This window comes from Lemur catta, chromosome 1, assembly GCF_020740605.2.
Source record: "Lemur catta isolate mLemCat1 chromosome 1, mLemCat1.pri, whole genome shotgun sequence".
Lineage (NCBI taxonomy): Eukaryota > Metazoa > Chordata > Mammalia > Primates > Lemuridae > Lemur > Lemur catta.
The window spans coordinates 123610641-123682729 of NC_059128.1; the positions used below are offsets into that span (position 1 = coordinate 123610641).

General features: G+C 39.6%; 2 protein-coding genes, 1 long non-coding RNA gene, 1 other non-coding gene and 1 pseudogene across 10 annotated transcripts in view; 2 read left to right on the plus strand and 3 right to left on the minus strand.

Moving 5' to 3' along the window:
* Nucleotides 1-7340: 7340 nt before the first annotated feature.
* LOC123624792 lies at nucleotides 7341-8642 on the minus strand (annotated as a pseudogene).
* Nucleotides 8643-16955: 8313 nt separating this feature from the next.
* On the minus strand, nucleotides 16956-44816 carry LOC123624801 (mitochondrial poly(A) polymerase). Its single transcript, XM_045532950.1, has 9 exons — nucleotides 44618-44816; nucleotides 38159-38331; nucleotides 36900-37133; nucleotides 34172-34396; nucleotides 32748-32959; nucleotides 29276-29502; nucleotides 19589-19681; nucleotides 19438-19511; nucleotides 16956-17799 (listed from the first exon to the last, which is right to left on the minus strand). Exons 1-9 carry the CDS (start codon nucleotides 44772-44774, stop codon nucleotides 17437-17439), a joined length of 1758 nt encoding a protein of 585 aa, XP_045388906.1. The 5' UTR covers nucleotides 44775-44816; the 3' UTR covers nucleotides 16956-17436.
* LOC123624809 lies at nucleotides 44476-53452 on the plus strand. 2 transcript variants are annotated; one of them, XR_006730225.1, is made up of 3 exons: nucleotides 44476-44835; nucleotides 45721-45798; nucleotides 52403-53452. It is a non-coding gene; the product is annotated as an uncharacterized LOC123624809 (long non-coding RNA). The 2 variants fall into 2 exon arrangements; XR_006730224.1 differs by having other exon boundaries at nucleotides 44476-44805.
* Nucleotides 53453-56287: 2835 nt separating this feature from the next.
* Nucleotides 56288-56391, minus strand: LOC123631206. The gene has a single exon (XR_006733070.1). It is a non-coding gene; the product is annotated as a U6 spliceosomal RNA (small nuclear RNA).
* Nucleotides 56392-64166: 7775 nt separating this feature from the next.
* Nucleotides 64167-72089, plus strand: part of MAP3K8 (mitogen-activated protein kinase kinase kinase 8) — a 22796-nt gene continuing 14873 nt past the window's right edge. Inside the window, exons 1-3 of one of the 6 annotated variants that reach the window (XM_045532979.1) lie at nucleotides 64825-64973; nucleotides 66004-66116; nucleotides 68575-68933. In XM_045532979.1, coding sequence (XP_045388935.1) covers nucleotides 68598-68933 — 336 coding nt within the window. In that variant the 5' untranslated portion in view covers nucleotides 64825-64973; nucleotides 66004-66116; nucleotides 68575-68597. The other 5 variants (XM_045532970.1, XM_045532998.1, XM_045532987.1 and 2 more) reach the window with 5 other exon arrangements.

Sequence of the window (72089 nt, forward strand, 5' to 3'; positions counted from 1 at the left end):
TAAAGGAATAATTTAACACGTTAAATAAAGACATAGAAGACATAAAAAGACCCAAATTGAACTTATAAACTATAATTTTTGAGGTGAAAAAATATACTGAATAGAAACAGTGGTAAATTAGACAATGTAGAAGAAAAGACTAGTGAATTTGAGATGGCACAATAGAAATATTATACAAACTATTTCATCCAAAATGAAATATACAGTGAAAAAACCCCAGTTTTTACATGAACAGAATATCAGTGGCTGTGAGAGAACTTCAAAAGCCTTAATTACATATAATTAAACGCGTAGAGGGAGAAGATACAAAAGAGGGGAAAGAAAAATATATTGGAAGAAATAATGGCTAAATATTTTCCAAATCTGATGAACACTATAAATGAACAGACCCAAGATTTTCCAAATTTGATGAACACTATACATGAACAGACCCAAGAATTTCAGTGAACCACAAGCACAAGAAACAACAAGGAAATGACACTAACTCAGATCAGATTTCCAAAACCAATGATAAAGAGAAAATCTTCAAAACACCAAGAGGGAAAACAGGACACACATGTGCAGGAGGGACAAACAAAGGATGGCAGCTTATTTCTTGTAAGAAACAATGCAAACAAGAAGACAGTTGTTCCAGTTTAGATGTCTGTCCCCTCCAAATCTCATGTTGAAATTTTATCCCCAGTATTGGATGTGGAACCTAGTGGGAGGTGTTTGGGTCATGGGGCCAGGTCCCTCATGAGTAGATGACTGCCGTTTGGGGGGTGAGTTCTCACTCTGGTTCCCATGAGAGCCAGTCGTTAAAAGAGCCTGACGTTTCCCCCCCCATGCTTCCCCTCTCTCCGTGTGATCTCTGCACATGCCAGCTCTGCTGCACCTCCCACCGTGAGTGGAGACAGCCTGAATCCCTCATCGGAAGCAGATGCTGGCACCACGCTTCTTATACGAGCTTCAGAACATAAGCCAAATAAATCTCCTTTCTTTATAAATTACTCAGCCTCTGGTACGCCTTTCTAGCAACACTAAATAAACTAAGACAGAAAATAGAGCAACACCTTGTAGTGGAGCAACAAGAACTGAAAGGAAAAAACTGTCAACATATAATCTTATACCCAGCAAAAATATCTGTCAAACAATAAAGGCAAAAAATACTTTTTCAGACATACAAAAGGCTGAAACAATTTATTACCAGAAATGTAAAAGGAAGTCCTTCAGAAAAAAGGAATATGATACCAAATGGAAATATGAACTTACACAAAGTAATTAACACCAGATATAGTAATTATAAAGGCAAATGTATAAGATATTTTTCTTATTTAAATATTTTTAAAGGATAATTAATTATTTAAATAAAACTAATAATGAAAAATGTATTATGAAATTTGTACTATATAAGTAAAATCCATGGTCATAGTAGTATAAAGGCTGGGAGGGAAGAAATAGAGTATACTATTGTATGGTTTATCTACTATAGAAGTAATATAATATTATTTGAAATTAGACTAAATTTAAAATGTTATTTTAGTTTTCTAGAGCTGTCATAACAAATTACCACAAACTTGGTGTGAAAACAACAGAAATTTATTCTTTCACAGTTCTGGAGGCCAAAAGTCTGAAAACAGTGTCACTGGGTAAATCAAGGTGTTGATGGGCTATGCTTGCTCTGGAGGCTTTAGAGGAAAATGCATTCCTTGCCTCTTCCACCTTCCATTGCTGCTGGCATTTCTTGCCTTGTGACTGCATCACTTGAATCTTTGAGGCCACCATTTTCAAACTTCTCTTTGCTCTATTTTCACATCATCTGTTTATTTCTGTGTGTCAAATATCTCTCTGCTCCTCTTATAAGGATACATGTAATTGCACTTAGGGCCCACTCAGATAATTGAGGATAATCTCCTCATCTCAAGATCTTGAACTTAATCACATCTGCAAAAATCTCTTTCCCAAATAAGGTAACACAGTTTCCAGTTTGAATGTTTGTCCCTTCAAAATCTCATGTTGACATTTGATCCCAAATGTTGGAGGTGGGACCTAATGGGAAGTTTACTTGATGTCTTTGGGGGCTTTTATTCAACCTACTACAAATGTATACTATAAACTCTAAAGCAACCTTTAAAATAAAAAAGAACAAAGTAAATAAAATGAAGCCATAAAAATATTCAATTACTCCAAAGAAATACAAAAAAAAAGAGAAAAAAGAATAAAAATGGCATGTGATACAGAGAAAAAAAAAGAGAAAAAAATGATAGACTTAAACCAAACATATCAGTTATCACATTAAATGTAAATGGTCTAAATACTTCAATTAAAAGGCATAGATTGTCTAATTGGATAAAATAGTAAGACCCAACTCTATGCCATCTGCAAGAAAGGCACGTAAGCTATAAGGACACAAATGAGTCAAAACAAAAATTATAGTTAAAGACATGCCCTGTTAACACTAATGAAAACAAAGTTGGAGTAGCTATGTTAATATTACACAAAGAAGATTTTAGAGTAAAGAATATTACCAGGGATAAAGAAGATTATTACCTAATGATAAAAAAAAAAGCAATTAATCTAGAGGACATATAATCCTAAACACTTCTGCACTTAATAACAGAGCTTCAAAACACAGGAAGCAAAAAAAAAATAAAATTGAAAGAAGGAATATATAGATCCACAATTATGGTTGGAGAAGCCAATACACTACTTGCAATAATTAACAGAAAAAGAATATAGAAAATAAATGACAATATAGAAAATTAGAACAACACTATGAACCAGTTTGACCTAGTTGATATTTATACAATGCTCCACCCATGAGTAGCAGAATATGCATATTTTCAAGAGCATATGGAATATTCATTGATCAAGATAGAATATATCCAAGATTGACATCAGCAAAATTGTGGAATAGGAGTTCTCTGGCTTCACTGAACTCCACAAAAATCCACCTAGCAACTATTCAGACAAAAATACCATATCGAATATTCCAGAACTCAGGGGTAAAATTAAAACACCCTCTTGGACCACAGAACCAAGGATAGCCACAATCAAATGGTAAGAGCAATGGTTCTCTTTGACCACAGCACTGCTCCCCAAAGCTAGCACAGTTCCACACACAGACAATTCCCCTGGGCCCATGGTGAGAAAAGTGAGTTAAAGTTGGACATTCAGTTTCCCCACCATTCTGAAATCCTTTACAGGAGGCTCGCTCCCATCTCTATCCCAGGGAAAATGTTGAAGTAAAGGCAGGTCTAGATCACATGGGTCAGTTAGAACAGTGTTCCCCAAACTTTCTGGCACTGGTTTCATGGAAGACAATTTTTCCATGGACCGGGTTGGGGGGGATGGTTTTTGGATGATTCAAGCACATTACATTTATTACATTTGCAGCTGCTCATCACTGCCTCAGCTTCACCTCAGATCTTCAGGCATTAGATTCTCATAAGAAGCCACAACCTAGATCCCTCACATGTGCAGTTAACAGTAGGGTCATGCTCCTATGAGAATCTAATGCTGCCACTGATCTGACAGGAGGCAGAGCTTAGGCAGTGATGTGAGTGATGGGGAGCACCTATAAGTACAGATGAAGCTTCCCTCGGTCACCACTTCTCACCTCCTGCTGTGTGGCCAGGTTCCTAACAGGCCAAGGACCAGTACTGGTCCACAGCCTGGAGCTTGGAGATCCCAGCTATAAGGAATTCTAGTGGTGATGCACACACCCTTAGCTTCTGATGTCTGGGAAAGTTTTTATTTCTCCTTCATTTCTGACATATAGCTTTGCTGGATAAAGCATTTTTCATTGAGTCCACTCTCTCCTGGCCTGCAGGGTTTCTTCTGAGAAATATGCTGATAGTCATATTGATATACCTTTGTATGTGATGTGTTTATCTCATTGCTCTCTGAATATTTTTGTCTTTGATATTTGATAGTTTGAGTATTATGTGCCTTGGTGTACTCCTCTTTGGTTGGAATTTGATAGGAGATCTCTGTGCTTAGGCCTTTATCTCCAGGTGAGAAAAGTTTTCAGTCATAATTTTAATGTTTTCTGGCCCTTTTTCTATTTCTTCTCCTTCTGCAACTCCTATTAGGCAAGAGTTTTGTCTCTTGATAATGTCCCATAATTGCTGTTTCTTTATTCTTTTTCATTCTTTTGTCTTTTTGTTTCTCTGATTGGATAATTTCTCATGTTATGTCTTCCAGCTCACCAATTCTTTTTTTTTACTTGATTGAGTCAGCTGTTGAAGCTTCCTATTGAATTTTTGAATTCAGTCATTGTATTCTTCATTTCAAGGATTTCTCTTTTTTATTGTTTCTATTTCTTAGCTTCTTGGCTTTTGTTTTACAAATTTTATTCAATATTTTAGTCCACATACTTTTATAGTCCATTGAACTTCTTTATGAGTATTAATCTGTATTCTTTGTCATTTTATAGATCTTGCTTTCCTTGGGGTTCAGCCTGGGATTCTGGAAGGGCCTGCTGGTGACAACCTCAGGAAGGCAGAGCTTGTGTTGAGTCCTCTTGTTGGTTGGGCTGTTGCCTTTGCTCAGATGTTGGATAGGGCCACAGGCTGGGCTTCACTGCCCAGTGAGACCACTGGATGGGCTCTGCTAGCAGTTAGAGTTACTGGCTGGATCCTGTGATGGCTCCCAGTCAGGCCAGTTGCACAATGCATTCCCTGGCCAGGTAATTTCACTATTTGGGATCTGTAATTGAATGTGGTTATAGGCTGAGCTTTGAGGGTGGGCAGAGCCAGTGCTATAAACAGGAGGAACCAGACCCTATGCTCCTTAGAAATGTAAGATGGAGGATCCGAAACCCACCAAGGCGGGATTCTCCCTCTCTGGGAGTGGTCATTGGGTAAGATTTTTGGCTGAGTGGATCTGCTGCTTGTCTTCCTGGGTCAAGCCTGTCTAGCCTCTTCACTTCTTTAAAATAGGGCCTAGAGAAGACCTGATGAGAGCACCCAGGTTATGTAGGGAATCTGGCTACAGATTCAGGCCTGAAAGATCTGTGAGTTGTGTTTCCGGCAGCACAGTGTTGTTGGCTAATTTCTCTGGTGTGATGCCTCTCTTGGCTGAAATGCAGAGCAAGTCATCCTGGTGGCTGAGCTGGTTGCTATGAGCCTCTTTCCCATTCTTTGTTTCTAACCCTGCAGTCCCCAGTCCAAAGACCACAGGCCACAGACCAATACCAGTCTGTGGCCTCTTAGGGACCAGGCCACAGAGCTCCACAACTCCGCCCCCCCACCCCCTGTGTGTGGAAAAATTGTTTTCCATGAAACTTAGGAACCTGGGGGCCACACAGCAGGAGGTGAGCAGAAGGCAGGTGAGCCTGCAGATTTACAGCTGCTCCCCATCACTCATATCACTGCCTGAGCTCTGCCTCCTGCTGCCCCCTGCCCCCGTGGAAAAATTGTCTTCCATGAAACCTGTCCCTGGTGCCAAAAAGGTTGGGGACTGCTGCCAGGGAAACCACAAAACCATTAAATGGCTAAAACTAAAAAGCCTGGCTATATTAAGTATTGGTGAGGATGAGAAGGAAATGGCACTATTAGTGCACATATAATGAAAATGTAAAATTATATAACCACTTTGGAAAAGAATTTGACAATTTCTTAAAAAACCAAATAGATAACTACCATGTGATGCAGCAATTCTGCTTTTAGCTATCTGCCCAAAGGGAAAAGAAAGCCTATTTTTGTAAAAAGACCTGTATATGAAAGGTCATAGCAACTTCACTTACAACAGTCAAAAACCAGAAACAACTCAAAGTATTCATAAAATGGAATACTATTCAGCAATAAAAAGGATTGAACTAGCAATATATGTAAAAATATGAATGAAACTCAAAATAATTGTGCAGATTAAAAGAAATGAGAGTACATACTATGTCTTCCCCTTTATGTCATTTTAGAATATGCAAATATCTATAGTTACAGATAGCAGATAAGTGGTTGTCTGGCTTGGGAATGAAGCAGAGGCAGGGAGGAAGAGGAGGGAGAGACAACAAAGATGCTGGATGAAGCTTTCAGAGGTGATGCACGTATTTAGTTAGTATCTTGATTTTGGTGACTGGCAATATGCCAAAATTTATATTAATAAAATTGTACAATTTATGTACATGCAGTATTTTTATATGCCAATTATACTCAGTTTTGGAAAAAACATTGGATACTTTCACCTTGAGTAGTTGCTGATGGAAAAGAGCTCCAAGAACTATGTCTTGGGCATTTCTGAGATCTTTCCCTAATCATTACGATATTCTCTGTAATTTTCTTTCCTTTTCTTTTTTGGTCTTTTTTTTTTTTTTTTTCTTGAATCTCCTATCTTTCTCTTTCTTGATTTGCTCCCTGACTTTAACGGAAGACTCCCTTCAGTATGGCATTGTAAGGGTAAGTCTGTAAAAATATTTATTCTATCATCATGTTTACAATAGTTTGGCTAGGTATAGAATTCTAGGTTAGAATTCTTTTTCCACCAGAACTTTGAAGACATTGACCATTATCTTATTTTCCATGTTGTTATTAAAAAGATCAAACCTATTCTGATTCCTGATAACATTCCTTTTCATGTGGCCTTTGGTTTCTTTGTACATGATCTTTCCTTTTCCTCCCTCCACTCTCTCTCTGGAGGTCCTGTAGGATCTTACAATTGCTCCCATCAAAGTTCATGGTAATGTGCTTTAGTGTGAGTCTATTTTCATCCATTGCTCTGGTTACTCAGAGAATGCTGTCAACCTGACAACTCATATCCTTCAATTCTGGCAAATTTTCTTACCGATGACTTCTTGTATTATTCAGATTTTGGATCTTTGCTCCTTTTCCTTACCTTTTCTTTCTTGTTTTCTCTCATCTATTATCTTTCTTTGATCTTCTTTCTGGGAAATTTCCTTAACTTTATCCACCAACCCTTATATTTAGTTTTAAATTTCTATTATCACTAGTTTAAAAATTCTAAAATATTTAAGAATTAATTTTTGTTCTGAGTGTTTAACGTGTGTGTATCATTCTATGCTTTCATGGATGTATATATTCACCTATCTCTCCAAGTATATGAGGAAAAGTTTCTATCTTTGAAGTACTCTTCCTCCTGTATAGCTTTTGTCCACCAAGTTACTTTGTTTTGGTTTCTTCCGTGTAAGAGGCTCTTCTCAGATATCTAGTGCATTTTTTCTCTATTGCACAAATTCCTACAAGGTCAGTGACTTAAAATACCATGAATTCATTGTCTTAACAGTTCTGGAGGTCAGAAGTCCAAACCACAGGTGTGAACAGACTGTAGGGAATGTTTCCCTGCCTTTTCCAGCATCTAGAGGCCACGTGCTCTGACCAGCCTGCTATCCTCTTATAAGGATCCTGGTGATTACACTGGGCCTATTCTGGAGATAATCCAGAATAATCTCACTATCTCAAGGCCTTTAACTTAATCACATCTGTAATGTCCATATAGGACTGTGTTATATCATGAACAACAAAACAACCCAGAGGATAGTCAGAGCAGCTCTCAACACACGTGGGCTTGCCAGGTACCATATCAATGACAAGCAGCATCACCAGACTTCAAGAATTTGGGTCCATCTTCCACCTTCTTACCAGAATGGTGATCCATCTTCTCCTTCAGCAAACTTGCAAGCAATGTGAGCTGTGTGCACAGCCAGCAGTGACTTGGCCTGGATGGTTCAGGATAATTATCTGAGCAGTGAAGCAAGGTCATTTTTGCTGTCACCAGCCATGCTGCCATGACAGACATCTTTGACAGACACATTTTTGACATGGAAGCCCATGTTGTCCCCAAAAAGGGCTTCATTCAAAGTTCCATGGTTTATTTCCATAGACTTTACTACCATTTTAACGTTGACTGGAGCAAAGGTGAGTACCATGCCAGGTTTCGTAACACCTTTCTCAACTTGGCCAATAGGGACAGTACCGATACAATCAATTTTGTAGGGATTCTGGAGGGGCAGATGCAAAGGCTTACTGGTAGGATGAGTTGGTGGCAGGTTGCAATCCAGAGCTCCAAGTAAAGTGGTTCCACTGGCATTGCCATGTTTATAGGTGATCCTATCCCTTGAACCAAGGCATGCTAGCACTTGGCTCCACCATGTTGTCACCATTCCAACCAGAAATTGGCACAAATGCTACTATGTCAGGGTTGTAGCCAATTTTCTTAATGTAGGTGCTGACTTCCTCAATGATTTCCTTGCATCTCTTCTATAGAGTGGTTAAGTGGAAACCATTTTGCTAACATCAACACTTGGTTGTTTCACACCTTGTGTACATACCAGAAGGACATGCACATGAGATACTAGCCTCGGATTCACCAACAGAAGTAACAATCAGGACAGCACAATCAGTCTGAGGTCTGCCTGTAATCATGTTTTTAATAAGGTCTGTCTTGGGGTATCAACAATGGTCACATAATACTTGCTGGTCTCCAGTGTCCACAGGGCGTTAACAAAAGTGAAACCCTGCTGACACTCAGCTTTCAGTTTATGCAAACCCGGGCACACTCGAAGGAGCCCTTTCCTATCTCAGCAGCCTCCTCAAATTTTCTGATGGTTCTGTTGTCGATTCTACCACATTTGTAGATCAGATGGATCTACCCAAATCTACATGTCCAGTGATGACAAAGTTGATACATGTCTTTGCTTTTCCCATTTTGGCTTTGATTTAGTGGTGGTTTTTACAATACCTATAATTCTAGTGGCAAACCTGTTATTAATAAAGCTCTCAGCCTCCTTTTGGCTGGGACTGATATCCCTGATTTCTTGTTGGCTATTGGCAGGGATGGCTCTCAGATTTTAAAGGCCACACTCAGATCCTATCCTATGTCCCTCTTACAACATGGCAGCTTACTTCAAAGCCAGTGGGAATTTCTCTCTCCAGCCTGCTAGGGAGTCATATATAAAATTATCTCAGGAATGATTATACCAGCACCTTTGCCATTTAATGCAACCCAATCAAGGGAGTGACTGTTCCATCGTATTCACAGATTGCAATCACACTCAAGGACAGATTTTGCAGGTGTGTGCTCCTGGGGACCCAGAATCTTGGAGGCCATCACAGAACTCTGCCTATAACACCATGCGTTAATTTGAATCTTTCTTTTAGAAAAAGAAGCTTAAGGATTCAGAATGGAAATTCAGCTCTTTAATTTTACTTGGTACTGTTTCCCTAATACCTTTAAAATCCGTGGCTAAGCATGAGAGGATTACAGAAAGAAAGTAATCTTTATTGATTCCAAATATATGCCAGGCATTGTGCTAGGTCCTTTACTTTCAGTTTATTCCATATTAGAGAAAAAAATTACATTTGAACCAAAGAGGTACTACAAAAAACATGTAACCAAATCAGAGTGTTCTTAAGTACTTTTAAGTACAGATAAGAAAATTAGACAACGCTAACAGCTGTGAAGTTGAAAGGCTAAATCTAATATTTCAAAAGTTCCCTAAATGTGTGATGGGGTATGCTTTTGATGGTCTTGGGGAAAAAAACACTCTACATTTTCCAGTGAAATTTGAACATTTTTTCTTTTTAAAGCAAAACAGATTTTAGTTGCACAGAATTTAAAACAGACTGTAGCTTATGTAACTAAATTTAATGGCCTAAAATATTTTCTCCTAAATCATGCTGCACATATTTTATTAATCTATGAATAAAATTTATTCCAAGATGGTACTGCACATATTTAATCACAGTCAAATCTTTCTTCATCTAGAAGATCAAATATAACTAATATTCCTCAGAAAATAGGAACTACGAAAGGCTTTAGCATCAAGAAACATTTTAAACCACATTTAGATTCAAATATCATTTAAACCAACTTTCATCCTGAAGCATCATGAAGTTTGAAGCACTGTTTGGTTCACAGTAATCAAGACAAATACATTAAATTTCAGTTTTTACATGATTTTATTAAATATCTAAAGACTTGAATTAAGGCTTCTGACAATACAGTAATGCTAGAATCTATGCAGCAAATTATAAATGAAAGTTGAAAATTAGCTCAAAATTAATAACGGCAATTTGTTACTTCTGGTACCTACACAAACGTAGGCTGATAACACAGCTGAAAACTACAATTATGAAACAGTCATACATTACAGAAATGTATGAAACACCTAAAGTACTTCACCTATGTAAAAAATGCACTGAAATTTTTTATTCATGTATAGGATATCCTAATAATAACATGTTTAAAGTCCAAAAGAGATTTTTCTAAACTTTAAAATTTTCAAGAAGCATTTTGGCCTAACATGTTTCATTCTTTGTCTCAGCCCAAACAAATATTCTGGAAAACTGGAAGAAAAATTGTATTTCACAGTTGTCTGAGGTGTTTCAATATGGTTGGGAAAAGAAGATATTCTCATTTGGGCATTTTGCACACACATTCACACATGGCACAAATTTAAACTTTGAATTGGCATGTACAAAATCCTCTATGAGAGAATCACAGTCAAGATATAAAAGCTGGCGAGTTTTGATTTCTGAAGCACAGCACAGACATCGCAGTCTCCGGCCTTGCACAGTGATGAACGAGGCGTTCATTCCAGCCAGGCTGTGCTATTGGCCAAGCCCAGCTGAATAGGCTCTGGCCAGCCAGACATCATTTGGAAGCTCCTTACAAGGAAGCAAACTAAATAGATAGTGCACATTCCTATCAGATTAAATATACTCAAGGATCAGAAGCTGGAGTCAAAAATGCAGCAATTTCTAGCCATGGCAGACTAGGTAATATACGTGACCTCTTGCACTGAAAACAACTAGAAAAGCTGGGCAAAACAAAAAACAACAGCTGCTTGAAAGCATCTGAGTGCCAACAAGGCAGTGAAAAATGACACAACTGGAGAGAGAAGCTCGCCCAGGTGAGCCGTGCACTGGGCTTGCTTTCCCCCGAGGAACATCCAATGAGGTAGTTCAGAGCTGAGCGGAGGTTTCAAAAGACACACAGGGTTAGGAGACAAAAATGAGTTTAGGATCTGACACAAAAAAGGGGCCCTGATAAACACTGCAGAATTGGGATCTTCCTACCACAGCGCTGCACTATGGGCGTAAAGAGAAACCAGAATCTAGAACTGAATCCAACTTCAAAATTTCAAGCCCTTTCTGGATTAAGGTGATCCAGGATCGTAACTTTCCCTAGCCACCTTCCAGAGGCAAAAATAAATCTTTTCTAAAGGAAGATAACATCATCCTCCCTCAAAGTAATTCCTACTGTTTTTTACATACAATGTCAACATACAAAATCGCCACCACCACCACTATCAGGTATTCTAGGAGAGAAATCAGCATCATGAAACACAGAAACAGACCCACAGGGGAACCACGTAATTCAATTCTTACACAAGCTTTAAAATAACTGTGTAATATTAGAAAATCAAAGACCTATGGAAGAATTTTCACAGAAAATTGGAAAATTTTTGAAAAAGTATCAAATGGAAATTCTAGAATTAAAAAAAAAAAAACTACTAAAATTGAGAATTCAATAAATGGGTTTTAAAAATTAGACACAAATGAAGAGAAAAATGTTAAGTTGTAAAAAAGGGCAGAAGTAAATTCCCAGAATGAAGAGAGACAAAGAACAGAAGATGTAGGAAGCATGGAAGAGACAGAGGGAGTTATGAAAAAGGTCTGACAAATGTTAACTGAAATCCTAGAGGAATAAAGGTGAATGCAGCCAAAGCAATATTTGAAAAGAAAATTATTGTTTTCTAAAACCAATAAAAAACATTTGAAGCCACTAAGTAATGTTGAACAACTCTACAGCACATACTCATATGTGCTGACATAATCTGCATAATCCATGTTGTAGGAAACTCCATAAAATAAGCCACCCCATGTCTTCAAGAAATTACAAAGAAAAAAAAGAGATGAAGCAGAAACCCAAAGAGCCAAAGAGTTAAGAAACATCAGTCACAGTATGTGGACTGTAATTGGATACCCATCAAACAAAGCTCCAGGGAAAAAACAACTGTGACATCCATAAGACAACTGGAAATTTGAACAGTAATCAAATATGTTATTAAAGAACTATTATTTTTGTTTGTTCCATTTAGGTATGACAATTTTTTTGTGATTGTCTTAGAACAAAGTTCTTATCTTTTAGAGATAACTGACATATTTACAGATGAAGTATGTAGAATGAGTGGAATTTGCTTAAAATAATACAGAAGTGGTAAGTTAATGGGGTTAAAAAGACAATTTGCCATGAACTGTTGAAACAGATGGTAGATTTGTGAAAATTCATTATATTTTTTCAGTTTACTTTTGCCCATGTTCAAAATTCTCTATAATGAAGTTTTATGTAATCATTGGTAAACTTGCTTCCTTCGCCAGATTCATAATCCACCTTTTGCCATCAGTTTTTAAGACAGAGTAAACTAGCGAAAAATAATCTCTCACTCCACTATCCAAGCCCATGTATAATAAACTCATCAGGGGTTAATCAAAACCTAATCATTAAGCTGCATTACTCAAAGCCAAGTACCAGTAACTTTGTAATAGGAAAAGCTTCAGAATTGTAAGAGTTTCATTGTACCTAACAAGTTTAACATGTTGAAGAATTTTGGTAACATGGAACATAATGCAGACTTAATCTGTAATTTTTTCATTAAGTTGCTCAATTTTATTTGACAGCATCCCATTATAGTAAGTTTTTGATGTGCCATACTTCAAAACAAACCCAGACAAAAATAACAACCTACAATTATATTTTTCATTAATTTAGACTTGGCCTATTCCAATTAGGTATTTTACCATAGCATGTATTCATCACAGTATGATACTTACAGCTTCAAGTTGTATCTTTCTAACACTCTCTTTAAACTATGTCTCAGTACCACATTCTAAAAGCTTAGAAACTTCAATGTGGAAAAATTTTTTAATGTATTTATCTAAGAGTAGACAGAAAAAATGAATAATGCCTTTAATCTAGCTTTGACTCCACTGAGTACTTAGAAGTGGGTGGATATACACACATACATAGATAACATATGACCAATTACATTTAAAATATGAAGTGCATTTTTTAACAATTTATGATTTTACAGATCCTGTATCATAGATGCTACAGATTAAAGATTCTATCTACAACAGACATTTTCTGGGAGTTGCTCCATGGGAATTCCAGAGGAACGTTGTAATGTTTATATTCTTTGGAATCTGTATCCACAAGTAATTGAATTCAGTGTGGAAACCAAAATAAGCCTTTCAAGTATTTAAAATAAATTTTCCAACCTCATATCATGGCGAAAAGTGATTTCTTGTCATGTTTTCATTCCTTTCCAAGTATATACTGCAAAAAATTTATCAAGAAGGCTTTACATAAAATTATATGTAAGTCATGACCTGCTATTTCTTATTGATAGCTTTAAACTATTTACGTTTTAGTTTCTTATAAATACTAAGGAGAAAGACCCTTCTGAGATAAGAGTCAATCAGGTTCTGGATGTAAAAGATTTAGATTAGGGAAAACTTAACAGCCAAATTTAATGATGGGAGCTGTAGTACTCAAAACTTGCTATTAAAAAAAGGAACTACTAGGTATCAACAGACTAGTCATCTAAAAACACTGCTTTAATTTTTATTATTCCTTTGCACAAAAAACATCAATTGCTGACCAGTGAAAACACACTCAACTGTTGAGCCTAAGAATACTGAGCCATAGAAATGCCCCCTGTATTTCTGGGGACAAGATTTGATTTCAGAAGTCACATAAGGCTTTGCCTTAAAGAAAAAAGAAATGTGTTGGTTCAAAAGCTGCCTCGTCTCAGGAGGGCCTCTCCTTGGTCAGTAATAGCTGCACTTCAAAGAGACAGCTGTAACAGGGCCTATGGTTCTCACCTGTTTTGAAAGACAAGACAGGCCTCTTCCTAGAGCCATGGGTTGCCAGAGCTGGCAAGGACCCCCGGAGATGAGAGCTGATCAGAGAGATATGCTAATGCCCAAGCCAGGCCCAGAGGGAGCCATGTGGTTAAAGTAATTAACACAAACCACAGCTCATGTTGACTTCTGAAATCATCTCTGTCTCCAAGAACACAATCACCAGAGCCAAGATGTCTCTGTTTTTTGCTAAAGTAATAGCCTTATCAGAAAACTTAGAAGTTTGCCCCAAGATTTTACAACTCATTGTTCCCCTAGTTAGAATTAGTTAAAGGATCTGTAGTAGCCTTTTAGAAGACTTTGACCCTAAAGCAAACTGCCTGTTAGTATGCTTGTGTCTACCCTATAATACCTGTGTGGAGTTTCAGTCTTGGATATATTTTTGGCGGGAAGAAATATATCCATCTGGATACCCTCCTTTTATCTATTTTCATAAACCTTTACTTTATAAACTATATCTTTGGCTCTGTGTATTATTATTATTATTATTTCTGTTTCCTACTATTTTTTCATCCTTTGCGATGACCCCTACCTGAGAGACCCGATCGGAAGAAAAAACCTCTTTGCGGGGAGCGTAGCTAACTCCCTGCAAACTGGCGTGGTCAACTTAGAGACCCGATCCGAAGAAAGAGAAAAAACTTCTTTGCGGGGAGCGTAGCTAACTCCCCGCATTCAACCTCCTTAACCTCCAATTGGCAGTTTCATGATCTCAGTGAACCTTAACTTCTGAGCTAATCCCAACTATTAACCCAACCCACCTGGGCCTCCAGTTCTCCATATGTGCTTTCCTTTCCCAGAATGATAATCCCCAGCCTCCTCCCTCTGTCTCCTTACTACCCCTTCAGGACCTACCTTATCTGATGAAGCCTTTTCTGATCATCCCAGCCAGAAATGGTTTCTTCCTCTCTGCAGCATCTTAAATGTTCTACTCCTACAATGTCTACTGAAGGGGCTGAGCCAGGACACAGTGACAGCTACTCACCTACTGGATGCCAAACCCTGGGGAGTGGAGAGCTGCTACCTGAACAAGCTGCATCTGCTTGTTCTTCCGGCTTGGCTGTTGGGATTCAGTGTTTGCTTATTTAAACATGCACATGTAGCTTTTCCTTACCGTGGCACCAGCAGCCTGTGAGGAGGTGAATACGGCTACACTTTGAAGGCCACAGAATTCTAAGATCATGAAGCGAAGTGGAACAATCTAATTCTGCTCTCACCTGACTATACTGTAGAGCAAAAGAAAGAAGAAGTAGTAAATAATAGCAGGAAGAAAGCCTTATTTCAACGGTCCTTATTTTCTCTTTTCCTTTATGATCACTTAAGGTTTGTGAATGAGATAATTAGACATTGTTTTGCTAGAATGTCTCAGGCTAATTCTCATTTCCTAGAATGTCTCTGGCCAATTCTCCGATGTCCTAAAGATGGGTAAAAACTCCAGGAATTATACTACTGGGTTACAAACTCTGGAATGATGCTGAGCTGAAATCAATTATGTCTAGATAGTCTCTCATGAAAACTACTTTCACATACTGAATAAAACTTATTGTAGGTGAAAATTACTGAAGAAAGCCTCATAACTAGAAAAGAAAAAACTTGAAAACATTTTTCCTTATCATTGCAATTGCTTTAGTCTCTATTCAGTTAACTAGAATTTAAAACTACATATTAAAAGAGCTTTGTAAATTAAAATTCATCACATAATTAAATCTCATTATGAAAAGTAAAACAGACCCTACAGCCATCAAGGTTGTCCTATAAATTAAAAAAAAAAAAGAAAATGCTAACACACACACACACACTTTATGTGCTTAAATAACTATTCAAGACTTAACACCAACCTAAAATAGAAATGTCTGATCAAATACCTATGAACAGAAAAAAAAATCATTTCATTTAGAAACCCTTAAATAGTTATGCTTTTTATTTTTAAACTTTAAATCAATACAGATTTCTCACCCAACTAACTTAAAGAACAAATGAAAAATGGCTTTTAGTTTAATGACACTGCCTATACAAAAGAACAGATACTGCCCGGGAGTATCAGTATTAAAAGGATTTGTTCTGTAAAATTTGGATGTAGTCAAAGGCCACATGTGGCCCCACCGATGCAGGTTCCCCACCCCACAGTCACAAGGACACAGAACGTCTTTGCTTCGTAACAATACTATTACTGAGTTCCTTAAGATACCCCAAGCAGAGCCCATTATAATTTCTAACCAAAACTTTAAATGAAAAAATTTTTAAAACCACTACAAACTCTAAATCTGAATTTTGAGTAGCAAAAAAAAAAAAAAATTATATGCCACAAATACTGAACAGTAATAGCTAAAGAGAAATAATATTTGCCATTTGCCAGGCTTTTCACTGAGCACTTTCCTGACGACCCAGGCACTGTTACCTTCCTCACTTTACAGATGAAACACCCGGACCATGGAGACTGAGCAACTTGCCACGGAGCCAGTCTGGCTCTGGTCTGTGTTTTTAAACACTATACTGCTTGCTTCTCAAACCAAAAGTTACTCCACAGAGAATGGAATGGAAATTACTTTTCAATATACAGTTGACCCTTAAACAACATGACTTTGAACTGCACAGGTCCACTTACAGGTGAGTTTTTTCCAGCCAAACTTGGACTGAAAATACAGCATTCACTGGACACAAACCCGCTCACATGGAGGGCAGAGTGTGCACACAGGCAGGTACCATAGGCTGACTGTGGGGTTGAGTGTGCAGAGTTGCGGCATTCAGGCGTCCTGGAACCAGTCCCCCACATACATCAAGGGACAACTCTATGTCTGCTTCCTACAGGAAGAGGGTAGTTCTCAAAAGAAGTGAACAAATATTGGGAATATCATTTTAGTTAGAAACAGGGTTTTATTTTTGAAAACAGAAAAACTAAATAATACTTAAAATACAACATATCAGTATTTTTATATATGGGCTTAGATTACCTGGAATGTAGTGACTAAAGTATCTGTACACACATTTTAAAAACATAAACACTTCTGGATATCGGTACCAGCCTGTTTTAATTTATATATATGTGAATAAGAGTACGTTGCTTGAAAAATAAAAAATACATATTAAAGAGTATTACCAAGTTTGGAAGCTTTATTGTATTCATTGCCTATATACTGTACATAATTAGAAGTCCCTTTAAACTGTTTTCCAAAAACGGACTGATGTGGATATCAACAATGGTTTGAATCTAAAACTGATTTTTACCATTTGCTTTATACAATTTATTTCGTTAAACTCATTGCAATCTTCTTTCACCAGTTCCCTGTGGCTTATTTTATTTTTTTCATTTACTTTTTATTTTTTTAGAGATAGGGTCTCACTATGTTGCCAGGGCAAGATTCGAACTCTGGGCTCAAGGGACCCTCCCACCTCAGCCTCCTGAGTAGCTGGGACTACAGGCACAGTCCCACACCCCCATGCCCAGGGGCTGATGTTTCATGAAAAGTAACATCAGATGAAAGCTGAGATCTGTGAAAGTTTCAAACCAGTTCTTCTAGGTAGTCCACGACCATGTCATAGGATCAAACCAGTTCTTAAAGCAAAGTAGCAGCCATTATGTCTGAGAACTAATTGTTCTTTTCCCACTGGTGTCTGTGGGATTTTCTGTTCTGTTACTTTTTATGGATTCTAACAAGTTTTTAATTCTTTCGCTTGAAAGCTTTTCCTTTTTGTTCTTGCTAGGAGACTTACTCTTTGCTATGGATGGTAGCAGTAGGGCTGCCAGCCCCCAGGGCTGATTACTGGATGAGGAAGGCCGATCTTGATCTTCCTGCTGTAAAATCCAGGCACTTTCTCTGGCCAAGTCTACAAATTTTTGCAGCTGGCTTTGACTTACATTTTTGCTTATGTTGAGAGAAGTTTCAAAAGGATTCTGAATGTGCAGAGGAGAAGAATCAGGTTTGTTTTGTTCTCTTCCCTATAGATTATTACACAGAAGAAAAAATGAGTAAGTATATGAAGGGCTTAACTCGAAGAACAGTGTGGTTAACATAATAAATTGTCAAAACATAAAATACCAACACTAACTTTACAGAGTAAAGGATTTCTTTCCTAAGGGGGTTGGGTATGTATGTATGTATGTATGTATGTTGTATTTGTATGTGTGAACTTCTATTTTTTTAAACCTCTGTAGTTTTATAAGTGTTCTTTGAAAAAAACAACTTAGGCTTATGATCTATGAATGAGGATGTCACTGTTCAAATAAGAGGTACCTGGACTAAATTGACCAATAAAAGCACTTTTAAAATAATCTTTTACCTAACAAGCTAGAGCTTGAAAGGAAAAAAAAAAACGGCAAAAGAAAAATGGAAGGAAATAAGAGGAAGATAAATTTATTTTTGAGACTTGCTAAAAACATATCTATTATGGTAGGAATAGAAACACCCAAAATTAAAATTCTTAAATTAAATATAATAATTAATGTTTCCCAAGTATAAAATAAGAAAGGAAGAGAAGAAACAAAGGATTATTCATTATTCATTTAAAACCCTAAAAAGTTTCTATTACATTTCTAAAGATCCAACAATAAGGCTCTTCCATGGAAGACAATACCTCGCAGCAAAAAGAAAAGCTAAAGCTAAGAATCAAATGAACAGCACTAAGTCATTAGACTCTATACTTTCTCCTCTTCAAATAATACCACAAATATTACTTAAATATCACAACGCCAATGATCCAGAGTCTCCAGTGTGAGCAGCACTGTTCATTCCCTAACTTCTTTCATGCCACTGCTCAGCAAGGGTCTTGCCTATCTGTGCTCTCTGAGCCCTGGAGTACAAACGGATGAAAGAACTTTGTATGTCTGATGACCTTTTTCTTCTCGATTGCACTGCAGAACTTTGGTATTCTCTCTCCCCTCCCCACACTTTCAACAAAGTCTCCATGAACAGGATAAAAAGGAAGAGTGAAAAAAGAAGAGCTGAAGAAAAAATATCTGTGTCAGTGTTTTATGAAGTCAGTCCTGTGAAGTTTGTAACTAAGTAGCCAAATGCTAAACAGAATAAACCCAAACAGAGCCATCACAAGTACCTCCCACTTGTAAACAAATTTTGGCTAAGTTTTTACCCTGACTGATTATATTTTCTTTAAAAAAGTCTATCATTCTAGCTACTCATAAGGGGAAAAAAAATCACGAATTCATTTGCTTTAAATAAATTAAATCCTAAGGGCTCAAATTGAGGGAATCACTAAAATACCTTTGGGACTATGTATTACATGTCTTCTATAGAAATACAAATCCAGTTTAAAAACGACTGTATGTAAAATTATGTTTTCCAGAAAACTTTTCAGAGCATGTATCACACTGTAAGGGACACGGTGTCAGCACCAAGTGATGACAGAAGTCCCATGGCACAGTGAGACACACAGATGCTAAAGAGCTGGCTTTTGCCCTTCCAAATGACTAGATGACTGATAAGTCACTCCTCTGGCACTGACCTCCTTATTACTACCTACGACTGTAGACTTGAAATAACATTTGTTAGAGTGCTCTGAAAACTAACTGCTAGCACAGAAGACCAGATACTTAATAATTAATTATTAAACCATTACTTACCTGTCGAATATTTATGGAATTTTTATTGAACGTGAAGTTGCCAAAATATTCAAAAAATTCCTTCAGTAGTAATTCTGCAAGAAAACAAAACAAGGAAAATCAGAGGAAAAGTCTATTTCAATCCAAAAAGGAATAAAGAAAAAACACTTACCTAGTGTTTCTGTGTTTCCCGAAGGTTTAATTCTATTCAAGTCGCGAATGAATGTGCAGTTGTTGCCTTCTATTATACATTTATCTTCTGCATCTTAAACAAAGGGAAGCGAAAACTATTTCATATTATATTTCAAAGATATTTCCTACCTTGGAAAAGAAATCTATGATTTAAATAAATCAAAGTTACAGTGTGTCCTATTATTAGTCAGTTATACATACACTTACATTTAAGAGGACTTAAAATTCCATTTAAAAGAAAGAGTTGAGACTAACCATACTACAATGAAATTAACATTACATTAAATTTAGCATACTAGAGTTATTGTCTATGGACAACTCAATGTTTTCTAATCAACCTTTTGAGGTAATCAGTTTTTTAGTAATAAATGAAAATGTAGGCAGTTCCTATCTTTGACCAACTCAAATTTTGGCACTATCTTTAATCAGTACTTAATTTAGATCTCCAATTCCATTCTTACCACCTTTTTATGCATTTATTCAATGATTCATACATGACACAAACTAAATGCTGTAAGAGTTTTAAAAACTTCTGGTAATTTCTAAAATGCAGTACTCCAGAGTGACTGGAATTCAGTAATTCAGTAAAAGAAGTTCAGTAACAGCACATCAGACTTAGGCATTGACATTTTCTACTACTGTTTTTATCTTTAGAGGTAATCATCTTCCCAGTTATTGATAAATATACAACCATCATGAAATTCCTGGCCCACTCGAATCTACCTTCCACTATGCACTATATAATATACTCTTTTGAAGAGCAAACTCCCACTCTTCGGAAATCTCATCAAAGGATGCCTTCTGTCTCAAAGCATTTCATAATTGCAAACTGGTTCTATATCCTCCGTCTGTACTCGGCTGACTGCAGTCTGACTGCACACATGCTGTCCACTCCTCTGCCCCAGTCTGGGACTACAAAGGCCACTGTCCTATTCATGATTCCCCCTGCCCCCAGTCTGCCCACAACAACAGTACCTAGCACACAGCAGGCACATAATCAATAATCTGAATGATTGCTGATATTTGATTTTAAATGTCTATAATCACCAGAGAGAAATGTGAAAGAGATAAATAAGGCTCCTTCAACCTTCTGTCTCCTCTTTTTTATGGCTTTTGTTTTTTTTTTTGTTAAGACCTGGGTTACTAGCATAATTTCTCAGAAATCATTCTAGGTTCTAACATATTAATTTCAATAGCAAATTTTATGTGCTCTACGACACAACTTACAGTACACTGAAGAGCTTATATAGTTCTACTTAGATCTATTTTTATGGAACCTGGGCACATATTTTACTATTTCAAGAGATCAACAGTTTATAATATTTGTGACACAGTGCCAGTCACATATATTGATGCTCTTTTAGTTGTTGTATCTTTTTTCAGGAATGTATCTCCAACTAAAATATTACTAACTTAGAAAACCGAGATCCACATTAAAATATTTCTCGCAATACACAGCAATAAAAAACTGAGACCGTCTCTGAGTGTTACTTTTCACTAAAAGAGTTTTTTAACATAAAGTATTGAAACAAAGGAGAAAAACTATCCTCTGATTTAAGATAGGGCCATCTTTGTTTTTGCAAAACCCCTATGGCATTCCAGTCTAACAAACAGCTTGGTTATCAAGTCTTTCCCCTTCTTTTCTCTTTCTCCTGTTTTTTTTTTTTTTTTTTGCTGTAACTGTCACCCACACAGTCCAATACAATAGCCACCAGCCACCTGTGACTATTAAAAGTTCAAATTAAAATTTCAGTTCCTCAGTCACACTGACCATATTTTCAGTGCCCAACAGGCACAGGTGGCCAGTGGCTACAGTACTGCACAGCATGGACACAGACCATTCTATCACCGCAGAAAGTTCTCTTGGATAGTGCTGCCTTAGCAAAGTGACTCTCAGCCTAGTCAGACATATGAGACTCTATCACTGTAATTCCATGGCACTGACTTTCCTCTTAAAAGTTCTGTATGAAACACTGGCAAAAATTCATAAGTAAATACAAACTCTCTTAGTTGTAAGGAAAACAAACACATAAGCACCTTAATTAACTCATAATATTAATATAAACTTGATGACACCTTCCTTCACCCTAAGTGAACTTAAAAACTATGTATGAAAAATTAAGGTTATATATTTACTAAACCTAATTTCCTTGCTTCCTTTGGAAATCTTAGGCCCTCATGGATTGGCAAGCAATTACCGTTTTTCAGCACAATACACATGACAAATATAATTTACTGAGTAACGCTCTCACAGATCTATCCAGATTGATAACCTTACCCACATTTTCAGGGAACAAATACTACAGTACTACAATAATCCATAATTTGTCCCAGAGATCCCTGCTGTGGTGTCTGGTATTAATAGATTACTAGGGGCTGCAATATAATCATATCTATGGGATGTATAATCATTCTTGTTTTTTTTCTGGTCAAAAGAACGGAAATCAACATTGTACCAGCCACAAGCATTTCTAATAAATAACTGAAAGTTAATAGACACATGAATAACAAACACAATAGGCATCAAGTTCATATGAGGCTCATTTTTTTCTCTTGAAAAAATCCTCTATAATGTTCTATTTTTATAAGAAGAGTTTACTAGAACTAAACTTGAATAGCTAAAAATGACATAAATATGTTCAGCTTCTATTAAAATAATTAACAGGTCCGAACCTTCCAAGATGCCAGTTGTAAATAAGAGGGAGGGGCCGACAGGCAATTGTGCTCTCTGCAGGCTCAATGTTGAATATATGCAGGGGTGTGGGGGTGGCTATGACCTTAGGCTTATCAGACATCTGAGGAAAGCCTTTACTATGAAACTATGAAAAATAAAAGTTTAAAACTATTTAGTTTTAGGCCAGGTAAAGAAAAAGACAACATTAATTGAATATTTGATGCTTCTGACTATTTTGAGAAAAGATTTAGACAACTAGTAGCAAGTCTGGGATTTGATTAATGTTAAGTACGTAAGAAACTAAGCAAACAAAAAAAATAAGAAAATAAGTAGTATTAAAAACCATTAACTCTAAAGAATATAAAAAGTTGGGCAGGAAAGGAAATTAACTTTAATTTACTCCATGGGTCAGAAGTAAATAGCATTTACATAGTCATAAGAATGTAAAGTGTGCACACCGAAATTATGATATAGCATATTCAGAACATGAGGGATGGAACGGATGTATGTGTGCTAGGACGACAGGAGAAGAGATAATTCCTCCTCTTCCATAAAGGGAAGTCGCAGATGGTATCTAAACCCAAAAATCAAGAAACAGCAATTCAAGCATTTTATTTAGAAATAAGGTTAAAAATTTGCATCAGCTGAAAGAGTTAGAAAAGTTGCTGCCCATGGGGAGAGGCAAAACGAGCAGAAAGCACAGGCTGAGAAGGCACGTTATCGTTACAAAGTTTATAGAATTATTTTACTGTTTAACCATGTGTGCCTGTAACTTTGATAGAAATGAAACCTTAAAAAAAAATCACAGTTCTTTTCAACATCATTAAGATTGTTGGGGAGGTTGGTACTTTGAGAAGGGAGTCTGCCAACCTCATTTGCTAGCAAATTAATAAACTTCTCTTTCCTTCCCCACCCCTCCCCCAAAAAGATTGTTAACACCATTAAGACACTATTAAGAGAGTAAAAGGCAATCACAATGTACATACAAGAAACATACAGAGACAAATACATACTTATACGTTTAACAAAGGACTCAAATCCCAGAATACGTAAAGAATTTCTAAAAATGAATAAGAAAAAGACAGAAAACCCAATAGAAAAATAGGCATAAGACTTTTTGCAGATGCTTCATAAGAGACAACCAAATGGCTAATAAATACATGAAAAAGTGCTCAACTTCACTAGTCATTGGCGAAAAGAAAATTACAAGCATACCATGATGCCACTACATATGCATTCAGAATAGCCAACATGAAGAGGACAAAATCAGGTGTTGACAAAGACATAGAACGATTATAACTTGTATATAATGCCCGTGGGAATTTATACTTTGGAAAACTGGCAGTATCTACTAAAGCTGAATATACTCAAATCTTAAGACTCAGAAATTCCACTCCTACTATAAACCTGACAGAAATGACTAACCACGTTCACCAAAAGACATGTGCAAGAATGTTCATGTAAGTAACCACTTACAATAGTCCCAAACTATAAATTCCTCAAATGTTCATCAAAAATAGAATTAAAAAAAAATTTTGGTATATCCATATAATACTACATAGCAATCGGAATGAACAGTCCACAAATACACTAAAAATATGAATGAATCTCCCAAACATAACGTTGAAGGGAAAAAGTCAGATACACCAAAAAATGGTATCTTTTATGTAAGAGACATAAACAGGTAAAATTAATCTTTACTGTTATGAAGCGGGTATAACTGGAGGGAACACAGTAGGAACTTCTAGAGAGTACGTATATGTGCAGTTTGTGAAAATTAATAAACATATACTATGTATATTATATTTCAGTTAAAAAAAAGTATAAGCTCTGAAAAGTGGTTGGGTTTGCATCCTAGCTGTAGCATCTAATTAAACCTTGGGAAGTTTAGAAAACCTCTCAAAGCCTTAGTTTCCTCATTTATAAAATGAAAATAGTAATACTGTCTCTTAAGATTTGCTAAGAGGATTGAATGAGATGATGCATTAGTTTTTTTCATCTCAGTGCCTGGCACAGACCTAACATTCAATAAATTGTTACTGGGTCACACAGAACTACAAATTAAAATGCTCTTCTATGTTAGGGTCTCTGCACTAATATGTTAAAGATGTTACCGGGCCAGGCACGGTGGCTCACGCCTGTAATCCTAGCACTCTGGGAGGCCAAGGTAGGTGGATCATTTGAGCTCAGGAGTTCGAGACCAGCCTGAGCAAGAGTGAGACCCCCATATCTGCTAAAAAATAGAAAGAAATTAGCTGGACAACTAAAAATATATAGAAAAAATTAGCCAGGCATGGTGGCACATGCCTGTAGTCCCAGCTACTCCGGAGGCTGAGGTGGGAGGACTGGCTTGGGCCCAGGAGTTTGAGGTTGCTGTGAGCTAGGCTGACAGCACCGCACTCTAGCCCAGGCAACAGAGTGAGACTCTGTCTCAAAAAAAAAAAAAATGTTACCCGGTTGTTTCTTCCTCAAACTCCTAATTCATCAAACTGAAGAAATACAGGGATCCTAAATAAAGACTCTAATCAAACAATATTTATAAAATGGAAATACTATATAAAAGCACTAAGCTCAGAAGTGAATATAACAAAGGTAGCAAGGCCAAAAAGCATGGAAAACACAAGAAAATAAGGGACATATGGCAGAAAGTGTAACAGTAAAGATTATAAGAAAACAAAGAAATGGAGCAATTTGAAAGTAACCAAAATATGAAAGCTGCCATCATGGTCCATCTCACTTATGATAAGCAGCCCTCAACTCTAAAGTGTTCGTCCAATCATCTGAAATCTATGTACTGAACTCCTGCTGTGAACCCAACACCATGCCAGGAACAGAAGCAGCAGAAATGAACAAAGACAGCCCGCCCTAGAAAAGCTTGCCCACGTTGAGGCTGGCAGATAAAAGAACGGTAACAATCTAACAGTGGTTACAGTTCAGGTGTGCGCCAAGCATTACCTTCACTGGCTTCCAAGCACCGGAGGGGCAGCCAGGAAAGACCTAACAAATGAGATCTTGTACCAGGTCTTTCTTCCCTGACTTAATCTACTTTGTTTTTTTAAGAGACAGGGTCTCACTGTCCCACCCAGGCTGGGGTGCAGTGGCACAATCACAGTTCACTGCAGCCTCGAATTCCTGGGCTCAAGCAATCTTCCTGCCTCAGCCTCCCAATGTGCTGGGACTACAGGGGTGCCCGGCTAATTTCTTTATTTTATAGAGATGGGGTCTCATCACATTATCCAGTCTGGTCTGGAACTCCTGGGCTCAAATGAGCCTTCCACCTCAGGTTCCCAAAGTGCTGGGATTAAGGCATGAGCCACAGCACCCAGCCTCCTGGCTTAATCCGGCGGAGGTTCTGCATGTAAAACGAGGTAGGGAGAAGGCCATTTCAGGCAAAGGCACAGAGACGTGGAAAAGCATGAAACATCTGAGAATCAGTAAGGAACTGAGAGTGCTCAAGCCCCAGATATGCACACAGGAATCAACATAAAATGAGAAGGTGAAACAGAAGATCACAAAGGGCCCTACACACAACGCTAAACAGTGGTTTACAAAGTCCTAGAAGTTCAGGAAGGTGTTCCAGGAATTCATGCTGCCCTCTATTAATAAACAAGAAAGCAAACAATATTTTTTGTTTTTTTAAAAAGAACAAATTGATAGACGATAGACTCTACTTGTATATCAAATGAGAGGTACAGCTCAGAAGAAATAAAATGACAGCACAAAGATTCAAGTCACTCACCTGATTAATCAGAGTACCCAAGATGGTTCTGACGGTTTCACAACTTGAAACTGTTTTTTTTCCCTTAGCCATATATGGTTTAATGTCCACCAATACTGGACTATTGGGCCAGGGGTGGTGGCTCATGCCTGTAATCCCAGCACTCTGAGAGGCTCAGGCGGGAAGATCGCTTGAGGTCATGAGTTCGAGACCAGCCTCAGCAAAAGCGAGACCCTGTCTCTACTAAAAATAGAAAGAAATTAACTAGACAACTAAAAATAGAAAAAATCAGCCGGGCATGGTGGCGCATGCCTGTAGTCCCAGCTATTCGGGAATCTGAGGAAGGAGGATTGCTTGAGTCGAGGTGTTTGAAGTTGCTGTGAGCTAGGCTGACGCCACAGCACTCTAGCCCAGGCAATAGAGCAAGACTCTGTCTCTAAAAAAAAAAAACAAACAAACAAAAAAACTGGACTACTGGGTAAAATCAGGAAATATAAATACCATAAATTTTAAAAAAACAAAAATGAGGAAGAAAAAATATTTTGATAAATTTTCTTCAAAATGATCTTCACATCTTTAACATACATTTATCTAAGAAAAATTCTTTTATAGAAACTTCAGAAATGAAAGGTAAAAATCTAAGCACAAAGTATATCAAATTTTGCTTTGCATTTATTGACAACTGACACCTACCATGTGCTATGTACAGAGAAGCAACTGTGAAACACAGTCTAAAAATTTCTTTTACCATTTTTAAAAACTAGCACACAAATTTTAAAACAATCAACTTGATATTTTTAAGTGGAATATCAAAGAATTCCAAAACTGGTTTTGTCTGTTTTGATACCGTAAGATATGAATGAAGTTAAATTTATTTTAAAATAGATTTGGGGCCAGGTACAATGGCTCACACCTCTAATCCCAGCACTTTGGGAGACCAAGGAGGGAGGATCACTTGATGCCAGGAGCTTGAGACCAGCCTGGACAACATACCGAGACCCCACCTCCACAAAAAATTTTAAAAATTAGCTCAGTGTTTTTGATAAAGTGACTTCTTTTCCTTTGGGTAGATACTCAATAGTAGGATTGCTGGGTCAAATGGTAGGTCTATATTTATTTCTTTGAGGAATTTCCATACTGTTTTCCACAGAGGTTGAACTAATTTGCAGTCCTACCAACAGTCTCTCTGCAACCATGCCAGCATCTACTGTTTTTTGACTTTTTAATAAGTCAGGGGTAAGATGGTATTTCACTGTGGTTTTAATTTACACTTCCCTGATGATTAGTGATGTTGAGCATTTCATCATGTTTGTTGGTCATTTGTCTATCTTTTGAAAAACTTATTACAAAGATGTGGAATCCACCTAAATGTACATCAATTCATGAGTGGATTAACAAAATACACATACACATATACACACACACACACACACCATGAAGTACTACTCAGCCATTAAAAGGGATGAAATAATGTCTTTTGCAGCAACTTGGATGGAACTGGAGACCATTATCCTAAGTGAAGTATCTCAGGAATGGAAAAACAACCACCACACGTACTCTCTAATAAGTGGGAGCTAATCAACAGGCACAAAGAGATGTAAAGGTCATTGGAAATCAAGACGGAAGGAGGAAGAAAGAGGAGAGGGGTTAAAACTTATCGGATAAAATGAATGCTATTCAGGTGATGGGCACACTGAAAGCCCTGACTCGGGCATTACAGAAGGTGTCCATGTAACAAAAGCATTTGTACTCGTAAGAAGGAAGAGCGTAGTTGAGACGCTTAGAAGCGGTCTGCCCCTAACATCAACTTGCCTCAATTCTGCCTCCTTTCTACAGTTTCTACTCTTTCTTAGCGTCTGAACTCTAAAAGTTCCATAACTGCTGCCTACAACGGTTCCTGTGAGATCAGCAGTAGGCATCAGTGCACACGGCAGGAGTGGAACAGAAGTGCTATTCACAGGTTGCTTCTCAGTGAGGATCTGCCTGTATTTTATGCCTTCCCTCCCTGCTAGACTACAAGTTATCTGAGAACACTATGCATATCCTCAGTGCTCCAAAACCAACACCTGACACATAATAAGTAATCAATAAATATTTACTGAATGAATGACACCAGGGGATGAAATGAGCACAGGCATGGACGTTGCCCTTTATTTTAGCCTCAATAGTGAGATACATGAGGTTTTCTCACTCCAGCCTGCTGAAAACGTCCCATTTGCTCTTAACCTATCACATTTAGGTTTTTTAAAGCTCAATTTCAAACTATAACAACAATGTTCACAGGAAAAGATTGGTTCTAATTTGGATAGTAAGTAAGGTGGCATAGAAAAAATAATTTAGTCTGAAAGAAGAGAAAGTGCATTCCCAGGAGAAAAGCAAACTGTGAACAAAGGAGCTAAATGAAATGTTAGGAGAGCAATGACAGTATTGGCTGGAATGTGGCTACACATGCAGAGGAATAGTGGGGAAGAAGCAAGAAAATTGGGTTGTAGACAGTGAAAGGTTTTAAACACCCAGCTAAGTATAGTTTGAGGATTATTCTACAGGGAATAAAATCTCTTTTAAGCTTACTTTAAACCAGGAAGATTCAGGAGTGCACTGAAAAGAATTATCTGGCACCAATATACAGGATGAGTGAAGATAGAGTACATCGCATTTCCAATGTTTGTATCCCTTAATTAGTTTCCATTGAAAATTTAGAACTGCAGGAGTTTAGTATCTTCTCCAGCAGGCTATCAAAATTTCAATTCATTTATAATATAAATTAAATAGTATGCTAAATATAAAATAATGTGCCTAAAATTACTTATAAAATTTTAACTAAAAACACATTTAGAATCTTGAAAACATAACGAACAGTATCTCTAATGTAAGTCTTAAGATAGGTTCAGATTTGAAAAGCCATCTCTGAGACCGTGGTCTAATCAAAAGCTGTGTCTGGGAAATGTTTCCTTCACGGTCATTCTAGACGTGGTCAACCAGGGGCGAGGCTTCAGGGGTCTCATGATTGCTGCGAACAACCTTGCCAACCGACATGATAAGACAGAACTCTCAAAAAATTCTAAAGGCCTTAGTTTCACAAATCATCTGCTCTCATAATCCCTCGTGGGCATTTAAAAGAACAAAAAGCACTTAAATTTTAGATTAACAAGGCTTTAAAAACCAAGACAAATTATATGACTAATAAACAAATACACATGGCTTTGATAACACAGTAATTATATTCATTCATAACACCAGAGAGAGAAAATAGTGAATACTGCTTCTAGTCTTACCTGCTAGGGTTTTTAACAAATCTAGTGTTGGAAGAATAGGAGGTGATCTTCTCTGGAGAAAAAAGATGACCATCATTGTAAGGGAGAAATTTGTAATCCAGGCACCAGGAATACTACTCGTTAATGAATGTGCTCGAGCCCAACATCGTATACTAAACACTAAGGCTCTTACTCTTGAGTCCAGGGCACCATATATATAAAGGAGTTCAGAACTTTTCAAGGCAATCCTTCAAAAAGGAAGAAGAAAAAGAATTTTCAAACCCCCAAATTATGATTTGGGTAAAATAAAACATACACCAGAAAATATATCTAAACATCTTACTATATCTGAATGTATTCAGAACACCATGATCAGATAATCAAAGTAGTGTGTATTTGCAATATAAAATTTTACATGACTGGTTGAATATCAAATACATTCATTCCCAGTAAAACATCCTTTATTTTTCTTCTACTCTGTCACCCTGCAGTGGTGTCATCGTAGCTCACTGCAAGCTCCAATTCTTGGGCTCAAGCGATTCTCCTGCCTCAGCCTCCCAAGTAGCTGGGACTACAGGTGTGTGCCACCACACTTGGCTAATTTTTCTACTTTTTTCTGTAGACACAGGTCTCGCTCTTGCTCAGGCTGGTCTCAAACTTATGGGCTCAAGCAATCCTCCTGCCTCAGCCTCCCAAAGTTCTAGGATTACAGGTGTGAGCCACCGTACCCAGCCTCAAAAACACAGAATTTTTAAATCAAAATTCCTAAACATGGTTTAAATAATAAGTGAACTACACAGGGCTCTTGATAACTATCAATGAAGACACAAACACATTTGTAAATGAGTCTTTGCCCCTGGGTTTCACACCCTGGTTATCCAGTTCTTTGGCAGACAAGTCAGCCTAAACATAGAAGAAAACATTGTAATCATATTATCAAGAAAGTATTTAGTTTGAAAATTCTTATAGTATGTAAAGTAGGCAAAATTACTTAACCCTAATATTTATAGAAACCACCCAAGTCATGGCACCACCAAAAATAAAAGAAAAACAAACAAACAAAAAAAAACCAAAACAAAACCCATGAAGATAAAGTGCCTGTTAAGAAACCTACTTTCAGTAAATTTCCTAATCAAAATGTTAAAGTGCAAAGTGAAAAAAAAAAAAAACCCCAAAACCAAAACCCATGAAGCTAAAGTGCCTGTTAAGAAACTTCAAAACCTACTTTCAGTAAGTTTCCTAATCAAAATGTTAAAATGCAAATTCAAAGTTCCTACTGATCAAAATGTGTCTTGTAATTTCCTAAAGAACCAACAGAGGGCACAAAATCATTTAATAGTATCAACTTAAAATTGTCTCTAAAACCACCATGGCATTTACATCCTGAGTTTAAAGACATTAGAAGAAACGGCAGGCCGGCACGGTGGCTCACACCTGTAATCCTAGCACTCTGGGAGGCCGAGGCGGGTGGATTGCTCAAGGTCAGGAGTTCGAGACCAGCCTGAGCAAGAGCGAGACCCCCGTCTCTACTAAAAAAAATAGAAACAAATTATCTGGCCAATTAAAATATATATAGAAAAAATTAGCCGGGTATGGTGGCACATGCCTGTAGTCCCAGCTACTCGGGAGGCTGAGGCAGTAGGATCGCTTAAGCCCAGGAGTTTGAGGTTGCTGTGAGCTAGGATGACGCCACGGCACTCACTCTAGCCAGGGCAACAAAGCGAGACTCTGTCTCAAAAAAAAAAAAAGAAAAAAAGAAGAAGAAACAGCAAATTACAAATTCACAGTGATTAAATGTTTTATATATGTAAATGAAGCTAAATTACGCTAAAAGTAAATATCAAATACTGCAAGGTATCTGATATAAAGAAATATTGCAAGAGTAGGAAAACCTGAAGCTGAAGAGAGCATGTTAAAACAACTTCTTAAAAACCTGTCCCCACCTGTAATCCTAGCACTCTGGGAGGCCGAGGCGGGTGGATCGCTCGAGGTCAGGAGTTCCAGATCAGCCTGTGCAAGAGCGAGACCCCGTCTCTACTAAAAATAGAAAGAAATTATCTGGCCAACTAAAATATATATAGAAAAAAAAAAATTAGCCGGGCATGGTGGTGCATGCCTGTAGTCCCAGCTACTCAGGAGGCTGAGGCAGCAGGATCGCTTAAGCCCAGGAGTTTGAGGTTGCTGTGAGCTAGGCTGATGCCACGGCACTCACTCTAGCCCGGGCAACAAAGCGACACTCTGTCTCAAAAAAAAAAAAAAAAAAAAAAAAACCTGTCCCAACAAGACACAGAAAGTAACACTATTAAAAGGTAAATCTCACTTTATCCTATTTTATATACCATAAAGAAAATATAACAATGATGGAAAGTACAGTATATATTTTTATTTTCATATTAAAATTTGGCAAGAAATCACAAAGACTTTACTCCGTGAAAGGAATCCAGAAGTAGTTAGGATTGTGTCAGCAGACACTCAAGTTTAACCAAAATTGCCCTATACTGGATTTTCTGAATCTATTAATATTTTGAGTTATGATTATTTATCTAACAGATAATATAGTGAAATGAAACTGATACAATGAGAATACTACAGTTAAGAAATAAACTCAATTGAAAAAAATTTTCCCTATTGTGAACCCAGCAAAAGTAATCAGAGTATAAAGGAACTTGTTATTATTCTCATCCCCATTTTTTTTAAGCAAACAGGTTGCTAAGATAATACAATGCAAATACGGCTGAACCAAAACCATCCAGTCCCAGCCTGAGCAAGAGCGAGACTCCGTCTCTACTAAAAATAGAAAGAAATTATATGGACAGCTAAAAATATATATACAGAAAAAATTAGCCGGGCATGGTGGCACATGCCTGTAGTTCCAGCTATTCGGGAGGCTGAGGCAGGAGGATTGCTCGAGCCCAGGAGTTTGAGGTTGCTGTGAGCTAGGCTGACACCATGGCACTCTAGCCTGGGCAGAAGAGTAAGACTCTGTCTCAAAACAAACAAACAAACAAAAAACCATCCAGTCTTAAGCTCATCAGACCACTTTCTGACCTAAGCAAAAATCACATTTGTTTAGTACACAAAGCTGACTACAACTGGAGGTAATTCAGAGGTCAAATTCAAGTTGCTATTTTATTTTCTAAGTATACTTAGACTACTTACACTACAAATAGTTACTTTTCACACTATCAGGCTACACAAGTCAGAACAATGAAATGTATTTCTTCTCAGAAGATGTCAGGTATGTCAGCATTTTAACATAATATCCTAACACTTTGTTTAGGAATACCAAATTATCAATACGTATACTATAAGAAAGAATTTCCTAATTTTCAATCCAAATGTTTGAATTTTTAAAAAATTATTATTAAAGCATGTCTCAAAGAGTTCAAAGCCACTGTTTCTATACAATAAAAACGAAGCTAATATCTTATTGCATTTGAAGCTAATACCTTATAACATTCACATTTAAGGTGACAAACTTAAGAGATCATACCTATTGTTAGTAGTCAAGTCACACTGAAATCCAGAGGGCTGGTGTGAGAATCTCACAAGCGGACACCGAGCATTTAATATTTTTTGTACACCCACACAACCAGGACCAAAGTGGTCAAGGCATTCTCCTATCACAGACAGGATCTTCTGAGTTGCAACTCTTTCTGAAGGAACATTTTTCACTTGAAATTCCATCAGAAAATTTCCTGAGGACTGAATAATAAAAACATTTATAAATACAAGCTTTTTGTAAAAAGCAAATTCTTAATAAGCTTTTCTAAAAGGATGCTCTAAATCACTTTTGTCCAAAAATCCCCATAAAATAAAAGCTCTTTATGGAAGCACAGCCAAAAGCAGACTTACAATTCTCAGTTGCCTTTTATTTTTCCAGTATATAAAGTACTAACTTGAAAAAGCATTGGCTTTTTATAATTAATGTACCACAATACATATTATAAAGTAACATTATACGTAGAACTACTTAATCTATAAACTCAGTGAACATACACATGCCCTTTACTAGTCATTACATTTTAATAGACACTATAAGCCCACATTAGTAGGGAAGGACAGGCATAAGAATAGCAGATCAACAGAAGAAAATAGACAGTATAAATGAACTTATATATAGGAATTTAATATTTAATACTGCAAATTACTGGGGGAATATTTCTATTCAACAAATGAATTAAGTGGCCATTACAAAAAATAAACTAGACCCCTAGTTTAGTCCTAAAACCACAGTAATTTCAACACAGATCAAAGACTTAAATGTAAACAGTACATCAGTCAAGTAATAGAAGACAATCTTAGAGCGGTGAAGGATTCTCTAAGCATGACACAAAAGTACAGAAGACACAAAAGTAATATGATTGCACAAAAATTAAAACCATATTAAGACAAAGCATACATTCACTACTAGATAAGACAAAATAGAACACGTCACACAAAGGGCTAATTTATGAAGGGTTTATACAAATGAAGAGAGGTAACCCACCCAATTCTAAAAACGGGCAAAAAAGACAAAAAATTAACAGAAGAAATAAAATGGCTAGGAAACATAGTAAAAGATGCTCATGTTTTCTAGAAGCTAAAATAGAAATTAAAACAGCAATGAGATTTTTCATTTTTCAATCTGGCAAAGTTGACAATCAGCATTAGTAGGCATGGGGAAACATGTATATACTGTCCGTGGGAATGTAAATGAGGACAGTCTCAAAACTCCTGAGTTCAAGCGATCTTCCTACCTTAGCCTCCCAGAGTGCTATGATTACAGGTGTGCGCCACGGCGCCTGGCCTAGACCTTATTCTTTAACCACAACATTTATGAAGTTTACAAATCAGTAATTATAATTGTATTAAGTCCAAAGATTTCCCTCTTCTAATTTCTTAAGTTTAAATTACAGTAGTCTAAAGAAATACTACCTTGTGAGTGCCAAGTTTTCCAATTTCATCTAGATCCAAAAACATGTCCAAATCACATCCTAATTTCCCAAAAGTGTTCACTGAAGAGCCAAAGGGTCTGACTATACAATCTGGAAAATATGCAGCTGCTATATCTTCAATAAGAGAACAGGTGAGATATCGGAGCCTAGTGTTCTCCTCCGTTAGTTCGAATTCCTTCAGGAGAGTGTTCAGCTGATCATCTACCTAGCTGGCCAAGACAAAAACAAAAAAATATAGAAAATGTACAGGTCATATAAAATAATTGCCACTTTATTTGTAAAGATTTGATGGCTTTAGAGACCCACCTTAAAAACATGCAATTTTTTCTTCAGCCTTAAAAGTGGATTCTTAAAGAATACTCTTTACAAAGCACCAAGGAGTGACACTAGCAAAATAAAAGTTAGCTAGAATTAAAACTATCACTTTATGTAAGCAATGAGCATAATGTATTGTTTCAGGAAAATGAAAGTAGTTAAGTGCTCCAGAAGAGGTCAAAACCACCACTAGCTGGACATTTTAAACTCAGGAGCTAGGGAGACCAATGTTAAAGGAGAAGAAACACTACAAATAAGCAACAATTCAAGTAATGAAGGCCCAAGATCTCTTAGTTTCTTAGAATGACAATCCTGTACATTCATTACAAGATTGGTGCTAAAAATGATCACATTTTAACCAGGCATGGTGGCTCATACTTGTAATCCCAGCACTTTGGGAGGCCCAGGCAGGAGGATCACTTGAAGCCAGGAGTTCGAGATCAGCCTGGGCAACACAGTGAGACCCCAGCTCTACAAAAATCAAAAAATTAGGTAGGCATGGTGGTGCGTGTCTGTAGTCCCAGCTACACAGGAGGCTGAGGCAAGGGGATCACTTGAGCCTAGGAGTTTGAGGCTGCAGTGAGCTAATGACGGCACCACCACACTCTGGCCTGGGCAACAGGGAAAGACCCTGTTTCTTAAAAAAAAATTTAAAAAGATCACATTTTGAAACTGTGCACTGAAGTTGAATATTTCCAGTAAAAATGCACAGCTTCAAATTCCCTATTCAAAAACAATATCGGAAATAACTGAATTAAGCATTGAACTCAAAAATAAATGAACAAATGAATGAATGAATGTAAAGAAAATGTGTAAGGTTAGAAGCAAAAATTTTAAAAAGTAGAAAACCAAACCAAACCAAAAAAAAAAAAATACCATTTTGATAAATAAAACCATGAATTAATTGTCTGAATGGATTACCTAAACATTTAACAAATCTGAGGAAGAAACACCAAGACAAATATAAATAATATAGGACATTCTGTGAGCTAGGCTGATGCCACGGCACTCACTCTAGCCCAGGCAACAAAGCGAGAGACTCTGTCTCAAAAAAAAAAAAAAAAAAATATAGGACAAAGAAAAGAGAAAGTCAGAAATAAGATATTTAAAAATTTATGGAATACCATGGACAATTTTATGTCATAATTGTTGGGAAAAAAAAAGAAAACCTAAATTGTCCAAAAAGGCCAAAAACTTTGAAAGAATATGGTCCCCTCTGAGGAGTACAAGTGGGATGGGATGGGGGGGTTCGGGGAGTGGAGAAGGATTACTTTCACTTCATATAGTCTGTAGTTTGAATTTTTTAAAGCAATCCATTTATTAACAGATGCTAGAACTGTAATCAAAATAGCAAAACAAATGTACTAATGTATTTTTTAAAATATACCTTGACTAAGTAAGGTTTATGCTGTGAATGCAAGAATGGCTTTACATGAGGAAATCAACCCAAGGAAAAGAAGTCATTTTATCAAAAAGACACCTGCACTGAAATGTTTACTGCAACACAATTCACAATCACAAAGATGTGCAATCAACCCAAGTGCCCATCAATTCATCAGTGGGTTAACAAAATGTGGTATGTACACACCATGGGGTACTACTCAGCCATAAAAAAGAATACATTCATGTCTTTTCCATATTTGGATGAAACTGGAGACCATTATCCTAAGTGAAGTATCTCAGGAATGGAAAAACAAACACCACATGTACTCTCTAATAACTGGTAACTAATCAATGGGTACAGAGAGATGTTAAAGTCATTGAGAATCAAGAAGTGGGGAGGGGGAGAAGGGGAGCGGTAAAAACCTATCAGGTACAATGAACACTATTTGGGGTGATGTGCACACTAACAGCCCTGACTCAAGCATTATAAAAGCTATCCATGTATAAAAACATTTGTACCCCCTTAATATTTTGAAATTCAAAAAAAAAGACAAAAGGAGAAAAACCATATGATAATCTCATATGCCAGTTATGACTTTACCAGTAATCCATGTCTCCCTGAAATGTATAAAACCAAACTGTAACCCAACCACAGTGAGTCCACTTGCTCAAGGCTACTTGGGCATGGCTCTGGGTCATGGTCCTCAAATTTGGCTCAGAATAAATCTATTTAAAATTAAAAAAAAAAAAAAAAGATAATCTCAAATGGCAAAACTCAACATCTACTCGATGTGTTGAACCAGATGAAATTCTAAGAAAGCTAGAATAAAACTTTCCTTCATAATGCATCCATCACCACTATCCATCCCCATAACTCTTTTCACCTTGTAAAACTGAAGATCTATGCGCATTAAACAATAATGTAGTTTGAATATTTTATAGGAATATTTAAAATATCTAAAATAACATCATACGTATTTTTAAAAGTTGAAGTATACTTAAAAACTTACACTTTCTGCATAATGAAGTAATTCAAAAAGCTTCTTGCTTGAAGGAGGTAACTGATCACTAGACTGTACACATGATTTTTCAGAAGTCTGGTTTGATGGATTCTTTAATTTTAAATTGAAGAAACGTGACCTGAATGGAATTGCAGCTTCCATGCCCATGCTTGGAGTACGAGTTCCATTCTGCAGTGAACTTATACTTTCCTTCTGGCAAAATTCTACCACAGCATAGAGACCCTACACCAAAAACATTAAGAAAAAACAATACATTTTATGATACATTTAATATACTATTTTAGTTCATATTTTAAAACAATTATAATGCTACAAAATATCACTTTTTAAAATTTACAAATAATATGATTCTAACATGAACATTGGTTTTACTCATTATAAGAAGATTAAGAAAAGGAACACTATAAAGTGATAAGTAAAAAAAAGCTGAAAAGAATGCTGAAATAGGAAATTAAAAGGCAAAACAAAGATTCCCCTCCCATTGGCCTTTATCCCCAAAATAATGGGACTAAAGTATTCACACAATGAAATCAGTCATAAATTACTTATGATTCTAAAATACTGCTATAAGGATTTCTATACTCATATCCAAAAAAAAAAACAAAAAACCAAACTCATTAAAGGAATTTAGATAAGCATTCAAATGTTTATAGCAGCACAATTGACAACTGTGAAGACATGGAAACAACCCAAGTGCCCATCAATACATGAGTGGATTAATAAAATGTAGTATATGTACACCAAGGAGTACCATTCAGCCATAAAAAAAAAAAAAAACGGTGAACTAATAATACCTCTTGTATTAACCTGGATGGAACTGAAGACCATTCTTCCAAGTGAAGTATCACAAAGAACAGAAACACAAACCACATATACTCACCATTAAATTGGAATTAATCAATCAACATTTATGTGCACATGCGGAACACTCATCAGAAATGAAGCAGGTGGAAGGGGGTAGGAGGGGACAGGTAAATTCATATCTAACTGGTACAATGTACACTATCTGGGCGATGTACACAGTTATAAGTTTGACTCAAATGGCACAGAAGCAATTTATGTAACCAAAACATTTGTACCCCCATATCATTCTGAGATTAAAATAACAAGAAATTTAGATAAGGAAAGATGGAGGGTATCAAGAAAATCTAATTCACCATATTACAAAAGACAATAGCAAAAAATAATGGAGACCTCTATCCTTCAAAAGCATGAACATTAAGTTAGATTGTTTTTCAAATACTTACAAAGCTTTCATAGAAGAAATGATTGTTAATAGGTCCATGATGGGATAAATATTTAAGAAACTTTTTTTCACTGACTTTATTTGGGCAATGTATTAAAACAGTCCGCTGTGCCTGTTCTCGTCTTTCTTTTTGCACCTCAAAAAATCTCTTTTTGGAAGTCTTGTCTTCAGAGCCTATGAATAAGACAAAAATATTTCTACCCCACACACAAGTAAAATTTAAAACATATTCTGATAAGGTATACAAAGATTTTATGTACGACTAAAAACAACTTCACCCTAATCTTGTTATTTTTTCTTGTCTTCCTTTATGAGGGTTAAGCTATACTACAGTAGTCCCCCTTTATCCACAGGGGATACGTGCCAAGACACTCAGTGGATGTCTAAAACTGCAGACATTACCAAATCCTATACAGACTAAGTGTTTTCCTATACATACATACCTATGATAAAGTTTAATTTATAAATTAGGCACAGTAAGAGATTAACGACAATAATAATGAAACAGAACAATTATAACAATATATTGTAATAATAGTTACATGCATGTGGTCTTTATCTCTCAAGATATCTTATACTATACTCCCCTACTTTCAGACCACAGTTAACTGTGGGTACTGGAACTGCGGAAAAGGGGGACTACTGTACTTTGAAAGTTCATTTGACGACTCTCCTGGAACTATCATTAAAATTGTCCACATTCTCTGTTTTGATTTACTGTACTTGATGCATAGTGCTGAAAACAGAGAGCTCTACAAAATTTTAAAAGCAAAACCAGGAAAGTAAAATCACTAATTTAACACTTTGACAAATAAGAACACATAAAACCTGTGCAAACTATAACATTCCAAACCCTAAAAGAAATTATTACAAGCCTGAATGTAGTGAGATAATAAGTTTAGAAATTCAATATATGTAAGTTACTAAGGTTTTTGTCAAAGGTCTTGATCTGGCTTAAACACCAAATTACCAACTTTCATGTGCTCCATATCACAGGAAATTCAAAGAATTTAAAACCTAACTTCTGCCCATGAAGAGCGCATGGTAATTTTACTAAGGAAAGAGAGGGGCTAGGAGTTTGAAGAGAGAATGAAGACAAGAGTTGTGATAGTCAAGAATTAAATATTAACAACCCCCTGCCACAATGGGAAGATCAACAAATGAACTAAATATAAAGAAAAAAATAATCACTCAAGTTCTAAGAGCATATTAAAGCCAAACAATAAATGTTAACAACTCATTTTTTTCCCAAGATATTTAACTTCCAGTTGGGTAGCTTAAAGTACTTCTTTTGAAAGTCTGGAATGGTAGATTCTGGAGCTTATAAACCACCAAGTCTGATATCAATTGCCTCAACAAAATACCACAGATTAAATAGCACAGAAAATGTAAATGATGTACAGAATCAGCAGAAACTTTTAGCCTCATTTTATTACAAAAGGCTATAAAACTGATGGATCAAGGAAATACTCCAAACACACATCTTAATTTCAGCAAACTCCAAGACAACCTCAGGGACAAGACAGAGAAATATGGGTTAATGACAGTAGGAGGGTTAGGGTTTTCACCTAAACTGTGTTCCTTTGTATCAGCCTTGGGGCAAGTCTCTAATGGCATACCACAGAACTCTTGGCCCTGACAAGCTCAATATTTTCAACAAGTGATCAAACACATATTGAACATCTTTCCTATGCTTGCTGTACTAGATGCTGAAAATATATCTCCTAAATATGTGCCCTCACCTCCATTCTCAATGACAATTCTTTAACAACAATCTCTTATTTCAGGCCCATATCACAATAACCAGACTCCTAAACTAGTCTCATTCATTCTAGTCTTGTCCCTCTCAAGCCATTCTCCACATTGCTGCCAAAGTGATCTTTATAAAATGATCTTCTTTAAAAAATCTTATGCTGGGTGCAGTGACTCACGCCTGTAATCCTAGCACATTGGGAGGTCCAGGCAGGAGGACTGCTTGAGGCCAGGAGTCTGAGATCAGCCTGAGCAAGTACGAGAGCAAGATCCCATCTCTACAAAAAACAGAAAAATTAGCCAGCTGTGGAGGTGGATGCCTGTAGTCCCAGCTACTCAGGAGGACTGCTTGAGCCCATGAGCTTGGGGTTGCAGTGAGCTGTGATGACACCACTGTACTCTAGCCCCGCGACAGAGTGAGATCTTGTCTCCAAGGGAAAAAAAAAAGTCTTATTCTTTAAATTCCCTGCTTAAAATCCTTTAATAGCTTCCGCACTGCCTTTAAGATGAACTCTAAACTCCATATGGGTATAAAGTTTTTGGCACCATGTCCCATGTCCCCTCTTCCATGTCAATTTCTACCATTTCTGCCCTTTCACATGTGGTACTCCGCACACAATATTCTCACAGACTATGAAATCTCTCTTCTTCCCTCTGGCTGGGATGCCCACCCTCTCATTTTCTGTCTGGCAAACTCCCACTCATCCTCCAAATCTTGCTCAGGTCTGTGAAGATTTCTCAATCTCCATGGTAGAATCTCTTCCACCTCTGTATTACCTTACTTTAACATCTATGAAAGAATGTAATTCATAGTTTTATCTTTATTTAACAATATAGAAGAATTTCTTCATCCATACTGAGGACAGGGATTATTCTCATTCAATTTGATCTAGTCTATTGACTGTCCTTTTTCCAATCGGCCCATATTTCCTTCTCTTTTTATGCCATAGGCTCCGCCTGTATACCTCACCACTTTTTCAGTTGTAATTACCACCTATACATTCTTGTCTTTGATTTTCACTCTGAGACTAATGTCCAACTGCTTATTGTAAAAGTTGAACACTATAAAATTTTATAAAGTATAAATCCTCCCCTAGTCCTCTTACACTAATAGCCAACCATTAAGTTTTATACTTATCTTTCCAGACATTTTCAAGGCATATGTAAACATATATATTTGTATCCATAGGTAAACATCTTTGACACAATAGAAATTACTTAAATCATACTATACATCCTATTCCGTAATATGCTTTAAAAAATGTAATACACCAGGGACATCTTCCCGTGTCAGTAGATATATATTTACCTTATTTGTTTTAATAATTGTGTAAGTATTCTTGTATATATATTTACCATAGTTTAGCCAATCCTTTACTGGTAAATATTTAGGTGGTTTACCATTTTTCACTCTTACAAACAATACTGCAATGTCACCTGTCAATGTCTTTTGCACATTTATGCAAGTATATCCCTGCAGCTGGACTGCTAGGGAAGAGCAAGGACTGAGTTTTGAGACAGAGATAGAGAAGTTTGATAAAAGATGGAACAATGTGCTTCAGAAAATGAGAGAAGTACAATTTAAAGCCTTGAGCAACAGTAGATAAGAATGATGTAGACATGACAAAGTTGTGAAGAAGGGGGCAAAAAGTTGAGGCACTTTAAATTTATTGCCTTACTAAAGGCTTATCAAATCTATAAACAACAGTTGAAAGGAATAACTAAAAAGTGCTAATATTTTGTCACAGGCTAAATTTGCAATGTTCTTGATAATATAATATGGTAAGCATAAACTAACAAAAATTAACTGAATACTGTTCTGTATTTAGAATTAAAAACAAAATAAAGACACAAGCACATAATGGGGGAAAAAATTAACCTAACAGTTCTATAAAAGAGGCCCAGAAGTTTGATTTGATGAAACTCAAAATGTGTCAAAGGAATGACTTAACTTCTGAGGTGAGGATAGGGAGAGAACACATATATATAAAACTTCAGGATTTATTAAAACAAATGTTATTAAAAATCCAAATTCAAGGGATAATAGCACTTCTTTGCCTTTAGTGGTCAGGCCACATAGGGAGTGTATGTTCTGCTCTGGACGTAAGGGATAGGAAGGATATTAAGGAGCCAGAGAGCATCCAAATGGGAGTAACAAGAAGTCCAGAAACTCTTAACAGAGAATTACCATAAAGTGGGGATTGGCAGACTGGAAAAAACTAATGAGAACCTGAGAGCTGAGTGCTGTCTTCAAATACAAGACAGCACCTTCTCTCTGAGTGGCACTATATAGTTTTCCAAGTACTGTCATGTATATACTTTCTTCTGAATCACACAATAACCTTTTAAGATAAACAAGGCAGGTATCATTACAGGTGAGAAAACTGCACAAAGTCAAGCATCTAATAAGTCGGGTAGCTTCCTGCAGAGTTTAGCTGTTGTTTGGTTGCCTGCAACCCATCCTCCCCTTGTTCTGGTAACAGCACACCCTTGCTTATGAAAAATCACTCTATGTGGCTGTGGTTGGGCCTGCCACACTCAGCCTGGCTCCATTAGATGGGCCAGGATTATCAGACTGGGGTTACCTCCTCTTGATCCAAAGGGTGGGCATGTGATCAAAGCTCTTTCTTGAATTTTTTCAAATTCAGGTAGAAGATTATTTTATTCTTTCCTTTTGAGACAGCTACAAGCAAGTGAACATGGAGCTTCTGGCAATCATCATGCATCATCAACACCCCCGTGTAGAAGAATCTGAGGTTATAAGGCCACTAAGCAATAACTAAGGAAAATAACAGTATCTCACAATGACCACATCAATCCAGCTGACCTTAAAACGGATATGTATATCTCTTTACAGAGTTTGTTACATGAATTGGTATATACTCCCTTTCCTACTTAATATATGTTAAGTTTCTGTCACCTGCATCTAAAAGAATCCTGAATAATAGACTATACACACTCAGTCTCTTTTTACTACAGCTCTTTCCATTACTTACATGAAAGCTATGTCAAAACTAAGACCAACATGAAAATGAGAAACTGGATTTTAACTCATTATAAACATTTTTCAACCATTAGAGCCTGACCAAAAATGGAATTAGCTAATTTATGAGAAAGTGTGTTCCTTGTTATTAGAAAATATTGCTAGGAATGTTTTGGCAATGAGTTCTCACACAGAGTGAAAAACTGAATTGGATATTCCTCAGGTTCCTTCCAATTATAAAATTATATGCTTCTAAAGGTAGCTACCTTCTTCCCTCTTTAAAAATGGTTAAAAAAAATTCAAATGAGGATTTTGTTACTTGTTATGCCCCACAAGAGCCCCTGAATATTTAGTCAGTTATATTACTCAAATGACATACCATGAAACATTTCCTTAGGGAAGAAAAACAACAAAGCTATAGTAAATGAAGAGTACAGCCTTCGAATCAACCACAGTGTGTTTTATTCTTACCTTTCCCACTGCATAGCTGTGTAAATATGAGCTATTCAACTTATACTAGCCTGATTCTTCATCTATAAAATGGAGTAATAATAATCCCTTCCATGCCTACTCCACAGGGTTGTTTTAGGTCTTAAGGAGCACATGAAAATACTCTCAAACTTAAACCACTATATAAATGTTACACTACAACAGCTTCTTTAGCAGAATCCTTACTCAAATTTTCAGAGTTACTTAGCAATTTTCAACAGAAGCATCTTCTACTAAATATGATCCAATCAATATTTCAATGAAATGTCATATACAGTAATATTTCTCACTCTCTGTCAATATAATCTTTCATACAGTCTGAAGACAGCAATTTAAGAAAAAATATTTTACTTTTTTTTTTTTTAGCATACTTTAGAAGTGTTCCCAAAATCAACTTCATTTCTTAAACCTATAGCTCCAAGGAATGATAGAAATCAATACATTTTGTTTGACAGTTTGACTCAGGTCTAAATTGAGCTAAGGTATTGTTGCACAAGTTATTTAGCTCTTTGAACCTCTTTCTATATCAGTACAACGGAAACAGTGATACATTTAATGCAAGACAATTTTAAGAACTGTAAATGCCACACACACGCTCTTGGGTCACAAGGGGGGTTCAGTAATAGTGAACTTCCTAATACACAAAGCAACACAGAAATTTAGAACATCCGTGGGACAGCCTGTTCCAGTGGATGTAAACCTGTTACCAGACTGATTTTGCTCAAAATGGACAAAAGAATAAAGTAAACGGCAGTAAATTTCATAAGTAAAACCCTAAGTCTACGATATACTGGTTATTCATTAGGCTGGAGTTGGCCTCTAGCAACATGTATCAAAATTAGAAATCTAGTGTATCAAAATTAGACATAAATGTGAATAATGAAGCAACCGACTCGTGTAGCATTATTATTACTGGGGACACTATTTCGTCAAATTGTAAAATGCTAGCAAACTGTGCCTTTGACTTAAACTTCACAGAGATTTGAACAGTTTCTTTCTGTACACCGGAGTCGCCCGGAAGAAACGTCACAAACACCCCACTTTTACATCAGCAACGGCCGCGACTCTAACTTCCCTTAGTGTGATCAGAGCACGGGACACAGCCTCACGCTCTTGCCCAAGGTTCCACAGCCGTTTCCACAACCACACGTTCGCCCGCAGTCCCTGCCTCTTCCCTCTTCCCTCGCCCGCTGCGGGACGGGGCAACAGAGTAAACTGAGGCCACGGCGCCATCACCTGTCTCCGCGCTCCCCGAAAGTGGCTCTTCTCTCTGGAGGTCTTCGGCCACAGTTCCTGGGCAACAGAGAAGCCTGAAGTTAGGACGCTGGACTCGACTTCTCCTCTGGGCGCATAGTGGCAAGCGTGCCAGCAGCCCCACGCCGCGCGCCGCCATTGTCAGAGCAGCAGACGCACGGAGCCGAAAGGTCAGCGTGCTTCCGCGCATGCACTCTGAGGTGAAAGGAATGGGAGCCCTTGAGGGTCAAACTAGGCGAAAGACGTTCGCTTTATAGAAATAGAAGGAGATGTGAAGCTGCGGCCATAAAAAGACGTTTGAGCTTTCAAATTGTTAGAGCCAGATTCCCTCGGCCCCGGGAACAGAATGACAGAGTCACTGAGGCTGTAAAAGGCAAAGGAGTTTATTGACTAGTTCGAACTAGGGTCCAAGCCCCGAGCACCAACGCAGTGGTCTCTTTCTATGGGCAGGGACCCCGCGCAGCGGGAGTACAGGTCTTTTATATATTTTTTTTTTTTTTTAGCTCTTTATCGCAACCAAGCGTTAAGCAAGCAAGCCTTGTATACAAAAGCGGACTTTGGCTGTTAGCTATAAGTTAGGCAAGCAGGCCTTGTATACAAAAGCGGACTTTGGCTATTAGCTATAAATTAAGCAAGCAGGCCTTGTATACAAAAGCGGACTTTGGCTATTAGCTATAAATTAAGCAAGCAGGCCTTGTATACAAAAGCGGACTTTGGCTATTAGCTATAAATTAAGCAAGCCATCACAGAATTAACTAAAATGTTGTTTCAGTCCTGTTCTACAAAATATGTTTTGCTTCCACTCCCCACAGTTCTCTAAATGAAGAGCCCTATCGGGCTCCTACCCTGTCAAATACCGTCCAGAAAGTAAGTTCATGAGGAAGGAGCACAGAACTGGGAGTCAGGAATCTAGACACACACACAAATTACCTAACCTGTACAAGAGAAAGAATTTAACGTGATCTGAATTTAAGCGTTTGTATGTCTCATTCAAAACTCACCGCACCATTTACTTGTGAGGTAAGTGGTGATATTCCCCTTTTACAGAGTTTAACTACCTGTCACAGTTTATTCTCATTTTACAGAAGAGGAAACTGAATGAGGCGCACAAGTCAGACCCCCAAGTCCAACTTGCAGTGCTATTGCTTTGTCCTCTACAAAAGGTGGGTTTTGAACACAAAAATGTTACCATCCTCATAGGTTTGTATGACTGTACAATGAGTTATATGACTGGCTCAGTTTTGCATTTGTCTCCCCTCCCCCCCCCCGAAAAGTATATACAATTAAAAAAATATATTTTTAAAAAAAGAAATGTGGAGGTCACTGATATTCTTAATAAGAGCAGTTTCAATGGAGAAATGGATATGAAAACCTGATTGGAGTAGTTTCAAGTGCAAATGAGAGAAACGAAATTACTCTGGAAAGTATAGAAAATTATTTTAGAGATTTTACTATAAAAGTGAATAGAGAAATGGGGCCTAAAGAAACAGCATGTTTGTTATGTTGATCAAATTATTCAAGAGAGATGGAAGGTAGGTGTCAGGGGAAAAAGAAGAGGAAATTGCAGAGCTGTGTCCCTGAGTAGGTCTTGTAAGGGCATGGAGTCTAGTTCCCAAGTGGAGGAACTCAATCTAGGGGTGAGGGCTATACAGAGATGAAGTAGGTAGCTGGTATATTTGTCAAATAAGTGACTATCAGCCCATCACAACAGCAAGGTATTTGCCCCAGGAAATTCCACCTGGTGACCTGGCATCATGGGACTTTTCCTGACCCCCTTTGTGTGGAGGATAAGCCCACTGGGTTGCAGTCTAGAACATTAAAGTCTGGGCTTAAGTGCTGACTTGTTATGATTCCCTGAAGACTGTTGCAACAATTATTTTACTTGGAACCATTTTTAATGTGATATATGAGGAAACTAACTCAAATTCATGTAAATTTAAAATGCACATGCATGCCTTTTATCCAACATTTCCACTTCTAGGAATGTATCTTGTGGATACAGACGAGTGTGCAATGTTATATGTAGAAAGATGTTCTCTGCAGCGTTGTTTTGTTTTGTTGTTGTTTTTGTTTTGATTTGAGACAGAGTCTTGCTCTGTTGCCTAGGTAGAGTGCAATGGTATCATCATAGCACACTGCAACCTCTAACTCCTGGGCTCAAGTGATCCTCCTGCCTCAGCCTCCTGAGTAGCTGAAACTACAGGCACATACCACCACGCCCGGCTAATTTTTTCTATTTTTAATAGAGATGGGGTCTTGCTCTTGCTTAGGCTGGTCTCCAACTCCTGACTTCAAGTGATCCTCCCACCTCGGCCTCCCAGAGTGCTAGGGTTACAGGCGTGAGTCACCGTGCCCGGCCCCTGCAGCATTATTTGTAATAGCAGAAAAGTGGAAACAACTTAAACATAGGTCATTGGCTACATAAACTAGGGTACAGACATGTTATGGAACTTTCTTCCCCTATTCCAAAGAGTGATGTACCTTGTCAAGAGGGTACCTCCAGCATGGGAAAACTTTAAATTTTTATTTCATATAATTCTAAATTAGAAATATTTTTGATAACAAGCATATACCAATATATTAATTTTGTCAGACACAAATATGTTGAAAATAAATTTTTTAAATTAAATTATATGTAATTGAAAATTATACTTCAAGGATAATGGTAATGTTTTATTTTTTAAATTGTGTGGTAGGGTCACAGGTATTCGTATTAGAATTCTTCTAACTGTACACATATTTATAAATATTGTTTTGCATCTACTCAATATTCTATAAGAAGTTATTCCCATGATAGCTGATTGTTTTCATGTTAATGACCACTCTTTTGAAAAGGCTACTGCAAATTAAATTTTTTCAGTGAATTCAGAATTTTGGTTAGCTGAGGTCAGTTCATTCAGGTTTCTCTACATCTATCAGTAATTGCCCATATAGATTTTCTCAAACATGAGAAGGAAGAACCAAATTCCAGGGATTGCTGAGTATTTGTTACATACGGTAGCCTTAATTGATTGGTTTACAAAGCTAACCTGTTGTTATGGATTATATTGTGTACCCCGGCCCCCCCAAAAAAAGATATGTTTGAGGTTCTAACCCCTAGTACCTCAGAATGTGACCTTATTTGGAAATAGGGTCGTTGCATATTACGTAGCTAAGATGAGGACATACTGGAGTAGGGTGGGCCCCTAATTCGATGTGAGTGGTGTTCTTATAAAAATATGGCCATGTGGAGGCAGGGACACACCAGGGGAACACTGTGTGCTGACAAAGGCAGAGAGAAGAGTTAGCAGCTGCAAGCTCCAAAATGACAAAGGTTGCCAGCAAGCCACCAGACGCTGGGCGGAGACCCGGAAGGATTTCCCCGCAAGTTTCAGAGGGAACATGCCAATGCTTTCATCTCAGGCTTCTGGCCCCCAGAACTGTGAGATAATATATTTCTGTTGTTTTAAGCCACTCAGTTTGTGGTACTTTGTTACAACAGGCCTAGAAAACTAATACACTTATAGTTATAAACATTATTTTGAAAGCAGACCATAATTATCAATCAGAGTCATTATATTTCATACCACTAAGCCAATGTATTCACCCTCTGGAAGATCCTCTCAAATACAGCTCCAGGAGTAACAGCTCACTGTTTTTTCTGTGCATTGGAAATGTCTGGAAGGATCCTCTTTAAGCTGTCAGTGGTGGCTACCTCTGAGGAAGAAAATCAGCAGCTGAGGTGCATAAAAATGAGGAACCTTTAATTCATTGATTTAAAAAAAACATTTTTTAATCATTAAAATTAAAAAAGAATCCTATGTAGATTGGTAAGTCAGTAGAGAAATAGTTAGCAAATTCTTGAATTGTGTTTATATTTCATTTGCTATCAAAAAAATACTCATTTTAAGATAAGCTAGTCTTTAGATAAAATGGGAGCATATGTGACTTATGGCTTGGGTGACCCTATATTCAGGTTGTGCCCATGTAATTATTAATAGCACCCTCTTTCACTCTCAAAAGTGTTTCAGTGTAGCTGGTAAATTATGTGGTCACATAGATAATTTTCAGATCCTAGTTGCCTGTTTGAGTCATTAAGAAGGATTTTCTTTTTTTTTTTTTTTGACACAGAGTCTCGGTCTATTGCCTGGGCTGGAGTGCCCTGACGTCAGCCTAGCTCACAGCAACCTCAAACTCCTGGGCTCAAGTGATCCTCCTGCCTCAGCCTCCCAGAGTGCTAGGATTACAGGCATGAGCCACTGTGCCCACCCAACACTATTTACTCTTGATATAATCCTTATATAACCTTATAGTTCCTGGCACATAATTTTAAAAGAATATATCTTAGTGTTGGACTCACATCTGTAATCTTAGCACTCTGGGAGGCGGAGGCGGGAGGATCTCTTGAGGCCAGGAGTTTGAGCCCAGCCTGAGCAAGAGTGAGACCTCGTCTGTAACAAAAACAGAAAAAAAATTAGCCGGATGTGGTGGCTGTAGTCCCAGCTACTCAGGAGGCCGAGGCAGGAGGATCACTTGAGCCCAGGAGTTTGAGGTTGCAGTGAGCTATCATGATGCCACTGCACTCTAGCTGGGGGGGCAACAGAGCGAGACTGTCTCAAAAAAAAGGAAGAGTAAATAGTGTTTCTGCCCTCAGAAGTCCGTCCTCTGCTGAGAACACACTAGTCAATAAGTAAGTACAGTCTAGTTAATAAAGTTAGTATATAAATTTTTAAGAGTGGTCAAACTACATTTAAAATTTATATAAAGCTTTATAATTATATATTTCAAATGTATTATAATTCAAACCAACCATTCACATCCATATCTTTGGGTTTTTATGATTTTGCTACCGATAGTGATTTTTTAAACTGTTACTTGAAGCTCTATATTTCCTCTGTTCATATACTAAAGAAGTAAAAGCTTATTTTAAAATAATATTTTCTTTTATTTAATCTTCATGAGTGGATTGTATTAATAGAAACCGTAGAATTGTGATTGATATAGTGTTCTCTGAAATAAAATTTATGAAATATGTATATTCATCTGACAAGCCAGTTGTTTAATGTATTCAAAGTGCTCATTATGTAATCACTTATGGTTGCATTTCTAAACTCTGGGCCTCCTAACTTCTCAGGCAGTTCAAGCTAGGAGATCTTTCATAAGTAACATCTCAGATTTCAGCATGCCAATCCCAATCATTCATTAAAATTCTCTCTTAGAGTTTGCTGAGAAATATAACGTACAAATAAAATTGGAAAAGTGGTTTTTCATGGTTATATTATGCAGAGAGATAGACTGTTCCTGTACCGATTGCTTAGAAATAATTGCGAACTATTTTACCAGTGCAAATATGTATGTACCCACTATATATAAATATATACTATATATAAAATGCTTAGATAATGTATAACATATCATATAAAATATATCTGATATATAATAACATACATGACATCTAAATGAGATCATCATCTTTTAATATTTAAAGCAATCACTCAGAGCCTCATGTGCAGATTGGCAGGGCCCAAATTCTCTTCCCTGAGGTCTGCTTGTCTCAGATTGTTTGAGAATCCCAGGCACAGGCTTCTGCCATCCAAATGGACAGTCCTGTGAAATACCAAGAGAAAGAATCGATAAATCTCATCCTTTCTGACGACACACACCTCTTTTGTGCTGCTGCTATTTCTATTATGGCCACATGGAGTCACTGTTGAAAACTGATGGTTTTATAAAGTGCGATGCACATTCGCCCAAAGCTGGGATGAAGACACGCAATGCTGCTGGTGTCTCAACGTCCTAATGAAAATAGCTTACATTTATTCTGAACACACTACGTGCCAGTATTGTGTTGTGTCGAATAGCACCATCTTATTTAAATGTCACACTATGCCTGTGGATGTTATTATTATTCCCATTTTATGCAAAAATTGAGAAAGGTTAAGTAAAATGACCAAGATTACAGAGTAAGTGGTGATTCCAACCCAGCTTTGACGGACTTTCTAATCACTATGATTACAAGTCCATTCCTTAAATTGTTCATGTTTTTTGACCTAGTAACTTCACTACCAGGAATGTATACTAATTGTTAATAGAAATCAATGCTGTATATAACAACAGGAAAATTAGAAGCAATCTAAAGGTCCAACATAAGGGGACTAGTTAATTTATAATCCATCCACATGTTCGACTACAAAGAGATTATATTGATTAAGTAATTAATATTAGCCAGTCATGGTTCTAAGCACCTTGTTTCTTGACTCTGTTAACTCCCATGAAATGCTAGGATACAGGTGTTATTATCACATTTCATCTGGCCTAAGACATCATCACTTTAAGACACTCCATTATTTTATGCACCACTAAGAAAAACCACCAATTAGTCTGACACTATACTTTTTAAATTCTCCCTCTTTCTCTTCGTCTCCCTCAGTCTCTAGTAAAAATATAATATTTTAACAATATTTAAAAGAAACAAAACTACAAAAGGCTCAAAGTGTAATTCAGACACTTCAGAACACATAGAGGGCTTTTGGGTAGGCCTCAAATCATGGCAAACATTCCTACTGGGACCAAAAATACTCTTTTATTCAGTGAATAAAACAGAGGTCATACCTAAAAAATTGTGTTAATTGAAAGAGCTTCATATCTTCTTCACTACCCTATGAGATCCTGTACGTAAACAAGTAGCAATGACAATTTTTTCCTTTCCCCAGTGATTTTTTTTCTAAGCAGTTGCTGCTGTGGGGACCATGAAGGATCAGTTAGATTTAAAGTCATGCACCAGTGTTGAAAGGCAAATGTTTGAAAATGTGAACATTGGCTTTTGGAATGTGACACCAATGTTCTTGCAGTTTGGCTTTGTATATTCCAAAGTAAGTTTCTTTTTTCTTTTTGGGAGACTAGAGTTGCTAAAGTTGGTCCAGAGAATTGATTCTTGTGTCAGAAGCATTTGATGAGCTTATTAAAATTTAGATTTCTGGGCTGCACTCCCAGACTTACTTCATCAGAATTTCTAGGAGTGGGATTCAGGAATCTGCATTTTTTTTTACAATGTTTTAGATATGCCAAAGCATGAGAACCACTGCTGAAGATTGTCATTACACGTAAGTGTGTGTAATCCATGGAATTCTAGATTTACTTTTTAGTTTACTTTTCTGAAGAGATTGCTTTACCACATGAAAAACATCTCATCCAAACCAGTTATTACTAAAGTTAAGCACTTTTCTCCACGGAGACCAAGTGAATGCTTTATCCTTTTTGGTTTTTTGTTTTTTTTTTTCTTTTTTGAGATAAGGTCTCTCTCTGTGGCCTGGGCTAGAGTGCAGTGGCATCATCATAGCTCACTGTAACCTCAAACTCCTGGGCTCAAGCAATCCTCCTGCCTCAGCCTCCCGAGTATCTATAGGTGTACACCACCACACCCAGCTAATTTTTCCACTTTTTGTACAGACAGGGTCTTGCTCTTGCTCAGGCTGGTCTCAAATTCCTGGCTTCAAGCAATCTTCTCGTCTCAGCATCCCAGAGTGCTAGGATTACAGGCATGAGCCACGGCACCCACCCGAATGCTTTTTTCTATGTTTGTTTCCATATTAATTTTTGACTTTGATTGCAGAGTTTTATTAATTTCGCTTATGTGTGATTTTTAATTGTGATCCCATCATTAATAAGGAGTCCTGTGAACTTAGACCCAGTAAGCCCATGAGCCCAGATGCACAGTCACCAGGACAGAATTACTCACGTCTGTGATCGCCATATTTAGTACTAACTCATGTCTTTTCTTTAAAAAAGGAAAAGAAGAAAGAAAGAAAAGATCCTTGGAGGGGGCAAGAGAGAAGCGAGATTGCCCTGCCGTGTCCTTTCCTCCGCAGGCTGCTGTACCTCCCAGAGCATCTATAACTGGCTCCCTTAGGAGATGCTCTGCCCAGCTGTCTTCCTGTGGGTAGAAGTGCCTGCCCCTGCCAGGGGGTCACAAGGCGGAAGAAACCAACCGCTAGCTGGATGGGGACCGGCACCTGGGGAAGGGCCTGATCCCTCCTCAGGATGGAGCCCACATGCTGTCTCCGTGGTAGCCACTTCTGTTTGGTCTATGGCAACCCAGCCGGGTTAGGGAGAGAAGCCTCCCAGAGAAGATTTATAGGTAAAAGCTCAAAGACACTAAAAACTAGGCTTGTTCTTATCTGTTCCAACGCACTAAAAAATGAGCGCTCTGTGGAGGTCCCAGGGACTCAAAAATATGCCTTTAAATGGACCTTTCTAAAGAAACTGTTAAGATCTCTCTAAAGCCTCTGCAAACTATGTCAGACATTCAACGGTTTCCTAGCTGGGTATTTCCTTCATAATGTCTTGTTTCTTATCAATATTAGATATTTTTCCAAGAACTCAAGGGACATTTGCAGCGGGATAATCCAGTTCACATGGTAAAGATGAAACCACTACCACAGAGCTTGTGATGCAATGCAGTAAGCGTAATAAAACAGCCACTAAATGAAACCAGAAGGTTCCGTATCTTAAAAGAAAAACCACAGTGATAAGGCTTCAACCTGCGGGGTTGGTTACCCAGGTTTCTCCACGCACTGACACGGGTTTCTGTTACTTAGTAGTTACTGTTACCATTCAGCTGGAAGAAAGCTCAACCACCAATAAGCTCTACTTGATTTCTCCAGCATCGAAGAGGTTAAATTTTTCACTCTATGTCTGTCTTTTTTCCCCTATAATCTCACTGTTTTCTACATTTAAACATTGAAATGATGACCACATTTACTAAGTATCTTGGTTTCCAAAATAAAGAAACTAAAGCTCAGAAGGATTAAATAGCTTTTCCAAATCACACAGCTAGTATAAGGCAAAAAAATAAATAAACAAATGCCATCTGTGTATTATGTAATTCTAAAACCATGTGCTTTCTTTTGCCTCAGACTTTCCATCATGGAAAAAAGATGCAAGTACTATGCAATTGATTATATTTGATGATGGTGTATTCATGGGGACTGTATAAAATGTTTCTTTATAGTATTCTTTCCTAAAAGGAGCTGCATGTTACAGTAGTAATTGACGTGCTTCGTGTGTTCGCAGAGCTGGCCTCTGGGTTGGGTTCTATTGTTTGCTAGTAACGTGATGCTAAGTTTTATCACGTATAAAGTGAAGGTGTTGGATTAAATCACCTCTAAGACCTTGGCTTACTTTGAGAATCTACCCACACCAACTACTAACAGAATTGAAGCATGGATTTAAGAGACAAACAGCTAGTCATTCATGGTGACTTTTGACTTACACCAGGTTGCTATAATCTACAGCATCATCTTCATGTAAGAGTCACATTCTCATAAAGTCCTCTCTGATCTAAGAGCATCTCTTCCCAACTCCCTTTGCTTCCTTTACCTTGTTCATTTCCTTCTTGGCACTTGTCACAAATTGTACTCTTACACATATTTGTTCACTTGTCCGGTGTGTGTCTGTCCCCCTGACTAAGCTATAGGCTCCAGGAAGGCCGTTGGGTGTGCTGCAGTCTCCAGCACCTGGAACTGTGACTGCATGTAATACACGCTCAAATACTCGTTGAATGGATGGATGAGTGAGTAGATTGCCCATAAAATATTGTAGTGGTTATTCTTTCTTCTCACCTGCAAAGTTAATATTAGAAACAGGTGCCAGAGATAAAGATAATAAAATAATGTGCATTAAAAAGAACATCAGAATGATAGTCACTAAAACATTGCCAGCAGTTATTGTTGCTCTGAGTTTTGGGATGGGGGTAAATTTCATTATCGTGATTTTCCAGAATAATTTTACTAAACGTGAATTGTATTGCAATCAGATCTAATTTTTTTTTTTTTTTTTTTTTTGAGACAGAGTCTCACTTTGTTGCCGGGGCTAGAGTGAGTGCCGTGGCGTCAGCCTAGCTCACAGCAACCTCAAACTCCTGGGCTTAAGCGATCCTACTGCCTCAGCCTCCCGAGTAGCTAGGACTACAGGCATGTGCCACCATGCCCAGCTAATTTTTTTTCTATATATATTTTTAGTTGTCCAGATAATTTTTATTTCTATTTTTAGTAGAGACGGGATCTTGCTCAGGCTGGTCTCGAACTCCTGACCTCGAGCGATCCACCTGCCTCGGCCTCCCAGAGGGCTAGGATTACAGGCGTGAGCCACGGCTGGCCTAATTTTTTAAAATGTATGAACACTTGGCATGCTCTCTAATTTGGTGTTCTTCTGGAAGCAGTTAAGGCTATAACCTGTGCATTGGGATGGGGCATCAGAAACTTCCTGAACTGTAATTAACTAGAGCCAAAAAGATGTGTCTTATTATTCCAGCCTTCTGCCCCCCAGCTCCGCCAGGAGGTCTGTGCAGACAGACTATGCTCTGTGAGTCTTGGATCTGAGAGGTGAAACTGGGAAGTTCTCAGACTGAGCAACAGTTCACTTAGCCAAGGCCACCCCTGGTGGTGGGTTTCAAGCAAGCAAGGATGTAGGGAGCAAGCCGGTGCCAACTGGGAGGCAGGGCTGCAAGCAGAAGTGAGAAGGGCTGGCCCGTGGCTTCAGGGTCAGCAGCAGCCGATGAGTAACGTGGGTTGTACGTCCAGCACCTGTGCCAATCCCTGGACCCTATTGATGCATATAAACCTCTCTGGAATGCATGAGTGACACACCTGCTAAGTCCAAGAGTATAATAATCCAATGGCTACATAATTTTGAATTTGGGTTAGAATTTTGGCTTTGGGTATTATCTGAGTGATCTTGCACAAGAAACTTATCTCTAAATTTTAGATTTCTCAAATGCAAATTACAGGGGCTAATTACAGCAACATTCAGGGTCATTGAATTAGTGATAATAACTGAGTAAACGAAAGTATTACAGTTTTCAAAAATATCTGAGCAGTGTAAATACATGCAATAATTGATTTCACTTTGTTAGAGCTTTTGTTAACAGCTTTTGATATTATAAAAAGTAAAATGAAAACAAGGTACTTTTTCTTTTCCCCCTAATATAAATAAAGAAACCAAAGCTCCCTGAGTTTAAATGACTTTAGATTAATTTAAGGTCACATGACAGAAAATGGGGAAGCAGAGATTTGAATCCAAAAGGTGTTCTTTTCACTTGGTCAGTATTTCCCACTAACATTCCCCTCTGGCTTTCTGAAATTCAGAGTTCAGGGGCCCAAGCCTGCCCTGCCTGACTGAGAATTTCCAAGGCAGTTCTTAGGAGGCAGGTGGGGTGCATTGATCCCCAAACCAAGCCATCTTCAGCATGGAGTTAAGATCCGGAGTGAGGTGCCCCCTCCCACTGCCCAGGACACACTGTGTGGCCCATGCGGGCATCATAAGGCTGCAGCCTGCCTCTTGAGACAGGTGATTGATGAGTGATTTTCTTCCTCCCTTGGTCCTGCTGTTTGAATAAGGATGAAGCTACAGTAACCTCTGAGCTAACAGGTTGAGGGCCATGATTACCATTTATTGCCTGAGATTTTTTTGCTACCTAGATAGAAATAAGACAGATATGTTACTAAATATTAGAAAACGAAGGGTATGGTACAAAAGTAAAACACATAAGCTAAAGTTTGTAAAAAGTATGAGACAATATAAACTATGCCAGCAGGCAGTGGTATGCTGGCAAATGTTTAACAACCAGCTGTCTTTGTTTTTAGTCTTATAATTTTTAAAAAATATATATAGCTATTTAATGAGGAACGCTGCACGAATTTGCAAATCATCCTTGTGCAGGGGCCACGCTAATCTCTGTATTGTTCCAATTTTAGTGCATCTGCTGCCCAAGTGAGCACAACAACCAGCTTGCTGAAACCCTGCCCCGGTTGGTAGCACTAGCTCATTTCTGTGATGTAAACACACCCACCCCAGCCGCGTGTTTCAGGCTACTGACATGACGTTGGAAAGAGATGTCAGTTAACACGTCACAGTGTCAGGTTTCCACCACACGGATGTAATAGAGCAACCTCAAAAGCCTAGATAAGAGTAAAATGTAATAAAGTCATCAGGAAGTGGTGAGTTTTTAGTATTTTTACCTTTGTCTTTAATATATATAGTAACTTTATTTTTAATAATGGCTATCATTTTTAAAATAATGTTTAACAGCTTGCTGTCACAGATGCTGAAAACTTTAACATTGGCTCTTATGAGTCGGTAAGACTGCCTCTAGCAGTCTGGGCAGAGAACTCTCATTTTGAACACAGTGTTGACCGGAAGCACCGGGATCTGTGCTAGAGCTGGCTGGGTAAGCGGGAAAAGCTGCCTTCCTCCTCCCCCAAGCATTCTTCGTCTTAAGGTCGGGGGAGACCCAAACGCTGTAACATAATTTAAGGAAGTTTATTCTGAGCTGAATATGTGTGATCACAGGCCCGGAAGTCCTGCCCAAGGAGTCTTGAGCAAGGGGTCACGAGGTGGTCGGGTTACAGTTTGGTTTTATACATTTTAGGGAGATAGGAATTGCAAATAAAATCATAAATCAATACATGGAAGGTGTATATTGGTTTGGCCCAAAGGAACATCTCAAAGTGGGGACTTATAGGTGGGTTTAAAGATTCTTTGATTTGTAACTGGTTAAAGAAATAAAGCTTTATTTAAAGACTTGGAATGTTTTAAGACAAGGAAGTCTGCTCATGGAAGACAAGCCACAATATGCAGAGGCAGGTGACCTGTTCAGCAAGTTGATGGCTTGCAGGTGATTCAACCTTTGCCCTGCATGGCCTTAGGTCCTGTTCATAATTTAGTATCTTACTGTCACAAAGATTCTGTTGTGTCAGTCTTACCATCTCTGTTTTAACATCAATGCTGGTCAATTGTTGTACCTGGGCTCTAAAAGGGAGGGGCAGTACAAGGGCTGTCTGACCTCCCTTCCCCTCATGGCTAGGATCTCAGTTTTAAGGTTTCTGGAAGTCCACTTGGCCAAGAGGGGGTCTGTTCATGGTGGGGGAAGCGCTTAGGATTTCATTTTAGTCCACACTGGGGACACCTTAGGAACAGGCCTTATCCCCCAGCAGTACCTCTTCCCACCTCCATCATCCCACCCAGACCTTCCTCAGCATCCAGGGTGAGAGGAGGCAGGACCTCTCTGGGTTCCTGCAGAGCCGGAGGAGTTAAAGTGGGTCTGCCTTGAGGTTAAGCAAAACTAGTGCTGTATTGCTGAGGCTTCCTGGGCTCAGCTTTCCCTCACTTCCCGACCCAGGAAATAGCTGAAATGTCTTCACAGGCCCTCCTCTCACAGTTAGAGATCAAAGATTAACATGTGAGACCTGCCAACTGCCTGACATTTACTCACATCTTGAGGAAGAGGCCCAGAGGCTGGAGCCTGCCTAGGAAGGCACGCTGAGGCTGAGGCATTGCACAGCTGGCCTGTGGCAACTCTGTTTGCCTCCAAGAGGCACCAGCAAACACCAGATGTGCACAGAGGCACCTTTGCTGCAAAGGCAGAGCACTGCTGGTGGAGGCAGGAAGTTGTTTGTTTGGGTTTAGGGTCAGACAGACATAGATGACAATCTGGTTTCCTTGGACATTTCATTTAACCTCTTTAAACTCATGTAAATCCCACATGTAAATGGGAAGAATAGTACCCACCTCAGTATTGTCCAGAGGTCAAAGGAGAAAATCCATCTGAAAGGATCAGCAGAGTGCCTGGGACATATTAATATGTGCTCAAAATGCAATCAGCATTAATGTTATTTTTAATATGGTCATAGTGTACAATGATGCTTCGTTACTATGAAATTGATCAATCAAAGCATTTCGGGCCAGGTGCAGTAGAAGCCAGGAGTTGGAGACCAGCCTGAGCAACATAGTGAGATCCTGTCTCTACAAAATATAAAAAAATTAGCCAGGCATGGTGGCATGCACCTGTAGTCCCAGCTACTCTGGAGGCTGAGGCAGGAGGATCGCTTGAGCCCAGGAGGTCAAGACTGCAGTGAGCTGTGATCATGCCACTGCCCTCCAGCCTGGGCAACAGAGCAAGACTCTGTCTCAAAAAAGAAAAAAAGTATTTTGGTACTAAAAAAACAAGTTCTGATGAATATTAATTCATAGACTTAAGAAAGGAATATCCCCTGCCCATACTAAAGAGATGGAATCTGTTGGCAGTTGCTTTCAGGACTGGAACATAACTGCCGTGTTTTGAATATGGCCCCTCCTAATTCAGGTGCTGCCAGCATGATTTAAGAGGTGGGGCCTTTAAGAAGTGATCAGGCCATGAGGGTTCCTCTTTCGTGAATGGGATTAGGAGCCTTATAAAAAAAGATTTCAGGCAGGGTCAGGTTCCCTTGCTCTTTGGTCTTCTGCTCTGCGAGGACACAGAATTCCTACCCTCCTGACAAAGGACACAGCCCTCACCAGACAACCAAACCTGCTGAAACTGTCAGTGCCTTGATCTTGGACTTCCCGGCCTCTAGAGCTGTGAGAAATAAGTTATTGTCCAGTTTCAAGGATTTTGTTATTGCAGCAAAATCAGACTAAGAAAAGGAAGGGCAAAAAACAAGATTGGAAAACAAAGTATCACATGAAGATAAGCATGCCACACCCCTTTAAGTCTGTTGAAACAATCTCACCAGTTTCATAACATGTTGCACGTGAAGAATGTCATTTCAAAGTAGGCTATAAATTATTTTTTTTGAAGGGCATAACATTCTAGTTTTTTCTTTGCCTGCATTTACATGCATGCATTTACACTTGCATGGACAGAGTAGGGATCCAACTGGACATATGGTTTTTAACCAATGCCTCCTGCCACCCAAACTATATGTTGACAACAGTTCCTTCCCATCACAGGCAATACCCTTCCTAGGCAGCATTTTCTAGCACTGCATCATATTAGGGGAAGAAGGGAAAATGAGGTTAATGCATAAAGGAGCGGCAGGAGGCATATAAGATTACACATGGGTAATCTCTACAGATCCAACCAGGGCTGCTCTGTAGTAGCGTTTGGCCCAGGAAGTTTGGGGGCATAGGGGGCTGCGGGGAGCAGCACTGCTGAGCCTTTCCCCCCCCTCTGAAAGGGTGACAGATGAAAGCTACTGCACAGTTCCTGGGAGCAGTCCTGAGCTGTGTGGTCATTTTGGAAGGTCACGATTAAGAAACACTGCACAAGGAGTTTCCATTTGGGAGGTGGAACAGAGAGGCACAGAGCGGTGGTTTCTGTTTTCAAAGTGTGGTTCATGAACTTCAGATTTGGGGAAGGCACAACGCTAAGTAAGTAATAAAATTCTTAACACTTATCATACAGAACAGTGCAACATAGGCCCTTTGAGAGGCCTAAATGTTAGTTTTTTGCACCTGAGAACAGATGGTCTCAAGTCACACACCGGCCCAATTTACACAGTCTTCAACATAAACAGCCAGAGCTGAGTGAATGCAGGAACTCCCCTTCCTTTCCCAAGGCTACTGGGGACTTCTCTCTTCTTCCCCCACGTGAGGACTTCATCTCTGCCTGGTGCCCCATTTCCTTGTTTGGTTGCTGTTCCCACTTTGCACACTGATGGCAAAAGTTGGTGAGTACAGAAATGTCCCCAAAGGGCAGGAGAAGGCAAAAGGAAGGAGGACAGAGAAGACTGTCCCTTTCAACCTCGTCTGCACTCCTGCCCCACATCCTAGAGAGGGCTGTAGGAGCTGCGGGCACAGCCTGGCACATTGTGCCATGAACGCATGACAGATACCCTCTCATTTCTTAAGGCAGACAGGTGGGGCCTGAGGCTCCAGGGCCTGGTGGCCTTGCAGTCTCATCTGAGATGTCTTAGGCAGCAGTCCCCAACCTTTTTGGCACTAGGGACCGCTTCCATGGAAGACAATTTTTCCATGGATCTGGCGGGGGACGGGGGTAGGGGGGGATGGTTTCGGGATGATTCAAGCACATTATATTTATTGTGTACTTTATTTCTATTATTATTACATTGTAATATATAATGAAATAATTATTCAACTCACTGTAGGTTGGGGATCCCTGTCTCAGAGGGCTTCTGGGGTGGAGTAGAATCTACTGATGCACCTTGGGGTCCCCACAGGTCTGATGGACACCCTGATCCACCCTAAGGTGCAGAGTGAGCTGAGCAGGACCTCCAGCAACGGTAGAATGACCATGACTGCTACTGGTCATGCTCAGGGCATCCAGGACTGGACAGGCCTGGGCAACGCCTGAGGAGGGGTCAGTGGCAGGGCTGGTGCAGAAGGTGGAGACGCTGGTCCCACAGCGGGGAAGCCAGCCCTGAATCTCCACCTCCACTGGAACCACATCCTTTGGGCTGCTTTGCCTTTTTGGTGGTCCCCAAGCTAACTGCTCCAAGGATGCATGCATTTGCTGCATATCAAAGCCTTGTCATTTTGAAACCCTTAATAGGAAAAAGTTCAATTATATTTGAAATCACCTCACATTATAAGAAACTTATGTATGTCAATGAAAGAAAAAGAGCTACTGGATTTTTCAAATCTGGCTTCAACTGTTTAACATTATAATAAGTTTTACATTTCTTACCTACATATCTGTTTAGTTTCTTATCTGAAGGTTATTAACAGAAGTGTGGTCACTCAGGAGGCCGATGCAGAAAGATGGCTTGAGCCCAGGGGTTCCAGGCTACAGTGAGCTGTAGCAGCACCACTGTACTCCAGCCTGGGTGACAGAGCAAGGCCCTGTCTCTAAAAAAACTTTTTTGAAGTGTGAAGAGATCATTACTGAAACGTCTTCGTTAGCAAATATATATATTATAGCTGTTTCAACATAAAACAATGTAGAAAAAAGTTATGCTCATGAAGTCAGGCTCAAGTTCCTCTTAAATTTAAAAATATCTAAAGTTTTATTCACATTCAGTATTTAATTATCTTCCTTCCATATTTTGTATTTTATGTTATAATTTTAAAAAGAAACATTTTCCACCAATATATAGCAACTCCTAATTTATTCGTTTATTTTATTCATAAAATTCTGTATTTTATGAATACGGAAAGACTAGAAAACAGTGCCCTGTACTACTATGGTGGTGAGTATAGAACCCCATTTCTGGTTACATATGTTAATGAGCCAACTGGGTAACCGACCCAGTGTTAATAGCTTTGTTTCTGTAAGTGAAAGAATTGGGATTTTCAAACTACAGATGACAAACCCATTATTGTCCCAAACTGTGAGTGCAGAGAGCCTCCTCAGGTAAACTGAAACCAGGGGCAAGCCCATTTGCAAGTGCATTTTGTTGGCTGCCAACAGCTTCTAGAGAGTTGTTTTGTGCTTTGGAGTGACTTCTAGAATAACCCCCCTGTGGTTGTGCACACTCCAGCCGGTCCAGGCGGCCTCTCACTGGCAGGTTTAAAGCTCACATCGCTAGCAGGCTGCTAAAAGGGCAGGATTGTTTTCATAAACCTGCGTAAGAGAGAGAGACCTGACCAGGAAAAATGCAAGGAGTCCACGAACTTTTTCTTTCCAGTTGCTCTCTCCCTTTTGGTCTCTTAGAGGATGCCAGATTCAATTTTTTTCCATCATAGCTCACTGCAGCCTCAAACTCTTGGGCTCAAGTGATCCTCCTGCCTCAGCCTCCCGAGTAGCTGGGACTACAGGAGCACTCCATCCCATCCGGTTAATTTTTCTATTTTTAGTAGAGACAGGGTCTCGCTCTTGCTCAGGCTGGTCTCCAACTCCTGAACTTAAGAGATCCTCCCACCCCGGCCTCCCACAGTGGTGGGATTACAGGCGTGAGATACTGTGCCCGCCAAGATGCAATCTTTGTTAGACTTTAAAAATGTTTTTAAGTGAAACCTCTTAATTCACCCCAACGAAAAGAATCTGCTATTGCCTGAGTCAGGAGCAGCCACAGGGAGCCCTGCTAGATCAGCTATTGCACCAGCTCCCAGAAAATGCAGCTATATTTGGGAGACCTCTATGTAGGAAGTAAGGCTAATATTTAGTTCCCAGAAGATTAGGTGTGGTTTATAATGAGCTCATTTAGGGCGGGTCGGGAGGGGAGTGGTTTCATAGTTCTATTTTTAAAATGCTTATAAAGATCATCTTTTGTTGCCTAAACACGGCAAATGTGGGAGAAGCGTCTCACGTTACAATTGGAGGTAACAACCTGCGCTAACCTGGTTTCCCGCAAAAAGGCCAAAGGGATACTTTGAAATACTTCGGTTTCAGCTGGGCCCGGGATAATCCGCTTTAGCCTGAGCCAAATTCCACCGCGTCGCTGGGGGCCCGCCGGGCTTCTCCCGCCCGCGCGCAGGAGTCGGCGCTGCAGGGCTGGCGGCAGCTGCGTGCCCTCCCCGCTGGGCCGCACGGGCCGGGCCTCGCGGGGAGGAGCATGGGACCTCCTGCAGATTTAAAGAGGTGGCAAACGTCCCGCCTCATTCAAGTCGCAGCATTCATTTAGCTCTCGTATTAAAATACTTTAGGGGGTGACTTAGTGCCGAGGCAGTCGATTGGCCCTCGCTAGCTGGACGCTGCAAGCTCAGTCCTACAGGGCGGGCCTTGTCACCTCAGCTAGCCTAGGCCCGCCGACAATTGTCCTAGGACTTCTCTGGGTCGGAGTAGCAACTCACTTTCCGCAGAAAAAGCGCGGAGCTCTCTAAACTGCGGAGGAGAATGCGTGGGCCTGGGCACAGGGGAGCGCAAGGCGGCCACTCGGGTCAGACTGAGCTCGAGTCTGGGCTCTGCCGCGTGCGCCCAGCGTCCCCGGCGGTGACCAGCGGGGATGTCCACCTGACACCAGCGCTCGCGCTCCGGGCTGTCCTGCAATATGCCGGGCTCATAGCAGGGCTTGCTACTTGCGAAATAGGGGCGAGGGTGGCGGGTGAGCGGCAACTACACGGTACTGGCAATGCCCCGCGGAGAAAAGAGAGGCGCTTTTCCCTAGAATCTCTTCCGGTTTCACCTGGAGCAAACGCTTTCCACCTGAGAAGGAAAACCCCAGATTAGCGGCTGGGGCTGACGGTTAGAGGGGAGGAGATCGGCACAGGGACACTTCGTAACGAGGCGGTGCCGCAGAATAACCAGGTTCTGCCGGCAGAGCGCACGGGTCCCCTCCAGGTGCTCATCCCCCAGGTTCGGGGCGCACCTGGCGGCAGCCTCTCCCAAACCTTTGGGCCCGAGCGGGTGCGTGCGGACCACGGGTCACCGCCCTCATGGTGTGAAGACCTGAACCGAAATCTGGGCGGGGCCGCGCTGCCAGCCCTCGGAGGATGGACGCGGTTCCGAGAAGCCGGGCTGCCTGTGCTTCCCGTAGCTCAGCGGGGAGAGCGCGTGGCGCTGGGACGTGGGGCGCAAGGACAAAGTTCTAGCAGCCTCTCGGGAGCTTGCCCTGCCCGCCAAAGCCTGGGACAGCAGAGTAGGGCCGCGGGCACGAGCCCCCAGGATGTACGATCTTCCCCTGGCACCGGGCAAGGGCACGGCAACCTTTTCCAACCCCGCCATTAGTACGCGCAGTTATCAGGTCCGGGAAACTTCTCAGTGTCCCCGAGCCTCGCCGGAGGCCGCAGCTGCTGTCCTGCACCCCAAGCCGCCTGCCGCCCCTCCCCGCGCCCTTCCGCGGGACGCTCGTCTCCTCCCAGGCCCCGCCCCCCGCCCCGCCCGAGCGCCCGGCGGGCAGGGGGGCACGGAATTTCCCAGCGCGGGGGCTCGGCTCGCCCCGCCACCGGGCAGTCTCGTTCTGTTTACGGAGAGAAAGGGGAAATGGAAAAGGCGGGGAGGCGGCGGCCGGCCTCCGCTGCGCCGCCCCTGGGCCGGCTCAGACGCCGTGAGTCAGGGGCCGACCGGGGCGGTTTGGGCGCGCGGGCGGCCCCGGGCTCACTGGTCCGCTCGGCTCCGGACGACGCGCCACGCTCTGGGGCCTGTCGCCCTGGCTCCCGCTCCTGCCGCCGCCGGACCCCGGGGGCCCGGCGTGCCCCGCTCCAGAGGACCATCCCCTAGCTGCGCTCCGAGTCGTCGTGGGGTCGCGACTGGAGCGCTTGGCCTGCGGGGCGGCGCGGAGGCCGCAGGTAACCCAGAATTTGGGGGCTCGGGGTGTCTTGCGGATCGTGCGCCACATGGGTGCCCTGGGGGTTCCCACCCAGAACTGGAGGGTGCCCCCGGCAGAGGGGTAACTCTGGGGCTCGGGGAGGTGGGGGCGTGCCCGGATCCCGTGCTGCGCCCGTGTCCGTGGCGCGAGTAGCTGACTGCAGCCAGGCACAGCTGGAAAGCACCTTGCGCAAGGGTCTCACGGAGTGCAGACTCCTCCCTCTTCCTCCTCCTTCCCGGATCCCCGGCGCCCGGGCAGCGTCGGTCTGGGCAGCGCGCCGGGAGGCCGGGACCCGCTGTCACCGCGCCTCCCGCCGCAGACGCCGCCGGGACGGTGCGTTCTCCCTGCCGGGACCCGTGAGTGCGGCGTGGAGGCCGGAGGACCCGCCCAAGTGATCGGTGCTTTCATAATTTACAAGCCTGCAAGGTTCCCCCTGGCTTTGAGGGCCGGGAGGAAGGGAGCGGGGTGTGGATTGACGGAGCAGGGAGCCTTTTGAATGATTGAAAGTTGATTTCATGCTTATAACCCGGACTCTATTCTGTTACTAAAGGGTGATCATAGCAGAACACGAATAGTGGGCTTTTGGTGTAAGAAAGAATGCTAGGAGAAGAAAAGTTGTTTCACAGGAATTGTTTTCCAGTGACAGTGCGACGTCAAAACTCCGAAATGTTTCTAACTCTGGGCGGAGAATGGAGATTAGAAAGAAACACAGTTCGCCCAGGAATTGCCCCAAAGTTAGCAGGGGAGGCCGCCGCTGGCTGTCTTTAAGTGAAACGTTGCAATGCTCGTCTGTTTCACTTTTGGGAGGACATATTTTGGTCCAGCATAAAAGGCTGCTGTTGATACAACAGGGAAAGAAATGCTAATGTAGTTGCTTTTTACACCTGAGTAGTATTTGCCAAGTGGAGTAGAATCCAATTCCAGCTGACACTGGCAACTCTCCCGAATGAAGTGAGGTTTCTGTGCATCACATCTTGGAAGATGGCTCTTAGGGACTTGGTCTTGAAGGAAAATTGGATAGTCGAGGCATCCAGAGGTTTTGGAGCAGAGTGGCAATTCTTCTGTGTGGCTGCAATGCATATCATACTTGGGCTTTCTGAGAACAAAAATATATTAGAGTTGTGCCCCGAGGGGCAATGTACTATTTTGGCAGAAAGATCTTTTAAATGGGAAGTACCCAAGATATAATCATCCTTTGTTAGGCAGAAGCTGGTGCCTGTAATATTGGCCACTTTCACATTGTTGCCAGAAAACACTGAAATTTTGTTTATGTAGATGGGAGTAGCCAAGGGTACTAAGTTGATGTTTAGGAATAGGATTTCCTTGTGATTTTATTACTGATTTCTGAAATAAATTGCACTAAACAATTTTGATTATATTTGCACATCTCTTCGTTTCTAAAATTGGTGTAATTTTCTATTCTGCTAGGAAGTAAGAATTTTATGAGGATTTTTATTGTGAATTGTGTTGGGGGAGAATCATCCTATAAAAGTCTTTGTTGCCAAACTGGAATACCTTCACAAGCCACACTTTTTCTCTAGGTGGGTACTGATCATGAATAAGTCAGAAACCATTAGCATGTTGTCTGCTTCATCAAGGCCGGAAAGTGCTGAGGTTTTGTGCAGGAGCATGTAGTGGGCAGATTGGTCAACCAGGTTGCTGGGGAGAACAGATTTGCGTGACAGGAGCCCTATGTTGCTAAGGAATTAATGCAGCCCCCCCCCCAAAGTGTCAGTGTCAAACACTCCTCACGTCCCCTGTTATCCTTTCCTCCCCAGCTTTCTTTCCAACTTGTAGTTTAGGGGTGAGAGAGGGAGAGAGAGAGTGTGTATGTGTGAGAAGCTCTTAGGTTTTACATAGACATGCTTGAGACTTTCTGCAGAATTTAAAAACCAAAACTTGTCTTTCACAATCAGCTGTGTGAATTTTAACTGCATGAAGTATTTTCCTCTCTTTCTTGAGTCATGTTAGGACTGGGACCTTTATTTTCCATGAAGTCATCATTTGATAAGTAACTTGGATCCTTTCAGCCACGGGGGCCCCAAATTAGGCTGTTTTTGTTTTAACTTCTGTTTTCCCGGTAAATTCTGCAAGCAGAAACTGCAACTAAACTCAGTGAAATTCAAGTCAAATGTTCCTCCATGACCCTAAGAAGTTCCATTTCTATCTCAACAGACTCCAAGAACCTAAATCAAAATCTCCTTCAAAGATGTGTGAGATCTCTGAGAGGGAGCTGCCACTCCCATTCTAGATTTAACTGTGGTGATAACAGTCGTCAAAGCATTTCATGGGTTTCTGCCTTTTTTTCCCTTTGCATCTTGTTTTAGATACAATCTTTAAAAGCTTGCTGTGTAGAAGGGGGTGGGAAATAGGTAGCCACATGCCATTTGGAGGTAAGAAAGGAGACTAATGAAGAATATGCAAAACCAGGAATCTGACTCAGTACTTCTCTCTCTTGCACATAAACCAACTGCAAATGACACAGCTTACTCACTGTGCACCACTCTGCCAATCACCGTATGCACTTGCACTCATTTAATCCTTAGGACCACCGCAAAACCACCTGCATTTTAGAGATGGAAGAAATTGAGGTATAGAAAGGTTAAGGTACTTGCTCAGTGTCACGCAGCCAGTAAATGAGGGGGCTGAGATTTGGCCCCAAGCAGTCTGAGATTAGAGGAATGTTGAACTTGCATGATGCTAGACTGTTTTGCTCAGACACAATTTGTTCATCAGCAAATGACCATCGAGCAAGGTAGAGATGGCACTAAATTGTGTGGGTGAAATTTACTCAGAGGCAGATGTCTGGGTCATGCATGTAGGTGGCCCTGTGGTGGGACATTTCCTGGAGCTTTGAGCTGAAGCTCCAAGTTGATCGGAGGCATGTGGCTTTAGCACTGAGTGTTGTGCGTGTTAAAGACTTGTGATTTTAAGAACCTAAGTTATCTTTTCAGAGAGAGGCTGTGCTTTCAGGAGCACAATGGTTTAAGCAGACATGTGTTTCAAAATTCTCTTAGATCTCTTAGATTCTTTTATCTTTTCTGCTTTGTAATGGAGTTGTTCTGAAGTCCTTGAGTGACAGCTGTGGCACTTTTGACCCTGGTGTTACTTTGTTTTTCTCATCTACAGATCCCCAGGTGTGGCAGCTGATTTGCACTTAAGAGTTGAAGTGCAAGTTTTGCTAATATAGTCAGTTGCTTGTAGCCACATCTTGCTTATGGTAGGTTTGGCTCTCCTGTTCTCTTTGTACTACCTACAGCCTTGAGAAGGTCATTTGCCTAGATGTCAAAATAATCTTCTGGACCCTCAAGGTATTTGCTTTGAACTATTAAAGAATTCTGGTCTCAGGAGGGGACAGCGGAATCATAGGTTAAATCATACTTGTCACTGGCAGAACTAGGAGTTAAGGCTCCCTGGCTCCCTCCCAATGAGCTGTTTAGCTCGTCTGCATCACAGTGATTCCTGAAACTTGACCTGTCATCATCCAATTGACTTAGATTGAAATCCATTTTACAGGCTTTCTGGCTTTCAGGCCCTGAATTTAGTAAAGTAGTTCTTTTTCTTTAAAGTCACTGGAGGCAAAAAACCAAAAAAACAAAAAACAAAAGCCATAGTACTTCTTACAGAGAATAGGCGGGTTGTGCAAGGTTGAAAGCTGTTAAGAGCCAGCAGCCTGAGCTCTTCACAGATTCCTGAGCTGTTGTTTCTTGTGTTTATGTTGAGTGAAAGTTTGTTTTCGGTGGCTGTAGCTGGTGCCCCTGACTCTGTGAGTTAGAGTAAGCCCTGGCCTCTCAGGTTTCCCTCTGCAAGTGAGCTGGATGAAAGGTTATCTCAGGTCCCTTTCAACTCTGCACTGTCAACTGGAATTCACACACACAGTTGACACAGGGCCCTCATTTTCTGCATAGAGAAGCCTGGTCTGAATCCTTGTATGTCAGTTTCCCCTTGGTCTTGAACACAAGTACAAACATCCTAAACGATTTGTGTTTTGTTTTGTAGACTCTGCAGAAAGCGCAACAGTGATGGAGTACATGAGCACTGGAAGTGACAATAAAGAAGAAATTGATTTATTAATTAAACATTTAAACATGTCCGAGGTGATAGACATCATGGAAAATCTTTATGTAAATGAAGAGCCGGCAGTGTACAAACCTGGTCTGATGACCATGTGTCAAGACAGTAATCAAAACGAGGAGCGTGCGGAATCTGTGCTGCTTAGCGGCCAAGAGGTGCCTTGGTTGTCGTCGGTCAGATATGGAACTGTGGAGGATTTGCTCGCTTTTGCAAACCACATATCCAACACTGCAAAGCATTTTTATGGACACCGACCACAAGAATCTGGAATTTTATTAAATATGGTATGTTTTCTTCTGCTCAGTTGAGTGCTGTGTGCACAGCTTTACTAACTCAGCTTCGTTTAATGCAGAGTGACACTTGAACTTGGCTTAGACTGGCTGCCAGGTATGATTTTTAAAAATGTAATTATCAGTAAGAATCACCTCCATGTTAAAGATGCAGAAAAAAGTCTTCATTAAGAGTTCCGTTTAAAGCATCTTGACCATATTTTAGTAGTAGTTTACAAATAGATAATGAAGAGAAATATATCTTATTTTAATAATTCACTTAAAATCTCATCAGTTGCCCAGAAGAGAAAGGCTTAATGAGAATATTGTGTCTGAGAGGGGAATAAACACTTTGTCTCTAATTAATATTCTTGAAGGCTGAATTATTTGCTCCTTGTTGCACCTTGAAATGTCATACTAGTGACTATGTGTATACTTGAAATGTATACTGACTACTGTAAGTTCTTGCAAAATGTAGTTTGTAGGCAGAAAATAGCTATTCACAGATTCACTCTCTTTAATTGGCAAAGTATGAATGACAAATGATACGTTTGCTTAGTTATCCCAAGTATGCAAATAATTCAAAATAATGTGGCAACACTTTGTTGCCACAACAGTAGATCAGGTGATGTGTTTAGGTGTGCCTGGGATTCTGTCAGGCTTTTAGTATGTCAGAGGTGAGTGTAGGTGCTGGCTAAAGGTAATCTAACTTTTTTAAAAAGAACAATTTGCAAAGGAGTAGGTGGTAACTTATAAAACATGTTTATGGATGAAAGTGACTCCCTTTTCTTTGGTGTATCTGAATGGCACAATGGCTCATATCGAGGGGATGTCTAAATGAGTGAAGAGTCCAGACAAAGTACTTGATTATTTTGTTTTGTTTTGTTTCTGCATACCACACTCATTTAATTAAAAACAACACAGTAATTTAGGTCAGCTATGTAGTGAATTGTTTGTTCGAAGCCAGTTGTGCTCAACTACAGCTCCATATGGAACAAAATTACCTTTTGCATTGTTGTGTGACCTGCTTTGGTCTGGATATACCAACCTGTATTTAGTAGTTGGCTAAGTACTTTACCTTCAGAATATTACTTTTTTTTTTATTAAATAGGAAGTAATAATTTGAATTAGGAGCAATACTTGGTTTTTTTAGCTAAAGGATAGCTGGAGAACTCGTGGTCAAAGTAATATATATGTCTATAATGAGGACCATAATTGTGTATTTCTCTCATTTTTTATGTATTTGTTACAATGAGTATCTTAAATGAAAAACTGCAGAATAAACAAATGATTGTTGCTTATTAATATGCAGAGATTTAAGTATATTTGGCCATTCCCCTAGCCCATCAGACTGATAGGAGATGGGCTATAGAGCTACACTGGGAAAGTACAGTAACAAATTCAGGAAAATTATAAGGAATACAAAGAAAGAGCCTCCTGAAGTTTTTAAGAAGTGGGAACAGGAAGGCTAATTGGAAAGGGAGAGAAACTGAGACATTTATTAAAAGGAAGAGAAGATCTATCAGCAAAGGGTGAGAGTAAAATGTCATTACCTGCCAGGAGCCTACGCTCTGTAAATGAACAAGTGCATAATTAAGGAGAAAATTTAAGAATAGGATATATCATAAAGGCAGGAATCTTAAAACTTAAAAAACTTTTTTATTTAAAAAATGATCAAGAATATAAAATATGAAACAAGAAGACTTGGAATAAGACAAGGTCCTTAAAATGCACAGGAATATAGACCCGGCTTCACTAGGCAAACAGACCCAGTGGTTGATGGCTCTAAAGTGCCCGGTTATGTAGCTCAGCTCTGTGGTTGACTGTCCTGTCACTGACATTAAAGATAAGATACATCCCCTGACTGCTAGTAACCCATCAGAGCTCTGTGCTTCATAAACACTGGCCTGGGAATGTCACGTCTGATCACAGCCAACCCGAGACAGGACGGTGAAGGACGCAGGACTTGCTTTTGACTCCCGTTTATCACCAGTGGTGCTCTTGGAGTCACCCGTTTCAAGACCTTTCTCTTCCTATCACCCTCTACCCACTCCTATCCACACTTGACTCTTCTGGGCTTGATTTGCTGCTCTCTGTCTCTTGGCTTGGAAAATAACAGCTAGTTACCCCACACAGATTGGTTCTCAGGTAAAATCCACCTGTACAACGTATCCACACAAGGAGGGAAAACTTTCATCGAGTGTTCACCCACTCGTTTGCTAGGACAGCCACAGCGGGACAGGTGCTTCTCTGGGAGCCAGAGTCGCAGTGTTGAGCAGTCTGCACCCCTGGGAGCGCACCGCTTGGTGCATGCAGGAGGCCGGGGAGAAATAATTATAGTGCAGTGTGCTACTCTGAGAACCTCACGGCCACGAGTGTGGGTAAAGGGAAGGGAGAATGTCGGCACAGGCTTCCAAGAAGGATTGCTGCCTAAGCCAAGGTCTGAAACATGGAGTCGGAGTCAGCCAGATGGAGTGGGGCGTGTTCCCAGCGAAGGGAACGGCATGTGCTGGGGCTGGAGGCGCCCGGAGCATTCAGGCAGCCAACAGCCACAGCGCCGCAGAGTTAGTTAGACAGGCTGGAGAACCAGGAATTACAGAACTATCCCGAAGCATAGGGATGTTGGGTGGTAATTTGTGTGTGTGTAAGTATGCACTATTTTCCTAAAAATGATATTTATTCAAGATTCTGCTATTATCCAGCAAGGCTTGGGGAAGAAGCTTCAGGAGACGAACCTAGAAATGGCTTTGCGTAAGAGTGCTACGAGTAATTTACAGTCCATGCTGACTCACGACCTGAGCTGGGGATGAATAATTGAGAATGGGTCCCAAACCCTCGAGTCTCTGTGCTTTTACGGAGAGCTGAAGGGCCCTGAAGGATTTACTCATAGCTGTGGGTGTGCGATGCTGAAGACGTTCCTTAGGGGTTAGTCATGGAGTCGTGGCTTCGCCACCTTCTTTTAAGGTTGAAAAAACCTTAAAGGTACTTGAGTCCAGCCCTCTGTCTGACACTCGATTCAGCCCATTCATCTCGTCCAATAATTAGTGGAGAATTTTGGTCTGTGCTTGAAATTCTGCGATCAGGAGCTCATCCCATCCAGGGACATTGAGTTTCATATTTGCTCAGTTCTGACTGCAAGAAAGTTCTTCCCTATATGGAACTGCAAATCCA

Excerpts from the sequence above, each read along its gene's own strand:
- LOC123624801 (XM_045532950.1), bottom strand. The coding sequence starts at position 44,774 with ATGGCGGCGCGCGGCGTGGGGCTGCTGGCACGCTTGCCACTATGCGCC. Across the intron at positions 37,134-38,158 it reads ATTTCTTCTATGAAAGCTTT|GGTCTCTATGCTGTGGTAGA; the intron begins GTAAGTATTTGA and ends TTTTTGGTGTAG. Across the intron at positions 17,800-19,437 it reads ATTCCATAAATATTCGACAG|GGAAGAGAACAAAACAAACC; the intron begins GTAAGTAATGGT and ends AATAATCTATAG.